The 72,089-nt window shown below is 41.6% G+C and overlaps 2 protein-coding genes and 2 long non-coding RNA genes across 4 annotated transcripts; all 4 read left to right on the top strand.

Annotated features, from left to right (window-relative positions):
* The first annotated feature begins 17,486 nt into the window (after positions 1–17,486).
* LOC125377935 lies at positions 17,487–18,762 on the top strand. Its single transcript, XR_007219882.1, has 3 exons — positions 17,487–17,531; positions 18,361–18,416; positions 18,623–18,762. It is a non-coding gene; the product is annotated as an uncharacterized LOC125377935 (long non-coding RNA).
* Positions 18,763–18,793: 31 nt separating this feature from the next.
* Positions 18,794–21,370, top strand: LOC124117609. The gene is made up of 3 exons (XM_048392053.1): positions 18,794–19,807; positions 20,296–20,407; positions 20,611–21,370. Exons 1-3 carry the CDS (start codon positions 19,000–19,002, stop codon positions 21,368–21,370), a joined length of 1,680 nt encoding a protein of 559 aa, XP_048248010.1. The 5' UTR covers positions 18,794–18,999.
* A 7,273-nt stretch (positions 21,371–28,643) lies between these two features.
* On the top strand, positions 28,644–30,237 carry LOC125377934. Its single transcript, XR_007219881.1, has 3 exons — positions 28,644–28,680; positions 29,321–29,465; positions 30,106–30,237. It is a non-coding gene; the product is annotated as an uncharacterized LOC125377934 (long non-coding RNA).
* A 1,536-nt stretch (positions 30,238–31,773) lies between these two features.
* On the top strand, positions 31,774–66,457 carry LOC124117588 (serine/threonine-protein phosphatase 6 regulatory ankyrin repeat subunit B-like). The gene is made up of 4 exons (XM_048392048.1): positions 31,774–31,815; positions 56,800–56,853; positions 62,080–65,928; positions 66,309–66,457. The coding sequence occupies exons 3-4, from the start codon at positions 62,118–62,120 to the stop codon at positions 66,440–66,442; spliced, it is 3,945 nt and encodes a 1,314-aa protein (XP_048248005.1). The 5' UTR covers positions 31,774–31,815; positions 56,800–56,853; positions 62,080–62,117; the 3' UTR covers positions 66,443–66,457.
* The last annotated feature ends 5,632 nt before the right edge of the window (positions 66,458–72,089 follow it).

Here is a 72,089-nt window from a genome sequence, read left to right as displayed (position 1 = left end):
CGTAAAATACACCTAATGAGTGAGTGAGTAGGTTGGGTGACGCTGTGGAACTGTGAAACAATCCATAATTTAAACCCACAATCAGCAAGTCCTTGAAAACTAAAGTAGTATCTAAGGGCATCAAAAGAGAAGGGTAGGAAGAACGGACACGCGTCTCTCACTCAGATCATTGTGCCTTAAGGTGACGCCGCCTTTCCCGGGGAGGGTGAGAACGATGTCAGCAATACCCCAACTATATCCCCACAGGTTGAATTGAATGTGGATGAGGCAGCCAGTGCACAAAAACATGCGAAACGTTCCTCGCAACCAGTCACAGATCCTGAAAACCACGTCCGATGTTACAAACAAGAGACACAGAGCAGCACGTTGGGTTGCACAAACGTGAAGTATTGGGCATATCGGGTGTTACAAACGCGAAGTATTGAGCACGTCGGGTGTTACAATCGTGAAGTATTGAGCACGTCAGGTGTCACAAACGTGAAGTATTGAGCTCGTCGGGTGTTACAATGGTGAAGTATTGAGCACGTCGGGTGTTACAATCGTGAAGTATTGAGCACGTCGGGTGTTACAATTGTGAAGTATTGAGCACGTCGGGTGTTACAATCGTGAAGTATTGAGCACGTCAGGTGTTACAATCGTGAAGTATTGAGCACGTCGGGTGTTACAATTGTGAAGTATTGAGCACGTCGGGTGTTACAATCGTGAAGTATTGAGCACGTCAGGTGTTACAATCGTGAAGTATTGAGCACGTCGGGTGTTACAATTGTGAAGTATTGAGCACGTCGGGTGTTACAATTGTGAAGTATTGAGCACGTCAGGTGTTACAAACGTGAAATAATACAACACGTCGGGTGTTACAACCGTGAAATAATAGAGCACATCGGATATTACAAACGTGAACTGAAATAGCGTGTCGGATATTACTAACGTGAAGTTTTGAGCTCGTCGGGTGTTACAAACGTGAAGTATTGAGCACGTCGAGTGTTACAAACGTGAACTGAAATAGCACGCCGGACATAATATAGTACGTCGGATATAAAAACGGAAGTATTGAGCACGTCGGGTGTTACAAACTTTAAGTATTGAGCACGTCCTGTGTTACAAACGTGAAGTATTGAGCACGTCGGGTGTTACAAACGTGAAGTATTGAGCACGTCAGGTGTTACAATCGTGAAGTATTGAGCACGTCGGGTGTTACAAACTTTAAGTATTGAGCACGTCCTGTGTTACAAACGTGAAGTATTGAGCACGTCGGGTGTTACAAACGTGAAGTATTGAGCACGTTGTGTGTTACAAATGTGAAATAATAGAGCACATTGGATATTACAAACGTGAAATATTGAGCACATCGGGTGTTACAAACGTGAAGTATTGAGCACGTCGGGTGTTACAAACGTGAAGTATTGAGCACGTTGTGTGTTACAAATGTGAAATAATAGAGCACATTGGATATTACAAACGTGAAATATTGAGCACATCGGGTGTTACAAACGTGAAATATTGAGCTTGCGGGTGTTACAAACGTGAAGTATTGAGCACATCGGGTGTTACAAACGTGAAATATTGAGCTTGCGGGTGTTACAAACGTGAAGTATTGAGCACATCGGGTGTTACAAACGTGAAATATTGAGCTTGCGGGTGTTACAAACGTGAAGTATTGAGCACATCGGGTGTTACAAACGTGAAATATTGAGCTTGCGGGTGTTACAAACGTGAAGTATTGAGCACATCGGGTGTTACAAACGTGAAATATTGAGCTTGCGGGTGTTACAAACGTGAAGTATTGAGCACATCGGATGTTACAAACGTGAAATAATAGAGCACGTTGGATATTACAAACATGAACTGAAGAAGCATGTCGGATATTACAAACGTGAATTATTGAGCACGTCGAGTGTTACAAACGGGAAATGATATAGGACGTCTGGTATAAAAACGTGAAGTATTGAGCTCGTCGGGTGTTACAAACGTGAAATAATATAACACTTCGGATATTACAAACGTGAAATAATCTAGCACGTCGGATATTACAATCGTGAAGTATTGAGCACGTTGGATATTACAAACGTGAAGCATTGAGCACCTCGGATATTACAAACGGGAAGTACTGATCACGTATACGACAACATCATCATTAAAGAGGCTGATTCATTTAACTATCTGAAACTCTACTAATCTTTAAATAAGTGATTACAGTTTCATGAACTCACAAAATACACTAACAAATCGACAGTAATGTATTACACGCAAATACGTTCAACGCCTCATACAAAGAGACAAAAACGTAAGAATGATGATTTTAATGTCGGACATATGTCCGTCGCGAGTGATGTTTGTGTGACACACACAGTAACGTCTGTCACCGATTGCCTTTATAATCCCTTGCATACGGTTGTGTGGACAATTTATTCGCACACATAGAAATACTCCTGTCGTGCTGCGTTCCTAGTGTCATCTTGTAAACAAATTCATACATACACACATAACCCGGGAAGCATAGCACACACACACATAATACTCGTGAGACGTGGCTTACACACATGACCATGGAAACATAGCACACACACACATAATGCTCGTGAGACGTGGCTTACACACATGACCCGGGAAACATAGCACACACATACATAATACTCGTGAGACGTGGCTTACACACATGACCCGGGAAACATAGCAAACACACACATAATGCTCGTGAGACGTGGCCTACACACATGACCCGGGAAACATAGTACACACACATATAATACTCTTGAGACGTGGCTTACACACATGACCCGGGAAACATATCACACACGCAACAAATACTCGTGAGACGTGGCTTACACACATGACCCGGGAAAAATAGCACACACACACATAATACTCGTGAGACGTGGCTTACACACATGACCCGGGAAACATAGCACACACACATAATACTCTTAAGACGTGGCTTACACACATGACCCGGGAAACATAGCACACACACACATACTACTCGTGAGACGTGGCTTACACACATGACCCGGGAAACATAGCACACACACACATTATACTCGTGAGACGTGGCTTACATACATGACCCGGGAAACATAGCACACACACATAATGCTCGTGAGACGTGGCTTACAAACATGACCCGGGAAACATAGCACACACACATATGATACTCGTTAGACGTGGCTTACACACATGACTCGGGAAACATAGCACACACACACATATAATACTCGTGAGACGTGGCTTACACACATGACCCGGGAAACATAGCACACACACAAAAAATACTCATGAGACGTGGCTTACACACATGACCCGGGAAACATAGCACACACACACATAATACTCGTGAGACGCGTCTTACACACACGATCCGGGAAACATAGCAAACACACACATAATACTCGTGAGACGTGGCTTAAACACATGACCCGGGAAACATAGCACGCACACATAATGCTCGTGAGACGTGGCTTACACACGTGACCCGGGAAACATAGCATACACACACATAATACTCGTGAGACGTGGCTTACACACATGACCCGGGAAACATAGCACACACACATAATGCTCGTGAGACGTGGCTTACACACATGACCCGGGAAACATAGCACACACACACATAATACTCGTGAGACGTGGCTTAAACACATGACCCTGGGAAACATAGCACACACACAACAAATACTCGTGAGACGTGGCTTACAAACATGATCCGGGAAACATAGCAAACACACACATAATACTCGTGAGACGTGGCTTACACACATGACCCGGGAAACATAGCACACACACACATAATACTCGTGAGACGTGGCTTAAACACATGACCCGGGAAACATAGCACGCACACATAATGCTCGTGAAACGTGGCTTACACACGTGACCCGGGAAACATAGCATACACACACATAATACTCGTGAGACGTGGCTTACACACATGACCCGGGAAACATAGCACGCACACATAATGTTCGTGAGACGTGGCTTACACAGATGACCCGGGAAACATAGCACACACACACACATAATGCTCGTTAGACGTGGCTAACACACATGACCCGGAAAACATAGCACACACACATAATGCTCGTGAGACGTGGCTTACACACATGACCCGGGAAACATAGCACACACACACATAATACTCGTGAGACGTGGCTTAAACACATGGCCCTGGGAAACATAGCACACACACAACAAATACTCGTGAGACGTGGCTTACAAACATGATCCGGGAAACATAGCAAACACACACATAATACTCGTGAGACGTGGCTTACACACATGACCCGGGAAACATAGCACACACACACATTATACTCGTGAGACGTGGCTTAAACACATGACCCGGGAAACATAGCACGCACACATAATGCTCGTGAGACGTGGCTTACACACGTGACCCGGGAAACATAGCATACACACACATAATACTCGTGAGACGTGGCTTAAACACATGACCCGGGAAACATAGCACGCACACATAATGTTCGTGAGACGTGGCTTACACACATGACCCGGGAAACATAGCACACACACACACATAATGCTCGTTAGACGTGGCTAACACACATGACCCGGAAAACATAGCACACACATACATAATACTCGTGAGACGTGGCTTACACACATGACCCGGGAAACATAGCACACACACACACATAATACTCGTGAGACGTGGCTTACACACATGACCCGGAAAACATAGGACACACACATAATACTCGTGAGACGTGGCTTACACACATGACCCGGGAAACATAGCACACACACACATAATACTCATGAGACGTGGCTTACACACATGACCCGGAAAACATAGCACACACACACATAATGCTCGTGAGACGTGGCTTACACACATGACCCGGGAAACATAGCACACACACACATAATACTCGTGAGACGTGGCTTAAACACATGGCCCTGGGAAACATAGCACACACACAACAAATACTCGTGAGACGTGGCTTACAAACATGATCCGGGAAACATAGCAAACACACACATAATACTCGTGAGACGTGGCTTACACACATGACCCGGGAAACATAGCACACACACACATAATACTCGTGAGACGTGGCTTAAACACATGACCCGGGAAACATAGCACGCACACATAATGCTCGTGAGACGTGGCTTACACACGTGACCCGGGAAACATAGCATACACACACATAATACTCGTGAGACGTGGCTTAAACACATGACCCGGGAAACATAGCACGCACACATAATGTTCGTGAGACGTGGCTTACACACATGACCCGGGAAACATAGCACACACACACACATAATGCTCGTTAGACGTGGCTAACACACATGACCCGGAAAACATAGCACACACATACATAATACTCGTGAGACGTGGCTTACACACATGACCCGGGAAACATAGCACACACACACACATAATACTCGTGAGACGTGGCTTACACACATGACCCGGAAAACATAGGACACACACATAATACTCGTGAGACGTGGCTTACACACATCACCCGGGAAACATAGCACACACACACATAATACTCATGAGACGTGGCTTACACACATGACCCGGAAAACATAGCACACACACACATAATACTCGTGAGACGTGGCTTACACACATGACCCGGGAAACATAGCACACACACACACATAATACTCGTGAGACGTGGCTTACACACATGACCCGGGAAACATAGCACACACACACATAATACTCGTGAGACGTGGCTTACACAGATGACCCGGGAAACATAGCACACACACACATAATACTCATGAGACGTGGCTTACACACATGAATTGTCAGACGTGTCTCATGCAGATTGCGGTGACATAATTAGCATTACATAGTTGTCACAAGGGAATGTGTGTTACATGCACAATGATGGGAATATTGACTGAACGTATGTCAACATTTTGTCTATATTATGCTTTACACATGCTTTTGTGGACGATCTATACTATACATATAGCTACTCCTGACTCTCGGTATGCACGTGATGTTCCTCGATGGACGCTAGCTGGTAAACAAGTACATAATACAAGTGTAGGATTAGTCACACAAGACAGTCGTTTCCAGTGTAATTCAAAATACACTACTGTTAGTTTCAAGTCATGTTTCAAACGTTAAACTGCTACCTCTTGAAAAGCAGCACCTATTTTGAGCTGACACCTTTTTAAACAAGCGGGTTCTCACGACTTGCGATGACACGAGCATTATTAGCTGTGACAAATGGCAACACCATATCATAATACGTTCAATGGCGAATTCAGTGATGAATAAAAGCCGAACCATTACTATCCAAATTCATTGTGTTCAATTTCGATATTTGACGCCCACTGTTTACATGTGTTGTGACAACGCAGAACCTTTTGATTAAATTTAAGAACTGTCATTGATGTGACTCTCAATTCAAACACTTAAGATGTCTCTATTTGTAGATTGAATGCAGACACCAATAATGACACAACCACATTATGTTTGTGATACAAACACTAAAAATAGCTACCCATGTTTTGTTTGATCAGCCATTGAATTGATGGTCATGAATCACGTGACCTCTCATACAAAATCCATTTGACCAGTCAGTGACGAGGGAAAATTCATAACGTATAATCCTAACAAGAATTTGGAAAGTTTTCGTCTCTAAATAGGTCAGTAAGAGGTTTCGAGTTACAATAACCACAACTGATTGACACAGCTGATTTGACGCCCACGTCACCAACGAAGTCCGACATTTATGGATAAGCACTTCTATCCTATGTGTTGTGGGTAGGCAAGTCTAAACAATCCTATGAACAGTCATAGATGAGTTAATACAATATGCAAAGTAAATGTGACAATACATCTTTGACAGGAAATTGAACTTAGAATGGAAATTGACTTAGAATGCTCATGTCTAGTTTTTGGACGCCAGAGAGCTGTGAATTGGGTACTATCTACATTAGACTTGACGAATGAATGAGCCGACGATATAATAGTGACGTGTAGTGTGTAAAGAAACATTTCAGGGATTGATGTAACTTTATTTACGGGTTTTAGCTACACGGCAGCTGTGCTACACACTTCTAATGTCTCCCTTATATACGAGTAATGTATAACGGTGTGACACTGTTTGATCATCGTGGTTTGTATCAACTATTAGGCACGTGGCTTAAGGAACATGGGCGGAATTATAAGTGAAACTCAGATTTTTAGCATGAGGCACTTGTCTATGGGATATTTGTTTTGGCGTACAATCAGTGTGTATAATTCTTGGAAAGAAAGCGTTGTGATATCCTTGCGTAAAATACACCTAATGAGTGAGTGAGTAGGTTGGGTGACGCTGTGGAACTGTGAAACAATCCATAATTTAAACCCACAATCAGCAAGTCCTTGAAAACTAAAGTAGTATCTAAGGGCATCAAAAGAGAAGGGTAGGAAGAACGGACACGCGTCTCTCACTCAGATCATTGTGCCTTAAGGTGACGCCGCCTTTCCCGGGGAGGGTGAGAACGATGTCAGCAATACCCCAACTATATCCCCACAGGTTGAATTGAATGTGGATGAGGCAGCCAGTGCACAAAAACATGCGAAACGTTCCTCGCAACCAGTCACAGATCCTGAAAACCACGTCCGATGTTACAAACAAGAGACACAGAGCAGCACGTTGGGTTGCACAAACGTGAAGTATTGGGCATATCGGGTGTTACAAACGCGAAGTATTGAGCACGTCGGGTGTTACAATCGTGAAGTATTGAGCACGTCAGGTGTCACAAACGTGAAGTATTGAGCTCGTCGGGTGTTACAATGGTGAAGTATTGAGCACGTCAGGTGTTACAATCGTGAAGTATTGAGCACGTCGGGTGTTACAATCGTGAAGTATTGAGCACGTCGGGTGTTACAATCGTGAAGTATTGAGCACGTCAGGTGTTACAATCGTGAAGTATTGAGCACGTCGGGTGTTACAATTGTGAAGTATTGAGCACGTCGGGTGTTACAATTGTGAAGTATTGAGCACGTCAGGTGTTACAATCGTGAAGTATTGAGCACGTCGGGTGTTACAATTGTGAAGTATTGAGCACGTCGGGTGTTACAATTGTGAAGTATTGAGCACGTCAGGTGTTACAAACGTGAAATAATACAACACGTCGGGTGTTACAACCGTGAAATAATAGAGCACATCGGATATTACAAACGTGAACTGAAATAGCGTGTCGGATATTACTAACGTGAAGTTTTGAGCTCGTCGGGTGTTACAAACGTGAAGTATTGAGCACGTCGAGTGTTACAAACGTGAACTGAAATAGCACGCCGGACATAATATAGTACGTCGGATATAAAAACGGAAGTATTGAGCACGTCGGGTGTTACAAACTTTAAGTATTGAGCACGTCCTGTGTTACAAACGTGAAGTATTGAGCACGTCGGGTGTTACAAACGTGAAGTATTGAGCACGTCAGGTGTTACAATCGTGAAGTATTGAGCACGTCGGGTGTTACAAACTTTAAGTATTGAGCACGTCCTGTGTTACAAACGTGAAGTATTGAGCACGTCGTGTGTTACAAACGTGAAGTATTGAGCACGTTGTGTGTTACAAATGTGAAATAATAGAGCACATTGGATATTACAAACGTGAAATATTGAGCACATCGGGTGTTACAAACGTGAAGTATTGAGCACGTCGGGTGTTACAAACGTGAAGTATTGAGCACGTTGTGTGTTACAAATGTGAAATAATAGAGCACATTGGATATTACAAACGTGAAATATTGAGCACATCGGGTGTTACAAACGTGAAATATTGAGCTTGCGGGTGTTACAAACGTGAAGTATTGAGCACATCGGGTGTTACAAACGTGAAATATTGAGCTTGCGGGTGTTACAAACGTGAAGTATTGAGCACATCGGGTGTTACAAACGTGAAATATTGAGCTTGCGGGTGTTACAAACGTGAAGTATTGAGCACATCGGATGTTACAAACGTGAAATAATAGAGCACGTTGGATATTACAAACATGAACTGAAGAAGCATGTCGGATATTACAAACGTGAATTATTGAGCACGTCGAGTGTTACAAACGGGAAATGATATAGGACGTCTGGTATAAAAACGTGAAGTATTGAGCTCGTCGGGTGTTACAAACGTGAAATAATATAACACTTCGGATATTACAAACGTGAAATAATCTAGCACGTCGGATATTACAATCGTGAAGTATTGAGCACGTTGGATATTACAAACGTGAAGCATTGAGCACCTCGGATATTACAAACGGGAAGTACTGATCACGTATACGACAACATCATCATTAAAGAGGCTGATTCATTTAACTATCTGAAACTCTACTAATCTTTAAATAAGTGATTACAGTTTCATGAACTCACAAAATACACTAACAAATCGACAGTAATGTATTACACGCAAATACGTTCAACGCCTCATACAAAGAGACAAAAACGTAAGAATGATGATTTTAATGTCGGACATATGTCCGTCGCGAGTGATGTTTGTGTGACACACACAGTAACGTCTGTCACCGCTTGCCTTTATAATCCCTTGCATACGGTTGTGTGGACAATTTATTCGCACACATAGAAATACTCCTGTCGTGCTGCGTTCTTAGTGTCATCTTGTAAACAAATTCATAATGAAACAGGGAGATATTCATACAGGACAAACATTTCAAGCGTAATTGAAAAGACATTACTGTCAGCTATAAGTCGTATTTAAAACGTTAAACTGCTACCTCTTGAAATTAGCCGATATTTTGAAATGATACCTTTTCATGACGGCGTGTTCTCACGCCTGGCGTTAACACCAGCATTATGTGTTTTGACAAATGACTGTTAATGGTGAATACAAGCAAACCGATGACTATTCAGTTTCCGTGTGTTCAGTTTCAATGTTTACCACTCACTGTTTACATTTGCTGTGACAACGATAAATCGTTTGTGGAAACATAATAAAGGAAATACATTTGTCTCTTGTTGATATGTTGGTCTCTCTCAGTCGCTACTTACTTGTTGTGGCATAGTGGGGTAAAACATTTCGAGACGTATCGACTTTGCAACTGTTCATAAACTTCGCCAATAAAAACACCATTGTGATTTAAAGTTGTGTTTAGAATACATATAGATGTAGGGTAGGTTGGCTGAGAGTTGTGTTTGTATGTGTGAATGGTGCACCTGCACTGGATTGTGTCACTTACAACCGTGTGATATGTATGTTCCCACGTCTACTTCTAAACTACCGGGCAAAATAAACTGATCACTTGTAAATAAAGTTTTATCTGAATTAAAGACGATGTGATAAGTTAGAACGCTATCAGAAAACAGTAAAAGAAACACTCCTTGTGCTCGAATAAATGTCACTTTTTGCAGGATACTGTGCAGTCATGTAACATGGGAAAAACAGGATTTTGAACTGATAAAAATGTTCGTGCATGATTTTTGCATAAATACCGTCGTTGGGCAGAGCAAGGATGCAGCCTCAAAAAGAACATCAGATAAATGCCGAGACTCAAACAAGAGGAACGTGACAGAGCTATTTGTATGGTCGATATGGGGGCCTCTCAAAGGCAGATTGCAAAAACTTTTAACTGCAGTCAAACCATTATCGGCAACTTGTTGAGCCGTTATCAGCAAACAGGCCTGATGCAAGACTGTCCAAGATCGGGAAGACCAAAGGTCACAACGCCAGTTGAAGACCGTTACATCAAGACACTCCATCTGCAGAACCGGTACATGACGGCGACGCCAACGGCGGCGAAGACACTTGGACACATTGCTGGTATCGGAGCCTACCCACCATTCCGTGGAATGGCCTTGACCCCTCTACACCGTAACCGCGAATTACAATGGGCAAGAAACGTACGTCGGTGGCAGCGGCGTGATTGGGAAAGGGTGCTGTTCACAGATGAAAGACGCTTTAACTCCGAAATGATGGCCGAGTCCGTGTTTATCACGTAGGGGAGAGCGACTGTCACATAAATGCATCCAAGATGTGCACGTTATGGTGGAGGCGGCGTCATGGTATGGGGCCGTATTTGCGGTCAGTGGACAACAAGGCTTGTCATCATCTGTGGAAATCTGACTTGCCAAAGATACAGAGATGAAGCGTTGCGACCTGTTGTAATGTCATTTTTACGTGGACAGCCAAGGGGTACCCCTTTGCAGCAGAATAATGCACGACCATATACCGCCAGACATGTTCAACAATTTCTGCACAAAGTTTACGTCAACATATTGCCTCTACCAGACATGAATCCCATACAGTATTCTGGGATCGCATCTGAGACAACGCGTACCTCCTCCAGCAAAGCGACAGCAGTTTGAACAGGTTTTATTGGATGAGTGGCGCAGGCTTACTGCAGGCGTCATCCAGCGACTGACGACACCCATGAGGAGACTATTTTGGCGTGCATTAATGCAGGGGTCGTCACATACGCTACTAAGGACATGTCTTGACTTTATGAGCACCTAATGAGTGGACTCTGTTTGACTTGTGTTCGTGTATTTTCGTTTATTTTGACCCCATGTGTCACTCGCTCGGCTTATGGGAAGTGAGCAATCAATATAGCATTGTTATTTTGTACAGACCTCGGAAACTTATTCCTTTCATTAAACTAATTATCAATAAGATAACACCTCTCTTTGCTTTTTTTTTAATGGAGCTGCTGAACAAGGCAATAAGTTTATTTTGCCCGGTAGAGTATTATTCCCCTGAGCAAAACACATTTTGACTATGTTGAATTTCTAATTTAGCCAAGCGAGATTTTAAGGCATGGCTAAGATACTAGTTAAGTGTAACATATGCTGGTTCTTCTGCTGTATACTGATAATATATCTACAGACAGAAACGATGTCAGTGTAGGAAATATCCTCATCTACCCAGCAATCTGCATCAATGGTTATTTATGAATCAATGTGGTCCTATTTATCATTGAATATGTTTTAGCACATACACACGCGACATATTCCCACCAATAGCAAACTGAACCTAAAACCATTTACTTAATCTTTCGGGTGTGTTCAATGTTTTACACAATCGTTCATAGTTTTCAAAGTATCAGTGTGTGAGATTTTAACTGCTTTGTAGCCTGAATACTTTGTATCAACTTCCATTATGAAGGTTCGTGTCCGTGCACTTCGTTCATACAAATGAACTCAGCGTGTCGAAATGAAAGGCCTGGTATTAAAAATATGATATTTTGAATTTTCTAACACTGTTATAACATTTTGATAATTATAAATAAAGTGTTAGTTTATGTCCCTGTTTCGTATTTATTTAAAGTTGATACAATGTGTGACTCATGATATATACACTGATGGCGGTGTCCGTCACATGTCTGACACATCAAGGGTGGTGTACAGATATTGCCGGAGTTGCTAAATGCGTGCTGACAATTTTCTTTATCGTGCTTTGTAGCTTGTGCACTTAGTAAGAGCACATACAAATATGTTCGGCTGTTTTGAATTCAGCCCTTATTGTTAACTGGCAAAGGTGTGTAGAACCTAACTGCGTAGCTTCTCGAGAACTGTAGTCACAACCCTCGCATTTCGTGCGATAAAAAAACCTTTGTGTATGTGCTCGTCGATACATGTTTGAGCTCTAAATGATCTCAATTTTAACGATATTGCTTTGGACGCAATGTGATTGAAATGCCGAAACACATACGGCCAATGTTTGCAGCAGAGACATGTTGACACTTGTCCAGTGTTCAATGAGAGCCATTCCTAACCACAATGTTTCCTGCACGTTTCACTTTCAACCTTACAAACTCTGACACAGCTGATAATAAGTGAAACGCTTCAGCTGTGCTTTGCTCAATACGTTCTGCCTTGACTACTGACTTGTTGATTTCTGTGTTTTGACGACAAGTATCCTGTTGTGGAAAGTTGTAACCACAATCGATCGTCACAAACAATGACACAGAATATCAAACCATGTTCCAACTTCTGGTCTCTGTATGTCTTTACTGCTGAGATACAATCGACCAAGTCCTTTCTAAAAAGATTATAAATCGTGCCATACGAGTTGCCTTTGTGTGTATTTTGTTGAGATTGAATATGAATATGGAAAGTTTATTGACAGTTATATGTTCAGTGTCCTACTGAGATAGTAACATTGTAATCGTCCAATGATGATTCCACATGGGGACACTAAAGGAAACATAAATGAGGTGTGCGTCACATTCATTGACAGTTCCAAAGTCCACAGCAAAGATGACTGTATCATGATGCAATTGTGCTGGCACTGTGACTGTTGTCAGCTTCAGCCTGGGTCAGATGACATATTCGTGACACATTAAGTACATTGTCGGAGTAAGTAAGTCAATGCTCATCCACTAAAACTACGATCACAGTCTTACAATAGTTTTGTTTGTATTTTCTGTGCCCAACATTACAGAAGCATGACTTTCACTGAGCAGTTTTGTTTTGATACATTCATATGAACAAATAAACAGATGTGGAGTAGATATCTGGGAGATGTGTGGGAAGATGACACATTGTAATTACATTGACATTGTGAAAATTGCAACTGAACATGCAACAATTCATTCTCATAAGTTTTGAAAAATATAAGGAACTCATCGCAAAAGACCTTCATTCAACATCACCTTTAAAACCATGTTTGTTTGTTTGTTTGTTTGCAAAAGTAAAATGTGTTGCGCTTACAAAACACCAATGAACAGCACATAGCCTCACATATGTTGCTTCATATAATATGTATGTTTTGTTTAGGGTTTCTATTGTCCATTTGGTTTATAAAAACGTAAATAATGAACAACCTCATAATCCTGAGAAAAGTTTGATTGATGTTATCATATGGAGCTCTATCTGTAGGCACACGCAAACTTACAATTCAACTACTGACACAGTATAATCAAAATCGTAAAAATGTGTGTTTTAACTATTGGATAAATTACCAGTGCAATTGTTCTGATCACATCTTATCTCGTAGCAGAACTCAACATCCATGCAAAATAGATGGGATGTAATGGTGACTACTCAGCCTCGTCAGTAACTAAAGGACAAAACAAAGAGCAGAGAGTAACAAAACAACCCGTCTGATCTAAACATTAATCAACTTCAATGTGGACATGACAACCATATTTTAGTGTTGAGAATTAATGATTCTCTATTTAAGCTCGTAATAATTGAGAGGACGCGTTTTTCTTGTTTGCATGACCAAACGAGGGATAGCTACTGCCTTACAAAATTAGAAAACATGTTTACAATACAATAAATTAATATATGGATGATTAATAAAGGAGCTATTAAAACGTGTTAATAATCTGCAGCCATTACGACATGTAAACAGTTTTACTAATGGAAAACTTTTCCCAGTGCCTTAATACAATGCTTGCGTTCATACTGCCCATATTTTTTAAAACTGATACATGTCTTGAGCGTTTGCCTTTACATATAACCAGCAGAATATCTGCACCTGTACACAGGAGATATGGTTCAAAATAAACATATAATTTTATTAGTTTCAACAAAAACAGTAAATGCACTGGCATGTCACTGAACTTCCTTGTTCATTAACAACTTCATTGTCTGGTCTGTTTCCCGACAACTGTTGCTTGGCAGGGGTCCTGCTGTCGGCGCCGGGCAATACATCCTTAATTTGTAACATTAATGGAGCATCAGCTTAAACAAAGTTGCTATCATCAGATTCAAGGCCCGGATCTCTTTTGGGACGTTTCCTGTTGTCTTCATCTACTGATCCAACCCAAATCATAAATGAACCCCCTTCATGCTGGTCATGTTCGGCTGCGTTTGAATCGTGAACTTCCGAACAAAGCATATATAGAGATGTTTACAACAATAATATAAGCAGGTTACAATGAACATGGCTAATTCATATTAAAATGTTTTAAATAGCTAATCAAAAACTACACTTCTGAAAGAATATATCCAAGCTTGAGGGAACATGGCATATTGATATGTTACATGCTCATGATGTAGGTAATGACGGTGATAACAGTAACTAACATAGGTGAGGAATGGTAGTTATAAGTAGGATGTAAAAGGTTGAGGGACTCACTCTTTGATTTAGCCATGTACAAGGTTTAACGTCTTGGCTAAGATACCAGTTAAGCGTTACATGTGATGGTTATTCTGCTGCAAACGAATACGAAATCTACAGACAGAAACGATGTGTAGGATATAAACCTCATCCATATTCTACAGCACTGACTATTTATGAATTGTTGTAGTCCTTGTTATTCTTAAATATGGCTGGGCACATACATACGCGACACATTCTCACCAATAACAAATTGAATCAAAACACATTTACTCCATCCTTCTGCTGTATTTATTGTTCTTTTGGATTTACACATTTGTTTTTAGTAAAGTGGTCAATGTATCAATGTGTGAGATTTTAACTGCTTTGTAACTTGTATGCGATATAAGATGCTTTGTAGGTGCACATATAAATAAACATGCTTCTCTGTCTGTGTGTGATCCCTTAGTGTTAGCTGGTAAAGACATATACAAAGGAACTGCGGGGTTTCTCAAGAACTGTAGTCATAAACCATACCTGTTGTGCGACAAACCAACTTCACTATGTCAGTTTTTGTGCGTGCTGGTACGTGGGTGAACGTGACATGTTCTCAGTGTACACCATTTTCCCCTTGGAAAAAATGTCTAAGAAATATCGCCACCAACACTGGCAGCGTATGAAGCAGTGACATGACGATAATTGATCAGAGAGCCGTTCCAAACTACTGTGGGCGACCATGTTTCACACTCTGATTTCCCACCTAACTGTTGTGACAAAGGAGAGAATATGTCACTCGTTTGTGTTTATTCCAATGTATATAATATGTACAGCCAAACACATTACCATTGAGGAGCTGTATAAATACTTTCAAGTTAAATAATGTAGCAGTGCATGTTTCAATACGTTCTTTCTTGACTACTCACTTGCTGATTTCTGTGATTTGACGACGCTTAACATACTGTGACAAGTTCAACCGATATTCGATAGGCATACTATTACACACACATTAGTTAGTCAACTTGCCTGTCCACATAACCTTTGTGACTTTGACCATGTGAGGGCGAATTATCAAACTTAAGGTGCCTTGCTTACATTTACGATCGATCAACAAAGCGTCAATGTCAAATATCAAATCCATAACCTATGTATAAATGTTAAGAAATAAAGAGGAATGGTTTCAAAAGTCAACTTCCCTTTTACATCAAGCAATGTTTCAGAAGTTCAAGGCTTTAGTGTCTACATGTCTACAAGTTTTGAGGTACAATCGAACATGCTCTTTTAACAAAGATGTCAATGCCTTCCTTAAGCTTTGAAAAACTGTTTATGGTAGACAGTCATGTGGAATAAATTTTCAATTTCTTTTGACGCAGTTTACCTACAAAATGATTTCAACTTATTTTGCCTTATGTTCCCGTCGTTGGTTAGGCTAACACGTGACTTGTCATGAGGTTCCTGCAGCAACTACATAAACAATAACTGTAAACACATGTAAAATTATCATAACTATAAATGCATTATCCCTTATCATGCCTGGTTTGTTATCATACTAGGATTTTAGGCAATGACTTGTTTATAAAGGGCAACATGTATATATTTTTGTTAGCCAGTATATCGTCATTGCAAAAGTATGCTTTTGATATGTTGAGAGCCACATTAACGCTTACAAATTATAATGGAATGCGTATGTCCAAATAGTCACACGTTCAATATTTTTTCCATATTTGTCTCACTGCAAGCAGCAGATATCAACATAATATTAACTCGAGGTCGAAGTGTAATATCCAGAATACAGGGAAGTTGATACATGCATGGAACAAACTGGCTCAGATTAGTTGAATGTGTCAACACAGATATTTGTGTTTGCTGGTGATGTGCAAGTACCTGCATGCGACTGATATGTTTAATTTTAGTAGTTTGCAAAAGAGTTGTGTGTTTGCTGATGTTAACTGTCAAATACAATGTTGGATTGTTCACAATTTAAGCTGAGACACAAAACACTATTATTTCTTTTCACAAAGGCCACCATACAGAAAGGTGTTGAAATGTTATGTAGTCTATACAACATTTAGCTGTAACTAGTTTTTGATAGCAATAGAAAGGCACAGTAACACGTACAAAAGTAAGAACTGACAATAGTCAAACTTTGATTATTCCATCTGATCTTGAAATAAAAAAACTGAACTCTTCAAAACTCACTGCTTACAGACTGTGCTGATATTTGAGCGAAATATAAGTCGTGAAGGTGAAGGTTATGTGCTTATTATTACTTTCTTACATGTTATATGTGAAGGAAGTGACAGCGCATGTGTGTGTGAGCTCGAAATTTTTCATTGGCCAAAATATTCGGACATCTGAATTAATTATTGTTTCTGAATACAATATGATATGTCACATGTTGAAACTAATATCCAGTATACTATTAGTAATAATATCTTCCGTGTAAAGAGGAAAAGCTAGATCCTGTAAATTAGGTCACCATGAGTCAACCTCATAGGTTTATTGAGCCAGCAGATGAACACATCGCCCATTAACGCTACGCTGATCACACAAGTGAGTTGCATTACCACTTCTTTAATCAGTATCATACCATGCATATATGTGTAAGTGTGTATTGTGTATCTGGGCATGTTGTATATGACATCTATTTCTATGTGTGCTGGCTTGTGGTACACTCATGTTCTCAGTTCATCACATGTGTTTTGTGACATGTGAATCCCTCTTCCCAGTGCCTAGTATTTAGTGCATCATTGTCGGTGCTTATTGTCCTGCTGGCTTCCATTTGTCTATTGTCATTTTCTTTCTATGACCTATCACTGATAATTATCCACCCCCCACCCCCCACCCCCCTCCCCCACCCTCCCCACCCCGTCGTGTTAGCTTCCATTTGTCCATTGCCTATAACCAATCAGTTATAAGCTAAGTGTTAGCTTATATTTGTCCATTGCCTATAACCAATCAGTTATAAGCTAAGTGTTAGCTTCCATTTGTCCATTGCCAATAACCAATCAGTTATAAGTTAAGTGTTAGCTTTCATTTGTCCATTGCCTATAACCTACCAGTTATAAGTTAAGTGTTAGCTTCCATTTGTCCATTGCCTATAACCAACCAGTTATAAGCCGAGTGTTAGCTTCCATTTGTCCATTGCCAATAACCCATCAGTGCCGATTATCTGTTGGCATCCTTTACAACGTTTCCTCCTCTGTTATCTTATTGCCTCCTAACATTTAGTAAAGGAGTGAAGGAGTAAATATAATACTCCAAAACGTTGTATTCCTCATTATAAAGACGACGACATCCATACATTCTCATACATTATGTGTATCAATTCTAAATGCCTTTCAATGACTTTATATTGTATATGTCATCTTCTTAATTGCAGCTGCATCATGCCTGCACTGATGGTAGTGTCCATTGCTTACCTGGTCACATCTGCAGGTAAACATTCAGATAAGGTCTTACTACTTCTGAACAACTCCTGAAGACTTCTCCCAGCTTCGATATTAATCCCTATAAAAAGCATAAAACATCCTATCACGAGTCATCTACCCATGCGTTCTAAATCTGTTTAAATATATTTGTTTGGTGTGTGAGATAATAATACCTGTCTGTACTTCACGATTTACTTTGTGTTTGGTTTCCAGCTGCCAGTTGCAGTGAAAATCAACACTGCCGAGACTGTGACAGCAGGAGTGGCTTTTGCCTAACCACGTGTGACAGTGGTTATTACGACCTTAAATGTAGGTCTCTTTGCAGCAGCAGCTGTAAAAATAAGAAATGTAAACCCGTGAGCGGTGGCATTGAAGTGTGCACAGAGGGTTGTGTTCCAGGATTTCAAGGCGTAAGGTGCAAAATACCATGTGAAAGTCCAGGAGGTAACTGTAAAGCATGTCCAGGTGGTTGTGATGGAGGATACTGCCAGCTTAATTCATCCTGTGTATCAGGATGTAATGGTTCCTACTATGGGTCTGACTGTAAAGAATGTTCCAGTAGATGTAAGACATGCAATGGCTTTACAGGGATGTGTGAGGACTGTTTTTCACAATATTTTGGACCAAACTGCGAGTATTTATGTGAAAACTGTAGGGACACGTGTGTATTTGGATGCCTGGATGGCTGTGTACCTGGCTTTTATGGTACTGCCTGTGAGAAGGAATGCAAGACAAACTGTGGTTTCAGCCCAATGATGATAGGCAATAAAACTGGAGACACACGACCTGTAATTAATGACACAGTTGAATGCAATCAGTACAGTGGTGACTGTCGTCATGGGTGTGTAGATGGCTGGTTTGGGCCACAGTGCTCCTCATGTTGTAATATTAACTGTAGGAATGGGAGATGCAACGATGCAGGCGACTGTGTAGATGGGTGTGTAGATGGATGGTTTGGGCCACACTGCTCCTCACGGTGTAATGTTAACTGTAGGAATGGGAGATGTAACGGTACAGGGGACTGTGTAGATGGGTGTGTAGATGGATGGTTTGGTCCACACTGCTCCTTACAGTGTAACGGTAACTGTAGGAATGGGAGATGTAATGATACAGGCGACTGTGTAGATGGGTGTGCATCTCATCATTTTGGAAGAAACTGTATACCATGCCCTGACAACTGTATCAACCACACATGTCATACAAGCCATGGAACTTGTGTTCATGGATGTACTAATGGATTCTATGGACAATCGTGTAACAACACGTGTGAATTCTGCCTTGATGGAGAGTGTGACCAGATGACAGGAATGTGTTTCAAAGGCTGCAACACAACCGGACACAAATGCACACCTATCTGCAGGAACAACTGCACTGTGGATGATTGCCGATCATGTCAGGGTGAGTTAATATCAAGGGAAAGCACATCGATGTGCATCATAATTGAAATATAAATGATGAATCAAAAGTATGTAGGTTAATGGCAATGCATCATGTTTTGCGGTTATGCCACACAGATCAAGGTCGTTTATATTTCCTTTTGTAAATGAACCCCCTACATGGTCTAGTGGTAGAGTGTCCGCCCAGAGAGTGGAAGGTCCGGAGTTCCATCCCCGACGCGTCGGACCAAAAGGCGTAAAAAAGATGGTTCCTCTTTAGCATTAAGGGGTGCTACATATTTCCGTGAAACTGCCATTTGTTGCCTATACGTTTAAAAAAAATATGTTTGTGCTCACAATATTCTTTTTTTAATGTGACAGTGTAACACATCAGTGATACAATAGCTGTGTATCTGTCATAGTCGAGATACTTAATATTGTAATACTATATTCTAAAACATATTGCACAGAGCAGATTTATACCATTATTATCAAATATTGGCTTTCCAGATGAGAATGGGATGAACGAGGCAATCGGACTGTGGACTGGGCTTACACCTGTGGGCATTGTGATTGTAATGCTAGCATGCCTGCATTCCATCAAACGTTGGAGAACTAAAAGGTACCTACATGACAGGCAGATGGTTCCGTATCTCTTGCAATAGCTGGCTAATGATTCGCAATTATCTTAACACTAATTCAGACAAAACCTGACAATTATTGAAATGTACTCTGTATACTTGAATCAATACGCTAGTTCACTCAATTTTGTGAAGGCACTTCACAGCTTGTATTGCTGTCTAATCTTCCTCTTTATTGTTGCAGAGCTCAACAATCATCAATTGTTCAACACAACGAGGAAGGCGTTCAGGATGATATATATTCTGTAGAATACCAGGCCATAAACAGATATTGGCAGATCAGAGATGAAGATATAGGCATATCCTGTGTACCACCAGCTGTGAAGCAAGAGGAATGTGGGCATAGGCTCTCCATGCCAGTGTTGGCAGAATGTTTTTGTACAACAGTAGGTGGAACATACAATGATGTATCCGTGAGTTCTGCTGGAGAAACCCAGTCCTCCACTCATATGCCACAGAATGTTGCAGACAGTGGTGCAACCCAGAGCTCTGCTGGAAAAACCCAGTCCTCCACTCATATATCACAGGGTGTTTCAGACGGCGAATCATCCCCGAGTTCTGCTGAAGACACACAGTCCTACATTCATATATCACATGATGTTGCAGGCAGTGGTGCAACCCAGAGATCTGCTGGAGACACACAGTTCTCCACTCGTATCCCACAGAGTGTTGCAAGCAGTAGTGCAGCCCAGAGTTCTGCTGGAAACACACAGTCCTACACTCATATGCCACAGGATGTTGCAGGCAGTGGTGCAACCCAGAGTTCTGCTGGAGACACACAGTCCTACACTCATATACCACAGTATGTTGCAGGCAGTGGTGCAACCCAGAGTTCTGATGGAGACACACAGTCCTACACTCATATACCACAGTATGTTGCAGGCAGTGGTGCCATATGTCCATATGCGACATGCTGGACTTCCTCATTGATAACATCCATGTAAAATTTTGGAAGATGAGACACTGAGGCAAACGTAAGCATCCCCATGGGCATTAATTGCGCTCCCCTTCCTGAGAATCTATTTCTTTATGCATATGCATCGGAATTTATGCTCGGATTGGCAAAGTCAAAACAGGGCTATTTTGCCACGAAGTTTAACTTAAGCTTAAGTATGTAATCTATGAACTGATATCAATACCAATGCTCTTCCCCTGTTTTACCCACCTGAACTAGAAAATATGACACCAATGAAACATTCACATCTGTTTCATATTTTGATCTATGGATACAGAGGTTACAAGTTAAATTATAGGTTACAACATTGAATGCCTCAGTGAATATTTATGTTTTATTTGTTCAAATTTGACGCATCAGTGACATTAATGATGTCTGATGCAATTCCCTATTTTCTTCAAATTTGGGCTTTTAGGTCTCCCCTAAAAGAAGCCTTGCATATGCTTTTCGATTTCTCGACTTTCTAAATAGTACACAAAGTATCTCCCTAGTGATATGCCCAGCATAATATTATGGCCAATTACACCAATCTAATCCTCACTGTTTATGTTATGCTGTGTATTATGCTATGCTTTAAAAGCTGTATATAATTCTTTATTTTAATGTATTGCTCTATGCATTCTCCCATGTTTGCCCCAAACATGACTCTATATATCGCCTTGTAAATTCCTCTATATATTACATTTTGAATTACCCAAGAAATGGACAGTATTTTTACACTCACCCTGAGTATTTTGATATCTACTCACTCTACGTATTTTGTTATACATTACTCAGATATGTACCAACTAATTAATGTGTGTCTCGATTCCTTTATAAAGTTATGTCTTCTTGTAAATAAAATGTACACATGTGCAATTGTCATGTCTGATTCAAGATTGCTCGATTACCCGATCAAGACTCCATTGTTCACAGGCCGTACGGTAGGGGTACTGCTGTGCACGTTCAAGCAACACACAGGGACTTCAGTTTTATGCAAAGTTGTACCTTATGTTACAACTAGTATAAATAACACTATGTACTACACGAGTCGGTTGCCCTATGCATGATTCTAACGACACTTACTCAGATAAAGAAAACACTTGCGATACATGATGCGGAGCAGTCAACTACTGTGCCAATAGTTGTTTGAACTGGTACATCCTCCACCAATATACCCCTTTGATAAAAGTTTGCGAATGTGCTGACAGTTCTCCCAAAACACTCTTGATGACATCACTGAACAGTTGACAGTGGACCCTTGATGGTGGAAGCCAGGGCCGTGAGGATTATGTGCAAGACGAGGATCCCATCTTGCATATTGGCATGCTTACATAACGGTCGCCCTGAGTCAGAATGATCAGCCACTTCCACTGCTCACTGGAAGATCTTACCACAGGACTATTTCTGTTGGTGATAATCCTTGCACATCAGCCACTTCCACTGCTTACTGGAAGATCTTACCACAGGACTATTTCTGTTGGTTATAATCCTTGCACATCAGCCACTTCCACTGCTTACTGGAAGATCTTACCACTGGACTATTTCTGTTGGTTATAATCCTTGCACATCAGCCATTTCCACTGCTTACTGGAAGAGCTTACCACTGGACTAGTTCTGTTGGTGATAATCCTTGCACATCAGCCACTTCCACTGCTTACTGGAAGATCTTACCACAGGACTATTTCTGTTGGTGATAATCCTTGCACATCAGCCACTTCCACTGCTTACTGGAAGATCTTACCACTGGACTATTTCTGTTGGTTATAATCCTTGCACATCAGCCATTTCCACTGCTTACTGGAAGAGCTTACCACTGGACTAGTTCTGTTGGTGATAATCCTTGCACATCAGCCACTTCCACTGCTTACTGGTAGAGCTTACCACTGGACTAGTTCTATTGGTGATAATCCTTGCAGCGGCGTCTCAATTTGGAAATTGCCTTGGATATAACTCAGGAGAACAGATGCCAAGGTTCAAAAGGACCTCATTTGGGGTCATCAAACTCCTACAAATTGCATGGTATCACAGCTGTCATCAGCACTGGGTCACGATGATACTGCGGACTCGTCATCATGTCCAACATGTGCTTGGAGTCAATACTTTATTTTGGTTCAAAGGCAAAACTCTGTCAGCTCTATGAGTTCGTACAGCTGTGAGACCATGACTGAGTTTCCTGTTACTAGTATGTATGTACTAGTATGTATGTACTAGTAGGTATGTTCTAGTATGTATGTACTAGTAGGTAATTACAAGTTTGTATGTACTAGTATGTATATACTAGTATGTATGTACTAGTATGTATGTTCTAGTAGGTATGTACTAGTAGGTATGTACTAGTATGTATGTACTAGTAGGTATATACTAGTATGTATGTACTAGTAGGTATGTTCTAGTAGGTATGTACTAGTAGGTATATACTAGTATGTATGTACTAGTAGGTATGTACTAGTAGGTATATACCAGTATGTATGTTCTAGTATGTATGTACTTGTAGGTAAGTGCAAGTTTGTATGTACTAGTATGTATGTACTAGTATGTATATACTAGTATGTATGTTCTAGTAGGTATGTACTAGTAGGTATGTACTAGTATGTATGTTCTAGTAGGTATGTAAGTATCAGGGCCAATGAGGAGCTGTCAAAAGCAGTTGGATCTCTCCTCTTAATTATTTTCATGCCAGGTCCTACTGGTCTATAAATTCTTTGGAACCTATAAAGTAGATTACGGGCATGTATCATACCATTTGTTCGGACATGTGTAAACTGCACTGGACCCAAAGCCCAAATTTACAAACAAAAGCAAATACAGAAGGGAATGCATGTGTCAAGCTGTTTGGATAGAGCATCTGGGATACCTACTGTCAGTGCAGTATCTAGCTGCAGTATCATATATGGTAAATTTGGGTATACAAAAATCGCAACGGGAGACGTCTTAAGAATTTACAGTGATCTAAGCCTACTAAATAATACTTGTTTAGCCTGCAGACATATATTTATTTTATCTGACTTAGTCCATACGAGTGACCTACTCTATAAAATAGCTATATGTTTCTACCAAGAAATATTGTCCATGTGTACGCCTTTATAGAACCATTATTCATTTTTGACAAACTTCAGAGAATTTCAAAAGTTTTCAGCTTTGGTCTATTTTCCAGTCAAAGTCTTATTAAAACAAAATTTCAAGAACACTATGATGCTTAGTTTACACTATCATGTATATAATGTAAAGCGCATTAGATTCTCCTTACACATTTGACATTAGGCCTTCTTTCAAAGTTAGTCTTTATTTTCAAATCCTTCCATGCTACATGTTATTTCAGCTGTTTCTATATCCCTAAAAAAAATATTGTTTCCCGATGGTTATATCTCAACTCAAATAATGGCATGCTTGCCCTTTCAGCGATTACCTGCTATCTTCACTGACTGTGTGATCGGGTGTTGACTTGGTTCATTCATGTCATCGAATCCAAATTGCATAGATCGATGCTGATGGCGTCCATCACTGGAGTGTCTGGTCCAGATTCGATTATTTACAACCAGTCATACAGCTGGAATATAGCTGCGTAATCAGGTGATCAGCATCGTTGTGGGGAGTTCAATCTGTTATTGGTGCACTTTATCAGACAAACGTTATGTCATCATTTCTTCACCTTCTGAAACAGGGATTGGGACACGTACTTGAACCGGAACGAATATTAACATCTTGGAACCGACGATAAACTGCCGTTAAAAGGACACGCAAACAATATATCTTAATACTTTAACGAATTCCGACGGTCTTATCAGGGCATGTAATATATTAACTGTGTGTATTGCATTGTAATTCCAACTTGAAAGTGTATGAATACCTATACAGTATCTACTTTTTTTTTTTTAAAATCGCCATTTATTATTTAGCATTATTTCTGCACAAGAAGCTCATGCATCTTAAACTTGAACAGCATTGATTGTGTTCATGCTATCAACCACCTATTTACCTGGAGTGGAATCGATTAGTATGATCACTCACATGCCGTTATGACTCAACATTCACTTGTTACCTGGTGATTGATAACAGCTGACAGTGTGGGTTACATTTGGAAACGTTGGTAAGCGAAACCATGTTGATGACGAACACAGGAAATAGAAAGCATGACTATGCCATGGCTGTTTGACTATGCCCTTCTATGTTAGCATGATACATATTCAGTGTACATCGATGCATTTGCAGATATTCGCGATTCAAATCACAGCCTCAAGCACGTACTTTCAGTGATTTCAATGCAGGTCATGTCACTCCTGAATAAGGTCATGCTATCATACACTGAATCATCTGGAGTTGTTCATTCGATCATCTGCGGGTTTCTAAGAAGTTGCCCGCCAGCAGCCACAGATTGAACCCGGAAGTGCTGATACTATCAACCAATGAACTTTCTGGACATGCTCATGTCATCAACCACGGATGTCTCGAAGTTGTTCATCCTAACAACCACTGACGTATGTGTTTGTGCTCATGCTATCAACCACTAAATTACCTGGACATTTGCATGTCATCAACCACGGATGTCTCGGAGTTGTTCATCCTAACAACCACTGACGTATGTGTTTGCGTTCATGCTATCAACCACTGGTATACCAGGAGTAGAATCGAGTACTTACAGGCCGCCGTGAATCAACATTCACTTGTTATCTGGTGATCAACATTGCTAACAACTGACACGAAATGGTGTGTCCTATTGGTTACATTTAGAAACGTCGGCGTGAGAAGCCATGTTGATCACAAGTACTTGCATAGAGCACGGACACAGTAGTATGAATGTTGTGAATGTGTGACTGTGCCCTTCTCTTTGACTTCATGAATGTCCTGTCAGCACAATACATATCCAGTGCACGCCAATGCATGTATAGATGTTCGCAATTCCAATTACAGTCTCACGCAAGTGATTTCAAGGATTTCAATCTGCCACTGGCGGAGAGCCATGTCACGTGACTGATTATATAGCATAGCATACACTTCAAGTTGACACCCCACACATATGAAGCGTAATCTAGGCCAAGTCATTCCTTAGGTATGGGTAGAATGGCCCCGCGGGGTGGAAGGTAGTCAGCAATTGATGAATGAAAAAAACACAGCTTGGAGCATTGATACAGCTAGCCCTGTCCCATAACCCAGAGTAGGCTACACCCATGCTGTTTTCCCGGGAAATAAGACCGTCACTGGAAGCCTGGGCTGTCTGTATTGATACACTATGCAGGGGTGCATTTGACTGTTCTGTCACTATGTACCTGGATATGTGGGGATAGTCAGCAGTGTGGATTGAGCTGGGTAGGTAAGTGTTGTGTGCGTGGTCGAGCTGGGGAGGCATGGGGGCGTTGGAAGTCTGAGGTGGGTGGGAGAATATGGGATTAGTGTGTGTGGGGGTGGGGTGTGGGGCTGGGGGTGGGGACGGGGGGTGGGGGCTGGGGTAGGGGAGGTATTGAGTGTACACGTAGGTGGTCAGATGCTGGGTTGACTGAGGAAATCATATCCGTTTTTGAGTACGAAGGTGTTGAAATACTAGATACAAAGGTGAATCGACTCTTGATAAATATTTTTTACTCACGATTACGATTCACAAAAGTACGAAACCGCCACAAGTTATTAAAGCACTCCTGGACTATCAGTAAATTATAATAAACGATCTTCAGTTTAAATGAATAAACATAAATATTCATATGTACAAACATATGTACATAGAGTGCATATATATGTGTTTGAAATATATTTTGAACTAAACAGCAGAGGGAGGTTTCAAATGTTACATTTAGAGTGGATAAATCTACAGGTAACATAACTTGACCTTGTCAGTTTATGGAAGAACACTTGTGAGAACAAAGGGAGAGATCTGGCTTGTGTTGCTTTATTTTCTGACTATGAACTGCCACTATCCTTCTCCGAGCACGTCAAAGTGTTGAGTTCCACGAACAGCTTATCAGTGTATCTGATGAACAGTTTCTGTTTTTGATAACTGATACCATTGCATGCATGTAAACCGGTTCAATAGTGAGTGAGTTGGGTTTAACGCAGCTTTTAACAGTATTCCAGATATATCACAGCGTGTCAGCTTAATGTGGGAGGAAAGCCCGAAGTGATGCAGGTCTTAGTCGTTTACCACTTCAGTGAAACCCACGAGCACGGGTATGGTGCTGACAAACCTTGAAACATAATCGGGGCGAACCGGGATTTGAACCCACAATCATAGGTTTCTGGCGTGGCCAGGGGACGCAACTCTGCACAGCGAATCGCGGCGCCTTAAACGACTGGGCCACCCGTGCCCCACCGGTTCAATAGAATAACCAAGTCGTGAATAAGAGATGAATACATACAGGATTTTTCTCTTCCAAGCAGGCTTCATATCAACAAGTAAATAACTCTTCAAGCCATGCTGAGTCCAAGCACAGTTCTGTATTTCAGTGAGTACATTCTTTCTGTACAAAAGTATGCTTAAATACGATACATTGACTAAATGAGCAGCAAGTGAATTTCCCGGTTACCGCGAGTTTCGAACAGTAACGTAAAGGAGAAGGTGTACGTCTAGAAAACCACATGACCGAATATGAATATGGTCCGTTTGAACCATCCCCTAACTATGACAAAACATTCAACAGTAAATACTATTGCTGTATCACTCTGTACTATATATAATGACATGGCAATAAATATGGTCGATATGCTGTTACTTAACATTTGCAGTAAATGTTTTACATTCAATAAAATGAAAACACAACCTTGTGTTATTTATCACAGTCATTTTAGTATATGAAGCCACGTTTAAATTTATATCAACATACACAATAGATGTGCATAATAAATGATTTGTTTTAAGGATGTGATAAGAAAATACCTTAATCAATGGCACGGTCAGTGAAAGATAGTTACTGCAGGAAGTGGTTTTCTGAATGTGAGCAAACAGCTCTATGATTGTTTTACCCATCAAATATTTACACGTTTCTTTAATACAACTTCTGGGTGTCTTCCCTGCTTTCATTCATCTCTATTTTGTCACATTTTCAGCAGTACTGACTCATGCAGTCACAGCATGCGAGTGGGGCAAACATGGGGAGAACTGTGACAAACCTTGCCTCCCAAACTGCCAGGTTAACCTACAGAGGAACCTCACACACTGTAACAAGAACACTGGAGAGTGCTCCGATGGCTGCATCCCTGGATGGTATGCTGCTCAATGTGACCAGCCTTGCAGCAAGAAATGTCTGGACAACGTCTGCAGTCATCAGAATGGACAGTGTACAAAGGGATGCAGTGGAAACAACACAGGGGATTTTTGTGAGATCACTGAAGGTATGGGATGCTAAATGGTTTCACATTGTTTAATCGAAACGTTTCTTCATCAGGTGTATCTGCGATTCTTCATAGGCACCTTTTCGAAGTTGACGGATGATGAAATAGAAATCCTGTTTTTCATGCAATGATTCCTCAGTGCCAACAACTATTGGGTATTGCAATTTGCAAAAATAAATATAAATTTAATATCACCAATTGTGATAGAAATATGTTTGTTGGTTTTTTAAGTAAAAAAAGTCTGAACTATTTATTATCTCATTTCTTTGTTTTTTTGTATAACGCCCCACTCAGCAACACTCCTGCCATATTAGGTCTTATAGCACATTTGATCCCAAATGGATGTGGTATATTCCTGAATGAACTCCTCCATACAAATCAGCTTGTATCAGTTTAACATTGGTTTCATTGTTACATATTTGTTGACCACTAGTACATATCATCTGCCTATTTAATCGAACACATACATCAATTAGAATATGAATAATTATACAATGTTATTACATCACAAAACTTTATAACAACATTGGAATCTAGCATTAAGAACATACTACAAGTAACACCTCCATTTATCACGTAAAATATATCAATAAGATGATGCGTTTGTACGGTTGTACATGGGCAACGTTTATTTCAACAGTATTAATAAGGACATACGTCAAGGCGACAACAGATGAAACAACAGGACTGTCAACGGCACACCTCGCAGTGATCATCACAATCTCCCTTGTGGCCATTATTGTTATCATCGTCGTAACCGTCGTCATAAGACGTCGACGCCAGAGGTAAGTAAAACAACATTTCATATAATCTTCATGAAAGCATGACTTGCATTTCTAAGATTATTTCTGTGTACTCTTACACAAAGCCTATATGGTTTAAAAGAAGATGACTCTTTGATAGTACTAACACTAGGGAGTAAAAATACAAATGCAAGTTATGTTTTACATGTACCCAGTTCTACAACATTACGAAAAACAGAACACCATTTGGAATTATCACGTCCTCGATGCCACAAGTGAAAATTTGAACAACGTCAATAATATAAGCAATAAATAAGCTTAAATACCCTCTATTTTTTTCAAGTGAACCAGCAATAATACTTTTCTTCTTTTTACATACGTATGACAACAATTGTTCCTTAGAAAAGTGACATGAATGACATCTAGCAAGCGCTGTCTATTTGCTGTTGTGTTGTTTTTTTCCGAAAGAGCTGTTCCCGAAATAGGTTTAACTTTACACGTCTGAATAACAAATTCGAGTTTGTGGAAAGGTGGCTGAGACAGTCGTGATTTCTTACAATAAACTTACTGCTTGTGACCTATACATCAGTGGACGTACAGTGTACTTGTTATCCACTGGATGACCATGATTGTGTCTATCAAATTACTCTCAGAACTAATGATATGTCCTTATTAATTGCAGAAGAAAGTCAACCGGGAGTCAGACAGGTAATGTAGCAAACGACATTAGAGGGTTAGATATCTTCACACATGGTAACTGCCACTGGGTAATTGACCCTGGGAAACACCACCATTTTTATTCCCAACTCCGCATTCCGCCCTCTGGGAAACTGATCCTAAAGCCTTTCTCAAACACCAGACATCATCACTATTTGAAATTGACTCAAATTGAAATTTGAAATTGAAATATATTAGTAGTTGCACTCGTACAATGACCTGCTTTTAGTGAGGCTATTTTAGTAGGATATTATGCTGATGGATTGTTGTGTGTCTTTGGTTGATTTTGTTCACGATGGCAACAGTAGGCCTAAACTTACATCTAGCACGTGCATGTATATTTACAACTCTAGAACTGTACTCAGTATGTCATTGTCCCGCAATGATGGATTGAGGCTGATTTTATGCAGCACAACAAAAACATAGTTAGCAATATGCATTTCTGTGATCTCCTTGTGTGGCTGATGTACAGAGTAGGGTCGGGTTGGCGGTTGATGTTAGTTGTATCTCTTCGGTCCTCGTTGTAACCTACTACAGTGTAAAGGCCCGGGTTATAATTGGTCTTCAGCAACTCATGCTTGTCGTAACGGTGATCAACATCGCTGACTTAAAGAAGTGCATGCAGTCATTCCCCATTCGCGGAGATCGATGCTCATGTTGTCAGTCACAGGATTGTCTGCTCCAGTCTCAATTATGTACGTACCAACATCATCTTGCCCCGGGGAAAACCCTCGTCATCAGAGTCAGTCACTTCGTGAAAAAAAAGATTGACAAAGACCATTACACATAAATAAAAAAATATATGTCAAAATCAATATATTAACACTTTTATTTTAATGCAAAAACACTATAATCCACTTGGATTGAGCCTTTTGACATATTTCAATCTTTCATAATTGGGGCATCATCAAATTTGACCCATCAATTATAAATATTGAAAAGCGATGCATATCCCTACTTTAACATGTACCAGTCATTACTTGTCGTCAACTCACCAAATCAGTAGTCAGGCCTCTGCCAATATTTGAGTCATAACAGTTGCATTAAGCATGTTTTCAGCTATCATGAACCCAGACTCGAAAATAGAAAGGACTAACAATAACAGACTGTTTAGTTTCATCAAGATCAGTGATGGTACTCTCGTGTCACTACATTTTCTTGTTCATCGATCACTTGATTGTCTGGTTTGTTTACAGGCTGACGTCACATGGCAGGGGTACTGCTGTGTTGCGTCAGGAAATACATACTTACTTTTGTTATGCAATTTATATGAATGGCGGGTTCTACCGGTAGGGCAGGACATGTTTACCCTTTTGGCGAACATCTGCCGTCATCACTGATTTTCAGTGGTCCATTCACACAATTTCATCAGTTATTTGCCCTTCACGCCAAGTTGAATCTGTTTCGGTAGAAAACCTAGGCGGATTATTTTCTTCCATTGTCAATGCATATTGTGTTGATAAGCCTACCCACTCAATCAGCACAATCTGGAAGTTTTTTTTCTAATTCCACTGAATCGCAAAATAGTTTAGTTTAAATCATGAATATAATTTTATATATTATTTTCCTAATAATATAATCGCACGTTATGCCTTTATCTGATTTTTCCTTTTTTCTTCTCTTTTTCCAGCGTGTACTGACCCTGAGAATCCTGAAGACGTGCCTTTACTGCCAAGTAGGTAACCATAACAACAGAGTGATGTTGTAACAATGATGTTGCATGTATTCTCACATATTCCGTAACACTGTGAAAGGGAAACTAACATCACTAGAAAGTGTCTTGACTTTCACATTGTCAACGCAAGTGCCTTTATACGTTATTGTCCTATCAATCAGAAGTAAATGTGAATTGTTTTGAGGGTGTAACAAGCTCCCGATCAACGTGATCTATGTTGCTTAAGGTGGATACATCTGAATATGTGAGACTGAAGTAAGATATTAACTATCAAAGTTGTTTGTGGTTTATCTGAATCTTGGAGTTATTGCATTAGACATGCATTTTATCGAAGAGAAGGCACAGCGTTAATCCAGAAGCGCTAATACCTTTGTTCTTGAGTTTGATATAGGATTTACCTTTCGAAGTTATATTGCTTTTGGCAAACACTTTCAATACCCAAAGGCATGTCATTAAACCGGGAGACCTTAGAAATTTGGCATCGTGCTCGCGGCGGGCACATACTTTCCTGTTTTAAAACTGTACCGCAATGGACATGTGCATATTCTAACCAGAATGTGTTACAAAACTGGGAATGCGTTTAGGGTGGCTTTAGCCATTTCACAACATTATGATACCGGTGAGGTTCTCTTCCTCCATACTTAGTAAAGTGATACGGTTCATCAGACAAGGTTCTGTTGGGAATGTTTTGGGCCATTGAGGACTGTTCCATGGCAATACTGCGCTTGAATAACTGATCTAAAGTTAGACAGACAGACAGAGTTAAATCAGTGTTCAAGACCTCCGGCCCATAACAGAAAAGTATACACGATACATTTTAATGCGTGCATCATTATCTAGGAACATCTAAATATTTTGTACTTTAAACGTCAGAGACACGGATTTTGGGAACTTTTGATAGAAATAGGCAAATACATTTAGGATTTTGTTTTCAATCAGTGGACAATAGAGATATACACGTCGCAGCTGTGGGTGGGTACTTGTTATTCCTCCTCTATAAGGTTCACATTCCTAGCATGGCTGTACAGGCACAGTTGTTCCTCACGCTGACGTCTTAGAATGTCTTCCACATTCCGTTGTGAGTCTGAAGGTGTCCCATCGGAATCAGTTTGTCTGTCAGTGCCAATATATCCAAAAAAGGTGTCTTAGACAGCAGTGTATCTGACAGTGCCAAATATCACCCATATGGTGTCTTTGACAGCAGTCTGTCTGTCAGTGCCAATATCACCCATGTGGTGTCTCTGACAGCAGTGTGTCTGTCAGTGTCAATATCACCCATGTGGTGTCTCTGACAGCATTGTGTCTGTCAGTGCCAATATCACCCATGTGGTGTCTCTGACAGCTGTGCGTCTGTCAGTGCCAATATCACCGATGTGGTGTCTCTGACAGCTGTGTGTCTGTCAGTGCCAATATCACCGATGTTTTGTATCTGACAGCAGTGTGTCTGTCAGTGCCAATATCACCGTTGTGGTGTCTCTGAGAGCAGTGTGTTGGTCAGTGCCAAAATCACCAATGTGGTGTATCTGACAGCTGTGTGTCTGTCAGTGCCAATATCACCGACGTTTTGTCTCTGACAGCAGTGTGTCTGTCAGTGCCAATATCACCGTTGTGGTGACTCTGACAGCAGTGTGTCTGTCAGTGCCAATATCACCCATGTGGTCTCTCTGACAGCAGTGTGTTTGTCAGTGCCAATATCACCGATGTGGTGTCTCAGACAGCAGTGTGCCTATCAGTGCCAATATCACCTATGTGGTGTCTCTGACAGCAGTGTGTCTGTCAGTGCAAATATCACCGATGTGGTGTATCAGACAGCAGTGTGTCTGTCAGTGCCAATATCACATATGTTGTGTCTCTGACAGCACTGTGCCTGCCAGTGCCAATATCACCCATATGGTGACTCTGACAGCACTTTCTCTGTCAATGTCGCTATCACCGATGTGGTGTCGCTGACAGCAGTGTGTCTGTCAGTGCCAATATCACACATGTGGCGTCTCTGACAGCAGTGTGTCTGTCAATGACAATATCATCCATGTGGTGTCTCTGACAGCAGTATGTCTGTCAGTGCCAATATCACCGATGTGGTGTCTCTGACAGCAGTGTGTCTGTCAGTGCCAATATCACCCATGTGGTGTCTATGGCACAGTGAGTCTGTCAGTGCGAATATCAACAATGTGGTATCTCTGACATCAGTGTGTCTGTCAGTGCCAATATCACCGATGTGGTGTCTCAGACAGCAGTGTGTCTGACAGTGCCAAATATCACCCATGTGGTGACTCTGACAGCACTTTCTCTGTCAATGTCGCTATCACCGATGTGGTGTCGCTGACAGCAGTGTGTCTGTCAGTGCCAATATCACACATGTGGTGTCTCTGACAGCAGTGTGTCTGTCAATGACAATATCATCCATGTGGTGTCTCTGACAGCAGTATGTCTGTCAGTGCCAATATCACCGATGTGGTGTCTCTGACAGCAGTGTGTCTGTCAGTGCCAATATCACCCATGTGGTGTCTCTGGCACAGTGAGTCTGTCAGTGCGAATATCAACAATGTGGTATCTCTGACATCAGTGTGTCTGTCAGTGCCAATATCACCCATGTGGTGTCTCAGACAGCAGTGTGTCTGACAGTGCCAAATATCACCCATGTGGTGTCTGTGACAGCAGTGTTCCTGCCAGTGCCAATATCACCGATGTGGTGTCTCAGACAGCAGTGTGTCTGACAGTGCGAAATATCACCCATATGTTGTCTCTGACAGCAGTGTGCCTGTCAGTGCCAATATCACCCATGTGGTCTCTCAGACAGCATTATGTCTGTCAGTGCCAATATCACCGATGTTTTGTATCTGACAGGAGTGTGTCTGTCAGTGCCAATATCACCGTTGTGGTGTCTCTGACAGCAGTGTGTCTGTCAGTGCCAAAATCACACATGTGGTGTCTCTGACAGCTGTTTGTCTGTCAGTGCCAATATTATCGACGTTTTGTCTCTGACAGCAGTGTGTCTGTCAGTGCCAATATCACCGTTGTGGTGTCTCTGACTGCAGTATGTCTGTCAGTGCCAATATCACTGATGTGGTGTCTCTGACAGCAGTGTGTTCGTCAGTGCGAAATATCACCCATATGTTGTCTCTGACAGCAGTGTGCCTGTCAGTGCCAATATCACCCATGTGGTGTCTCAGACAGCATTGTGTCTGACAGTGCGAAATATCACCCATATGTTGTCTCTGACAGCAGTGTGCCTGTCAGTGCCAATATCACCGATGTGGTGTCTCAGACAGCATTGTGTCTGTCAGTGCCAATATCACCGATGTTTTGTATCTGACAGGAGTGTGTCTGTCAGTGCCAATATCACCGTTGTGGTGTCTCTGACAGCAGTGTGTCTGTCAGTGCCAATATTACCGACGTTTTGTCTCTGACAGCAGTGTGTCTGTCAGTGCCAATATCACCGTTGTGGTGTCTCTGACTGCAGTATGTCTGTCAGTGCCAATATCACTGATGTGGTGTCTCTGACAGCTGTTTGTCTGTCAGTGCCAATATTACCGACGTTTTGTCTCTGACAGCAGTGTGTCTGTCAGTGCCAATATCACCGTTGTGGTGTCTCTGACAGCAGTGTGTCTGTCAGTGCCAAAATCACACATGTGGTGTCTCTGACAGCTGTTTGTCTGTCAGTGCCAATATTATCGACGTTTTGTCTCTGACAGCAGTGTGTCTGTCAGTGCCAATATCACCGTTGTGGTGTCTCTGACTGCAGTATGTCTGTCAGTGCCAATATCACTGATGTGGTGTCTCTGACAGCAGTGTGTTCGTCAGTGCGAAATATCACCCATATGTTGTCTCTGACAGCAGTGTGCCTGTCAGTGCCAATATCACCCATGTGGTGTCTCAGACAGCATTGTGTCTGACAGTGCGAAATATCACCCATATGTTGTCTCTGACAGCAGTGTGCCTGTCAGTGCCAATATCACCGATGTGGTGTCTCAGACAGCATTGTGTCTGTCAGTGCCAATATCACCGATGTTTTGTATCTGACAGGAGTGTGTCTGTCAGTGCCAATATCACCGTTGTGGTGTCTCTGACAGCAGTGTGTCTGTCAGTGCCAATATTACCGACGTTTTGTCTCTGACAGCAGTGTGTCTGTCAGTGCCAATATCACCGTTGTGGTGTCTCTGACTGCAGTATGTCTGTCAGTGCCAATATCACTGATGTGGTGTCTCTGACAGCTGTTTGTCTGTCAGTGCCAATATTACCGACGTTTTGTCTCTGACAGCAGTGTGTCTGTCAGTGCCAATATCACCGTTGTGGTGTCTCTGACTGCAGTATGTCTGTCAGTGCCAATATCACTGATGTGGTGTCTCTGACAGCAGTGTGTTTGTCAGTGCCAATATCACCGATCTGGTGTCTCAGACAGCAGTGTGTCTGTCAGTGCCAATATCACCCATGTTGTCTCTCAAACAGCAGTGTGTTTGTCTCAGACAGCAGTGTGTCTGGCAGTGCCAATATCACCGATGTGATATCTCTGACAGCAGTGTGTCTGCCAGTGCAAATATCTTCGATGTGGTGTCTCTGACAGGAGTGTGTTTATCAGTGCAAATATCACCCATGTGGTGTCTCAGACAGCAGTGTGTCTGTCAGTGCCAATATCACCGATGTGGTGTCTCTGACAGCAGTGTGTTTATCAGTGCCAATATCACCGATGTGCTGTCTCAGACAGCAGTGTGTCTGGCAGTGCCAATATCACCCATGTGGTGTCTCTGACGGCAGTGTTTCTGTCACTGGCTAACATCACCCATGTTGTGCCTCTGACAGGAGTGTGTCTACCACTGCCAATATCACCGATGTGGTGTCTCTGACAGCAGTGTGTCTGACAGTGCCAATATAACCGATGTGGTGCCTCTGACAGGAGTGTGTCTACCACTGCCAATATCACCGATGTGGTGTCTCTGACAGCAGTGTTTCTGCCAGTGCCAATACCACCGAGGTGGTGTCTCAGACAGCAATATGTCTCTCAGTGGTAATATCACCCATGTGGTGTCTCTGACAGCAGTGTGTTTGTCAGTGACAATATCACCTATATGGTGTCTCTGACACCAGTGTGTCTGTCAGTGGCAATGTCACCCATGTGGTGTCTCTGACAGCTGTGTGACTGTCAGTGTCAATATCAACGATGTGGTGTCTCTGACAGCAGTGTGTCTGTCAGTGCCATTATCACTGATGTGGTGTCTCTGACAGCAGTGTGTTTGTCATTACCAATATCACCGATGTGGCGTCTCAGACAGCAGTTTGTCTGTCAGTGTCAATATTACCGATGTGGTGTCTCAGACAGCAGAGTGTTTGTCATTGCCAATATCACCGATGTGGTGTCTCTGACAGCAGTGTGTTTGTCATTGCCAATATCACCGATGTGGCGTCTCAGACAGCAGTTTGTCTCTCAGTGTCAATATCACCGATGTGGTGTCTCTGACAGCTGTGTTTCTGACAGTGCCAATATCACCGAGGTGGTGTCTCAGACAGCAATGCTTCTGTCAGTGCCAATATCACCCATGCAGTGTTTCTGACAGCAGTGTGTCTGTCAGTGCTAATATCACCCATGTGGTGTCTCTGACAGCAGTGTGTCTGTCAGTGCCAATATCTCTTATATGGTGTCTCTGACAGCAGTGTGTCTGCCAGTGGCAATATCACCGACGTGGTGTCTTTGACAGCAGTGTGTCTGTCAGTGCCAATATCATCGACGTGGTGCCTCTGACAGCAGTGTTGCTGTCAGTGCCATTATCACTGATGTGGTGTCTCTGACAGCAGTGTGTTTATCATTGCCAATATCACCGATGTGGCGTCTCAGACAGCAGTTTGTCTGTCAGTGCCAATATCTCTTATATGGTGTCTCTGACAGCAGTGTGTCTGTCAGTGCCAATATCACCATGTTGTGCCTCTGACATCAATGTGTCTGTCAGTGCCACTATCACCGATGTGGTGTCTCTGACAGCATTGTGTCTGTCAGTGCCAATATTACCGATGTGGTGCCTCTGACCGCAGTGTGTCTACCACTGCCAATATCACCGATGTGGTGTCTCTGACAGCTGTGTTTCTGCCGGTGCCAATACCACCGAGGTGGTGTCTCAGACAGCAGTGTGTTTGTCAGTGCCAATATCACCGATGTGGTGTCTCTGACAGGAGTGTGTTAGTCAGTGCCAATATCACCCATGTGGTGTCTTAGACAGCAGTGTGTCTGTCAGTGCCAATATCACCAATGTGGTGTCTCTGACAGTAATGCTTCTCTCAGTGCGAATATCACCCATGTGGTGTCTCTGACAGCAGTGTGTTTGTCAGTGCCAATATCACCCATTTGGTGTTTCTGACAGCTGTGTGTCTGTCAGTGTCAATATCACCGATATGGTGTCTCAGACAGGAGTGTGTTGGTCAGTGCCAATATCACCCATGTGATGTCTCTGATAGCAGTGTGTCTGTCAGTGGTAATATCACCGACGTGGTGTCTCTGCAGCAGTGTGTCTGTCAGTGCCAATATCACCGATGTGGTGTCTCTGACAGCAGTGTGTCTGTCAGTGCCAATATCACCGATGTGGTGTCCCTGACATCAGTTTCTCTGCCAGTGCCAATATCACCCATGTGGTGTCTCTGACAGCAGTGTGTCTGTCAGTGCCAATATAACCCATGTGGTGTCTCTGACAGCAGTGTGTTTGTTATTGCCAATATCACCGATGTGGTGTCTTTGACAGCAGGGTGTCTCTCAGTGCTAATATCTCCGATGTGGTGTCTCTGACAGCAGTGTGTCTGTCAGTGCCAATATCACCGATGTGGTGTCTCTGACAGCAGTGTGTTAGTCAGTGCCAATATCACCGATGTGGTGTCTCTGACAGCAGTGTGTCTGTCAGTGCCAATATCTACCATTTGGTGTCTCAGACAGCAGTGTGTCTGTCAGTGCCAATATCACCGATGTGGTGTCTCTGTCAGCAATGCTTCTGTCAGTGCCTAATATAACCCATGTGGTGTCTCTAACAGCATTCTGTTTGTCAGTGCCAATATCACCCATGTAGTGTCTCTGATAGCAGTGTGTCTGTCAGTGCTAATATCACCCATGTGGTGTCTCAGACAGCAGTGTGTCTGTCAGTGCCAATATCACCCATGTGGTGTCACTGTCAGCAATGCTTCTGTCAGTGCCTAATATCACCCATGTGGTGTCTCTGACAGCATTTTGTTTGTCAGTGCCAATATCACCCATGTGGTGTCTCTGATAGCAGTGTGTCTGTCTGTGCTGATATCACCCATGTGGTGTCTCAGACAGCTGTGTGTCTGTCTGTGCTAATATCACGAATGTGGTGTCTCAGACAGCAGTGTCTCTGTCAGTGCCAATATCTCTTATATGGTGTCTCTGACAGCAGTGTGTCTGCCAGTGGCAATATCACCGACGTGGTGTCTTTGACAGCAGTGTGTCTGTCAGTGCCAATATTACCGATGTGGTGCCTCTGACCGCAGTGTGTCTACCAGTGCCAATATCACCGATGTGGTGTCTCTGACAGCTGTGTTTCTGCCAGTGCCAATACCACCGAGGTGGTGTCTCAGACAGCAGTGTGTTTGTCAGTGCCAATATCACCGATGTGGTGTCTCTGACAGGAGTGTGTTAGTCAGTGCCAATATCACCCATGTGGTGTCTTAGACAGCAGTGTGTCTGTCAGTGCCAATATCACCAATGTGGTGTCTCTGACAGTAATGCTTCTCTCAGTGCGAATATGACCCATGTGGTGTCTCTGACAGCAGTGTGTTTGTCAGTGCCAATATCACCCATTTGGTGTTTCTGACAGCTGTGTGTCTGTCAATGTCAATATCACCCATATGGTGTCTCTGACAGCATTGTATTTGTCAGTACCAATACCACCCCTGTAGTGTCTCTGACAGCTGTGTGTCTGTCAGTGTCAATATCACCGACGTGGTGTCTTTGACAGCAGTGTGTCTGTCAGTGCCAATATTACCGATGTGGTGCCTCTGACCGCAGTGTGTCTACCAGTGCCAATATCACCGATGTGGTGTCTCTGACAGCTGTGTTTCTGCCAGTGCCAATACCACCGAGGTGGTGTCTCAGACAGCAGTGTGTTTGTCAGTGCCAATATCACCGATGTGGTGTCTCTGCAGCTGTGTGTCTGTCAATGTCAATATCACCCATATGGTGTCTCTGACAGCATTGTATTTGTCAGTACCAATACCACCCATGTAGTGTCTCTGACAGCTGTGTGTCTGTCAGTGTCAATATCACCGATATGTTGTCTCAGACAAGAGTGTGTTTGTCAGTGCCAATATCACCGACGTGGTGTCTCTGACAGCAGTGTGTCTGCCAGTGCCAATATCACGGATTTGGTGTTTCTGACAGCAGTGTGTCTGTCAGTGGCAATATCACCCATGTGGTGTCTCTGACAGCTGTGTGTCTGTCAGTGTCAATATCACCGATATGGTGTCTCAGACAGGTGTGTGTTGGTCAGTGCCAATATCACCCATGTGATGTCTCTGATAGCAGTGTGTCTGTCAGTGGTAATATCACCGACGTGGTGTCTCTGCAGCAGTGTGTCTGTCAGTGCCAATATCACCGATGTGGTGTCTCTGACAGCAGTGTGTCTGTCAGTGCCAATATCACCGATGTGGTGTCCCTGACATCAGTTTCTCTGCCAGTGCCAATATCACCCATGTGGTGTCTCTGACAGCAGTGTGTCTGTCAGTGCCAATATAACCCATGTGGTGTCTCTGACAGCAGTGTGTTTGTTATTGCCAATATCACCGATGTGGTCTCTTTGACAGCAGGGTGTCTGTCAGTGCTAATATCTCCGATGCGGTGTCTCTGACAGCAGTGTGTCTGTCAGTGCCAATATCACCGATGTGGTGTCTCTGACAGCAGTGTGTTAGTCAGTGCCAATATCACCGATGTGGTGTCTCAGACAGCAGTGTGTCTGTCAGTGCCAATATCACTTATATGGTGTCTCTGACAGCAGTATGTATGTAAGTGCCAATATCACCATGTGGTGCCTCTGACATCAATGTGTCTGTCAGTGCCACTATCACCGATGTGGTGTCTCTGACAGCATTGTGTCTGTCAGTGCCAATATCACCGATGTGGTGTATCAGACAGCAGTGTGTATGTCAGTGCAAATATCACCGATGTGGTGTCTCTGACAGCAGTGGGGTTGTCAGTGCCAATATCACCGATGTGGTGTCTCTGACAGCAGTGTGTCTGCCAGTGCCAATATCACCGATGTGGTGTCTCTGACAGTAGTGTGTTAGTCAGTGCCAATATCACCCATGAGGTGTCTCTGACAGCAGTGTGTCTGTCAGTGCCAATATCACCCATGTGGTGTCTCTGACAACATTCTGTTTGTCAGTGCCAATATCACCCATGTGGTGTCTCTGATAGCAGGGTGTCTGTCTGTGCCAATATCACCCATGTGGTGTCTCTGACAGCAATGCTTCTGTCAGCGCCTAATATCACCCATGTGGCGTCTCTGATAGCATTCTGTTTGTCAGTGCCAATATCACCGATGTGGTGTCTCTGATAGCAGTGTGTCTGTCATTGGTAATATCACCCATGCGGTGTCTCTGACAGCAGTGTGTCTGTCAGTGCCAATATCACCCATGTGGTGTCTCTGACAGCAGTGTGTCTGTCAGTGTCAATATCACCGATGTGGTGGCTCTGACAAGAGTGTGTTTGTCAGTGCCAATATCACCCATGTGGTGTCTCAGACAGAAGTGTGTCTGCCAGTGGCAATATCACCGATGTGGTGTATCTGACAGCAGTGTGTCTGCCAGAGTCAATATCACCCATGTGGTGTCTCTGACAGCAGTGTGTCTGACAGTGCCAATATCACCGTTGTGGTGTCTCTGACAGCTGTGTGTCTGTCAGTGCCAATATGACCGTTGTTGTGTCTCTGACAGCAGTGTGTCTGTCAGTGTCAATATCACCAGGTGATGTCTCTGACAGCAGTGTGTCTGTCAGTGTCAATATCACCGATGTGGTGTCTCTGACAGCAGTGTGTCTGTCAGTGCCAATACCACCATGTGGTGTCTCTGACAGCAGTGTGTCTGCCAGTGCCAATATCAACGATGTGGTGTCTCAGACAGCAGTGTGTTAGTCAGTGCAAATATCACCCATTTGGTGTCTCTGACAGCAGTGTGTCTGTCAGTGCCAATATCACCGATGTTATGTTTCTGACAGCAGTGTTTCTGTCAGTGCCAATAACACCGATGTGGTGTCTCTGACAGGAGTGTGTTAGTCAGTGCCAATATCACCCATGTGGTGTCTCAGACAGCAGTGTCTCTGTCAGTGCCAATATCACCCATGTGGTGTCTCAGACAGCAGTGTGTCTGTCAGTGCCAATATCACCGTTGTGGTGTCTCTGACAGCAGTGTGTCTGTCAGTGGCAATATCACCCGTGTGGTGTCTCTGACAGTTGTGTGTCTGTCAGTGCCAACATCACCGACATGGTGTCTCAGACAAGAGTGTGTTTGTCAGTGACAATATCACCGATGTGGTGTCTCTGACAGCAGTGTGTCTGTCAGTGCCAATATCACCGATGTGGTGTGTCTGACAGCAGTGTGTCTGCCAGTGCCAATGTCACCGATGTTGTATCTATGACAGCAATGTGTTTGTCAGTGCCAATATCACCGATGTGGTGTCTATGACAGACGTAGTCTGCTGATAATCCTTCGTTATAAAATAATACAAGATTACATTTTTAATATTTTGCTCGAAACAAATGGGTGTAGTGCGCTTTACCGGGCACACTTTTTTCTGATTTCAATTAGCCCTTGGTAGAGGATCCACCTCAACATGACCGCTTTAAGCTATGCTTGGCATCTTATTAGCCAACACTTTTTCCACTGGATCACGGGTACTTTCACAAATAATGAGTAGTCGTTTACCAAGTCATCAACACCTGATTGTTTACCTTCATGCGCATGCACAGTAGCCAGTTTCTCCGCGAACTTGAAACGTGATAGAAATTGTACGGAGTTTCTTCATATGACATTGGATTAAATCATTAAAATAGATTGCTTACGCATACCTTTCTTACAAATGTTATATTTGGGATAACACTTTCTTTGTAAAGTACAGATTCTTGTACGTTTGGGGTTTAGTCCCGTCAGGGAATCGAACACACACAGCCAGAGGGAGGCACCTAATCGCCAGTACACAAAGTCAGTGATCTAACCCACTCAGCCACCGAGGCTTCCACTGAAATGAAAGTATGACAACTGGTAGTCTAGATCTCTGGTAGTTCGTGTTCATAACACCTACCTACCTCGCAACTAACACTAATGATCGTAAAGGAATGTCTATCCCTAAGGATTGGGAACTGGTGTTTGGTCAGAAAGTGGTACTTAACCCTGATGATCGTAAATGAGTGCTTGTTTGGAAACGTGATCCAAGGGCTGGGGAAAGGCGTTAAGTGTATACTACATTTACCCGAACTAACCAGGCCACGAGTAGAAGAGGCATGGGAAATCTGTGAGGTGTAGGAGGATCAGGTCACTCCCTTGGATCATATCACTCTGGACTGATTTCATCCTAGGGTCAAATCATTCCCTTTAGGATCATACACTCCATCTTTGCAGGATAAAAAACACTCTTCTTATATTTTATGTATTGTTGATAAGCAGTAACCTACCCTTATTGATTACTGTCCTTACCTTTTAATTGGATATATATATATATATATATATACATACATACATATACTTGATATACTTCCTCTATATGTCAAAGTTTAATACAAAAAAGCTTGGATATGCGCGATAACATAAGCACTAAAATACATTAATTATTGTAAGGTAATAATGGAATTTTGCTGAAAGATATGGAATACTGTAAGGGACATTCTCGCGATCTCGCATTCTCGCGATCTCGACCTTTGGAAACGAGGTAAATATGCCCAAAACACGAGAATGCGAGATCGCGAGAACGCGAGATTTGGCCAAAATCTCGCGTTCTCGCGATCTCGCATTCTCGTGTTTTTGGTACATAGCACTTTTTGTCAAAAGTCGACAACGCGAGAATGCGACATTTGGACATGATGCAAAATCTCGCAATCTCGCAATCTCGACTTGTCAAATTAGGCCACAAAATAACGAAATCGGGAGAACGCGAGAATGCGACATTTCATTTCCTCGCGATCTCGCGTTCTCGTGTTCTCGCGTTTTAGACGCTGTCCGTGCGCATGCGTAATATCATAAGGTCAAGCGCATGCGCACGTTAGTAGTCCTTTGGTCATGCTTCTTTCATGCTCTTCATTCTCCAAGTAGTATTTAGCAAACTTATGACATGAGCTTGAAAATGCTATGTAATTTACATACACAAAGTCTGAGTCATCTCCCGTTGTTACAGTTTCCTATGCACTTTATAATAAAACCCTAAACATGCTCAATATAATTTAACAAAAGAAATTGTGTCTATGAATGTCCAATGATGGTGAAAACATAAATGTGTCCGAAAGCTGGAAACAAAACTATTACCGTCAGTGAGTGAGTGAGTAATATTGCTTAAAGCCGCATCAGCAGTATTGCAGTTATTCGCGGCTACACTGTCAGTTACAGAAATAATCACAAGCCAGTGTGTTTCTCAATGAGGCAATTTTATACACGGCTAGAATATTCATTAAAATAAAATTCTCACAGACCAATTTGTAGCATTCGGATAAAATGATATTGTCCGATGTTGTTTTTTTTTTTTTTTTATACGATACCATATTCGCTACTTTAATTAATAGATTTTCATCCGCTCCCGCCTGACAACAAAACATCCTGCCTTACATTATTCTAATGCCCTCAAATTCCTAGAAATAGAAGTATCGTTAATATGAGTGTTCCTACTTTCTTTACCTGATAAAATACTCCGTACACGTAGCCCTACTGAGCACACATGATGCATGCGAATCGCATCCGCCGACAGCAATTGTACACATATGCCTAAAGTAGGTCGATAAGAACAAATTAAAAACGTTAAAAATAAAATGCCTCCTGTCTCCAATGTTTTTAAAAAATCAATCAAACTGTAACTATTAATTTTATTGCGGCCTTAACATTCAAATGACAGGCATGCTTATACTGGAAAAAGTACCCCCAATATCCAGCCTGGGGGACCAGCATGACTCTGAATAAGTGAGTGAGTTTGGCTTAACACTGCTTTGAACAGTGTGTATATTTTAGTTATATCCCGGCTTGTCGGTTTAAAGGGGCACTAATCTTCTTCTCGGCTGTCTAACACTGCCAGCTGGGGCTCACCATCTGCCGATTTGCTCACTGACGCAACTGAGCGTGACCAGAGACTGGACTACCGTGTTCAAGAACACTGATTGGTTACCTGTAATCTCTGAATCTCAGACAAAGGGCGCATGTTAATTAATTTCTTTAGCCTAAACAAACGGACAAAAAGAACGATGGAAGCTCATCGGATGTCGTTATTTGGAAATACCCCAGATGGTTATAAACTGAGGGCCAAAAGAAACGTTACCAACATTAACTGATTTGCCACTTTGAAACAAAGATGCCAACCTGTTCAAAAACAGTAAAGAACACATTTCACGAATACAGCCTTCATGTTCTCTGTCGTTCTTTGCACGTGCTTTGCGGATTTTGGGAAATATTGGTGTTTTTCAGCATTTTTTTAAAAGAATCTTCCCCAAATTATCGTGCAATTTCCGGGTATAAATTACGCAGGGATCTGTTCCCTATCAATGGTTGCGATGATTAACACCAACGAACATGCCAAGACTGACCGCTGTCCAGAGGGAGAGAGCCGAAGGTATGCTGCAGATGGGAGCGACACAGAGAGCGGTTGCCATTTACATGAACTGCTCCAAGATGACCATTACCAGACTGGTCTCACGTCTCCGACAGACTGGCAGAACCGCAGACAGACCACGGAGTGGCAGACCATAGGTCACGACCCCGCAGGATGACCGCTTTTTACGGGTACGTCATCTGAGAAACAGATTTCTTACTGTGACGTCATCAGATGCCAACAGCTTAGGACATCCGGCCAGCAGACAAACAGTGACCAGACGACTACGACATTATGGTCTCCGGGCTTATCGCCCTTTCAAAGGCATGACCTTGACCCGTCAACATCGACGTGCCAGATTGACGTGGTGCAGACAACTCAGCGATGGCAACAAAGGGAATGGCGGCGAGTGCTGTTTAGTGACGAGAGCAGGTTCCAACTCTTCAAACCTGATGGGCGGACGCGAGTGTATCGACGAAGTGGTGAACGTACGGCTCCTTGTTGTGTCCAGGAGGTGGAACCTTTAGGGGGCGGAAGTGTGATGGTCTGGGGCGACATTTGCGGAGACGAGAAGACGGAACTTGTCATCATCGAATGCAATCTGACAGCACAACGCTACATTGACAATATCTTACGGCCAGTGGTTCTTCCTTTCACCCAGCGTCAACAACGGACGGTGTTCCAACAAGATAACGCCACACCCCATAAAGCCCGTATTACTAGAGACTTCCTCAACGCCAACAACGTGACTGTCCTGCCGTGGCCAGCTCGAACACCAGATCTGTCACCCACAGAACATCTCTGGGACCAGCTGGGGCGTCGTCTTCGGAAACGTCAACATCCTCCCTTCACGAGACAAGCGTTGATCGTTGCCCTCCGTGAGGAATGGAATCGTAAACCTGCAGTCGATGTGAGGACGCTTGTCTACTCAGTGCGACGCCGCATTCGAAGATGCATTGCCGCTCATTAAGGTCATATCCCGTATTGAACGGTCTGGGCCGTCGTCACATTAAAGTTGTAACCAATGTTGTTGATCGAATACTGGACGAATGACCCCTTGTCAAGAAATGTCCCTGTTTGAGGTCAAGGACTTTGTTGTTGAATTAGTAAATTCGCATTGTACTGTTCTGAATTATATATTTCTACAATACAATTGTTATTGCTGCTTCAACTTGTTTTGGTCATATTTTATCCTAGAAATATCGTTGGTAACGTTTCTTTTGGCTGTCAGTTTATTTTTATAGTATCCGAGCAGTGAAAGCATTTTCGGATTTTGGATTGCGCGGATAATACGATTGCTATCTCTTGTTGTCATCCACGTTTTGGGGCATAACCCTACACCTGTGTCTTTGTTGCCATTCACTAGAAGCTCAGTTAATGAACCTATTACAGGTATAGTTAGTAGTGGCACTACTCAGATTACCTGACAACGGTTCCCATTTGGCATGTCTTGTGTCTGGGGCAATTATTTCATCTGAATCCAGGTTTGAATTGAGGTGAAATGTATGTTATGTAATATTCACGTGGCAGCCCAGCAAGAGGAGTGATCAGTTCATTTACTTTTTTGTACACGGATCATTCCTCGCTATCAAAAGTTCCACAGAAAATACGTTCATTGATTAATCACTGTTATCTTGCACAGTGGATTTGTAAGTGTTTACATGTGTAGGTTTACTAAAGCAGACAGAATACACTCATATCATGGCGTGAAGTGCCGATGTAAAAACAACATACTTGGTTCAAAGGATTAGCCGATAATACGTTTATTGATTGTTCATTGCTTTCTAACTCCATGGATATTTTTAAAGCACCATGGACATCATGAACATAATTGTCACACGTGCTATCTTAGCTGACCGATGAGACTTGCCACCTTTGTAAAAACATCTGAAAGAAACTTAGTGATCAGTTGCAAAACGAACACGGGTTATAATATCCAGAAAAGCTCTATGTATATATTTTAACATTTGAATGTAACAGAGCCATGTGACGTCGAATAAGTTTATTTGTACAGCTGCAGACGTATGGGATATTGTTCCTGTATGTGAATATTCACGGATACATTCCTCGAACAAGGAAGCTGCCCAAATGTATACATAAAACTGCGGTCGGTCGTAATTATGATATTTGCATTTTGTTTTCATTCATTTGCTGGTGCATTGGATAGAATCAGTTTTGTTTCTCTTGTACCTGTAGGCGTGTATACATGTATATTACACTCAATGTGTAAAAAGTGATTCACTCAGGCAATTTATAAAATGTCTAAATATTTCAGTAATATAAAAAATTGACTGAATCCAAGTCCAGATTGACTAACAATTTTTAAGAGGTTCAAAAGGGCTTAAAAATAGACTATTTATCCTAGTATTAGAGTGAGTGAGTGTGTTTGATTTTACCCCCCTTTTAGCACTATTTCAGCTATAACCACTAGGCTACCCGACCGCCCCGCTAGTATTAGAAGCCAAAACTATAGAAACGTACTTTGAAATTTTGTTTTCTTTTAATCCGATCATTTTCAGTCACTGGGTGATGAAATTGACCGATTTTCAGTCAATTTGTAAAATAACTGAATATTTAACGTTGCAAAAATTGCCTTCGTTAAACTTTATACATTTTGGCTAAACAATATACCCACAATGAAATACTATCAATAAAAGCAATACATGCGCTTACGAATGGCGCAGCACAGGTCGCGAACTAGTCTTGATATCTGCTATATCATCCGGATACTCACGGGGGAGGTTGGGTGGGGGCGGGGAGGGGGGACAATAACTAAGGCAACAACCAGTCTCGGGGCATTTCTGTAGATCAATGTCCCTTTAAAATGAGAGGAAACCTTCCATTGTAGGTTTCTGGCACATCCAAGGGACGCAACTCTACACAACGAATTGCGACAACTCAGACGACTGAGCCCCACGATGACTGTATAGGAAATCAGCACAAAAACACGAGAACGCCAGATCGCGACACTTGTCCAATGTCGCAATCTCGCGTTCTCGCGTTCTCGTGTTTTTGAAAATAGTTTACATATAACTGTATAGGCAATTAGCACAAAAACACGAGAACGCGAGATCGCGAGATCGCGACACTTGACCTATGTCGCAATCTCGCGTTCTCGTGTTTTTGAAAATAGTTACATACAACTGTATAGGCTATAAGCACAAAAACACGAGAACATGAGATCGCGACACTTGTCCAATGTTGCAATCTTGCGTTCTTGCGTTCTCGTGTTTTTGAAAATAGTTACATATAACTGTATAGGCAATTAGCACAAAAACGCGAGAACGCGAGATTGCGACATTGGTCAAGTGTCGCGATCTCGCGTTCTCGCGTTCTCGTGTTTTTGAAAATACTTACATATAACTGTATAGGCAATTAGCACAAAAACACGAGAACGCGAGATCACGAGATCGCGACACTTGACCAATGTCGCAATCTCGCGTTGTCGACTTTTGACAAAAAGTGCTATGTACCAAAAACACGAGAATGCGAGATCGCGAGAACGCGAGATTTTGGCCAAATCTCGCGTTCTCGCGATCTCGCATTCTCGTGTTTTGGGCATATTTACCTCGTTTCCAAAGGTCGAGATCGCGAGAATGCGAGATCGCGAGAATGTCCCTTACAGTATTCCATAGAAAGAAGATATTTTATTTAAGCCTTGGCCTTCTTATGAGTTTTATGTATCAAATGTAAACTGGTGTTTTTTTAAGAAAACATTGTTCACATCAAGCAGTCAGTCGTTTAGATGAACAATATGATGATGGCTTTCTATACTTTTAAGCTTTTCTATCAATGGTCACTACTCCGAACTGTTTTTCGAACTCTCCCAACATTTCTTATTTAGAAATAAATCACGAGTTGGAGAGAATGAACCATTAGGGGTAAACGTCATTCAAAATATATCTAATACAAATGGTAATATATATTCCATTAATGATAAACTCCTATGCGTTTTTGTAGTTAGTTATGATTGGCTGACTTATTTATCCCTCGCGTTATCCAGATGCTAGAAGTATATCAGCCCAAGTATCATTTCAAGAATATATTGGTTGATGTTTTATTTCCACACCAGCATGTCAGTACAGCAATATAAGATAAACAAATTAAAATCATATTTAAGACAATCAAAAGTTCTTGGCCCAAATATATCCGCTCAGCACAGAACAGTTTGCCTCTGAATACCTCCCAGGGTCTCACCATGTTTGAAGCTCATGTACAGGACATGTGTCTTCAAACCAATTGGTCGCTATATGGCTGATAAAATGCTGATGCGACGTTAAATCTTAACTCACTCACTCATAACCATTGTGGAGGATTCCCCATATCTCCTGGGGATCTTCCTGAGCTTCCCTGGGTCGAATCAGATGCTCCTTTTGGCATTCCCCTCCAGGTGAGCTAAAGAGCTCTTCCTGTGATAATTGTCTGACCGCTCTATTCCCGGGGTTTCCACACCTTTTCTGTGAACTTACTTACCTTGATGTCCTCACCTTCCTTTCTCTCGTTTCCCGTCGTCACAGCCTGCAGATCTCCATCATAACTCTGTGCCCTACCTCGTTCTTCCCTTAGATGTGTCATTACTTTCTTTACCGGTTATTGTGATTCCGCCATTCTGAATTAGGAATAATGTTTTATTACCCATATGGGCTCAACTATGCAGTGTAATAACTTTTTGATATTTGCACAGTGTGCAATTAGTGATTCTCGAAGCTGATTGGTCAGTTAAACAAATGTCAATTCTCATTGGTCGACGGGACTATTTTTCTCTCATTGAGTTCATTCACAAATACAGGGCATTCATTCACATGTTTTACGTGCTACAATCTCACTTAATCGAGATTTATAAGACTAGAACATAGTTTCATATAAACCACATGATTTCACATTATAATGATTAAAGCATTTATTTCGCACGAGTTTTAGTTTACAATAAGCGTAATTACAAAAAAAGAAAACTACGTCTGCATTGTTTGTAAACAAACAAGGCTGACCATTTGACACCTGTCAAAGTAAATGACCTCGTTAAAGTGGACGGAGATCTAACAGGAAGAGTTATTCGTATAATTCAACCTCTGAACACATTTAATGTATTTGTTGTCAAAACTGCATATGGCCAGATAGAAGTTCCAAGATTCAGACTGCAAGTTTTGCCAGAGACTGTTTCTAGTGCGCAAAACACAACATCACCAAGTCCGGGGTTGCCAGCGTCTGTGCTAGAGGACTTGCTGTTTGTCGACTTTTTCGACCCCCCGAATCCAAAAACCAGACTGAATGCAGACAGGTTAGCCTTTGTGAACGACGATGACATCGAACATTTCTTAACTGCCAATGAAAACGAAAACACTATGAAAAAGACTAAACTTGATATGAATATAGAGCACAAATTTATACAGGAAAGTTTAAGTGACACAAGAAAGGTGGAAGAAATTAGCCCCAGTGAACTTAACATTATTCTTTGTAAATTTTTCATTTCGGCACGCAAATCAGATGGTTCGGAATACGAACCGTCTACTCTGAAAGGAATCAAGGCTAGCATTGAGCGTTACCTCAAGCGACACGATTACAAACATCTGCTGGCGGAATCTATGCACTACGTAGGCTGAGGGAGGTTTTGAAATCAAAACAAAAATCATTAAAAAAGCAAGGAAAAGGAAACTTGCCCCAGCGAGCTGATCCTGTGTCCGATATGGAACTGAATAAACTCCATGAATGCCGACAGCTTGGCACTAAGTCTCCAGATGCTGTGTTTAACACATTGTGGTGGAACAATACAGTCTGTTTTGGACTGAGGTCGGCCACGCCCCACAGACGCATGCAGTGGGGCGACGTAACACTCAAAACTGATTCCGATAATAAGGAATATTTACAGTATTTGGAACGCCAGTCAAAAACACGACAGGGTGATCAATCCCGTGACTTGGCACCCAAAGCGTGGGCTCAACCTGGTGTTGAATGCTGTCCGGTGGCAGTATACAAATTGTATCGGGATGTTCGCCCGCGAGACTTTAGCAATGATGCGAGTCCATTTTATCTTGCAACAAACACACAGTTCGGCGTAAAATCCGAAAACACCTGGTTCAAACGCCAACCTGTTGGTAGAAACAAGTTAGGCTCTCTCATGTAGACCATGGCATCCAGGGCTGGACTGTCCTTAGACAAAAGGTTGACGAACCACAGCGCTAGAAAACGAATGATCCAAACTTTATCCGACAATGGTGTCCCAGCGCATCAGATTATGCAAGTTTCTGGCCACAAGAACGTCTAGTCCATCAACAGTTATTCGACAATTAATGAATCACAACATCAAGATATCAACAACATCCTGTCATCTTCTATATCCACTCCACAAGCGTGTTTGTCAAATCCATCCAGAATCCCAGATGCACTAGTTTCCCATCAGTCACACTTGTCACAAATCACACACGACGTCCATTCCCTGCACACGGTGCACACCCTGTTGTCGGGGCCCATATATGGAGGGGTTTTTAATTTCACCATTTCTTCCAACGACTCGGGTCACTCCACTGTTGACAGTCATCTACCGGCCCCGAAGAGAAGAATACTCATTGATTCTGACTCTGAGTAGTCTACAGAACTTCTTGTCCGGAATAAACTTGGAACTTGGAACTTGGTTTCAGCTGTCTCAAATCTGGGTCAAGTCGGGTCATTCTTTCCGACAATGACAGCAATCGTATTTTTCAAAGTTTACCTACTTTTCGTAACTTTTCTCAATCAAACTTGACTTCTGTACATTCCTTCTATGTTGTTGATACAGTTTTTGGCATTTTTATCGAATGACACATGAAGAAATTGACAGGTTTTCCGTGTTTCCTCTTCTCAATGTGAAATTCATATCCATGCTGACGCACGACGGCTGTTGTCTTTTTCAATGAGAGGTTTTGTCAAAACAAGCCTTGATTAAAAAGCCTGTTGAACCTTTTTTGAAAATTGTCTTCTTTTATCAATGTTAGATAGTGTACGCTGTGTAACTCAGACAGAAATATAACTGCAATAATGTGATCTTTAAAGTTTTGTTAACAGAACTATATTTTTACGCGTAGCAAGACGTTGATTGAGTAATGCGGTTGGAGTGCGTGGACAGTGTTTTTTTTTACACGCGGATTTATACAAAACAGCTGATTCTTGATCGGCGGCAGTTGATTGTTTTTTTCTTGAAACATGTCTTTAATATGAATATGGGTAATACATAGAATAACCCACATTAATTTTACTCGTGACATATTTTCCGTAATCACTCTTACCTCATGGGTTATTCTATAAATATGATCAAGTGGACAACAGAAGTGTTTTGGTTAATTTCAGTTATTTTTAACTCAATGTCAAGTATCATTGAATTGTTTCTAGGTGACTTTGTTAAACGAGGCTCATTGTAGCGGCCAAATACAGCCTGCAGTCTATGAATGTGTTTGGCTGTTCAAAGATTTTACAAAGCTTTAGGTTTGCCTCTTAAAAAGGGAGGTTATTCTAATTGTTTTTGGCCTAAAGAAGTGAGTTTTGGTCGACATTTGAATGAAGATGGCCTGGCTTTGACGTCATATTCAATGGTATGCATTTTCGAGTAACATCTGAATTAGCTTTGTTATACGTAAATAAGACTATTTATGTTAAATATATTTACATGCCGTGTCATGCTGTCCATTACTGTAGCAGAGTAATTTCGTAAATTTCATTTCCTTGCCGCCAATAATCTCTTACCCTCACATACCGAAGAAAAATAGGCCTACCTTTAGAATACAGTACCACAAACGTTTCAAACAAGTGACAATACCTTATGACGTAATTTGAAGTATTTTGTTGCCAGTCACACTGGGGTCATCGAGTTTGCATAAGGTCCAGTGATCTATCATCTCTACACACAATGTCATTGAATACGCCCAGCGGTGTAGAGAGTTTTGAATATTTGTTTACTAAATTTAGCCTGTGGTCGCGCATTTTATAGCAAGCGCTAGTTTACGAAAGCACTTTTATTTTATATATATTTTTTACTTCGTTTTTCCCGTAATTCAAGTGGCTAAAATGGTTACAAATGGACACTAATGTTCATATATTATTTTATTGGTTCATTAATTTTCATTATTATGCACAAGAATGCAGTTTATTAGAGATATTATATTGGCGCTGAACACATCCAAATGGGTTACCCCGAACACTATGCTTTGCTCTTGGATCTTTAGATATGCTCATATACAAAATCAAATTGAACAAAACTGCGAGACAGCTGTTAGACGCATAAGAATGGACTTTGGTCAAGTAACAAAATGGCTCTTTGTGAAATGAACAGGCTTGATATACGAGTAAAATGAGAAACTCACAGTTTCTAACGAAACATTTTCGAGAGAATAACTAACGGCAAGAAACGATATTAACTCCAAAAATGACCATCCGTCATTAATTTGCCTTGCATTGTTGAATTAACGCAAGAAGGAAATCAACAGTCTGTGTGTGGGATAGACTTACGATAAAGGGAGACAATTTAATGGGGGGCAACTCTTATATGACAATAGTTCCGTCAAAGTGTTATGTTCATTACAATGAAAATATCACTTTTCTCAGTCTTCCACACTGAAATACAATAAACTAAATTATTTATCTAAGTTTAAAATATGTAAGTTAAAATACACAATATTTACATTCTGCTACATTCGTTTCCTCTGTTTTCCTCTACCAATTTCCAAGTCACTTCAATGTGTCCAGTAATTATGCACCGCCACGAAGTGGGGCGGGGGCTGTTGGAACAGAGTTTGTCTGTCCGTCCGTCTTTTCGTCCGTCCTGTCTTTCCATCCACCCGTCCTGTTTTTAAAAGGGACAGCTTTTCTCCAAAACTGTTTAAGTCAGTAAAGGAATGTTACACAATGATACTGCTTGTCTTGACCTTAGATAAGTTCGAAAATTCATGGTTTACAGAGCTAGGGGCCTTGATCAGTGCTTTTCAACTGACAGCAAAGTGTCTGCAAAAGTGACAAGTTTTGCCTGAAACTACTGAAGTTATCTATATTCACTATATGAACACGCGAATTTCAAAGGGCCCCCCAACTAGGGATGGTGATAACATTGTTATATTGGTTTCTTTTTAAAAATAAATGATGAGCCCCAGCCTGATTCACTTCTCCAACATTTTGCCTGCAAGCAACATTTTCACCTTCATGTAAACCATACACTGGTTCACACAGTATTGACTTTTTTGTCCAATAAACAGCTTACAGAGTCACCTATTGCGTGCTGGTTGGTTACTGCTGGAGTCAATAATACTTCAACTTCAACTCATGAATGTCGCCGAAAAAATGGGAAAAACTGCTTGGGGTCCCTACTCCACCAATATCCTTTTTAAGGTAGTCAGCCATCTTACCATGGCACTGGTGTATCCGGCTGACACCACTGCCTGTAGCACACCTTGCAGTTTTAGAAGAATTAGTGTCAGCCCTGCTCACACCAAAATTCTCCAACAATAGTACCAACTTCCCATGCTCAGTTTTTCGCTACACAGCTACTTATCTGGGAAAAAGTGTGCTTATATTCTTGTTTCTTTAGTGAATATGTTTGATATTAAAAGCAGTATATGTCTGTTGTGGTATTATTAATAATTTATTTGTTTTGTGGAGAGACAGTAAAATTGTAAAATACTAATTCACTGGGTATTAAAACAATGAGGCAAAGTGATCATAAAAAACCAAACATAATTCATCCGCTACTAAAGCACACAAAGCAGGTTAACTGGTAAACAACATTCGATATCATGGAGATTTGTGTGAGTGGAGGTCTGTGATTTACCATGATGGCAACCTATATATGCATGCATTCCATGCAAAAGTTGACTTTTATGCAAGCCCCATGCATTTTACTAACCAAGAATGGGTATAAAAACATGTGCGTTAACGGGATTCCATATGCATTGTTTAGCATCGTGCTGACAACAACCATTCAGAAAAACAACAATATTACGCAATTATACAAAATTACGAAATGCCACGCCTGTCCGAAAATGAGGGTCTGCGAGCCGTTGGTATATTAGAAGCAGGATCGAGTCAACGTGATGTTGCAAGACAATATAACGGACACAGAAACACCATCTGGTGTTTATGGCAACATTGGCAACAGACGAATGCAGTCAGAGACCATCCTTGGAGTGGCAGGCCACGCGTAACCAATAATCGACAAGACAACTGGATTCGAACAACACACCTACGAAATTGATTCCAGCCAGCAACAGTGACTGCAAGAAGCATCCATGGCCTTCGTCGAATATATTCACAAACTGTACGTCGTCGCCTCAGATGTGCAGGGATTGTCGCCAGAAGACCCGCTAGACGTCCCATTTTGACAGGAAACCACCGTCAAGCGTGCCTACAGTGTGCAGACAGCGTCTACGCGTCCATGCAGTTGGGACAAGTTCTATTCACTGACGACTCTGGTTTTCACCTCAGCCACAGCGATGGACGGATTCCAATGTACAGACGTCGAGGTGAACGTTAATCATTGTGTCATGGAAGAAGATCGGTTCAGGGACGGCAGCGTAAGGTATGGGGTTTGATTACAGCAAGACAGAGGACCCGTTTGGTACTGATAGAGGGAAATCTCAATGGACAGAGCTACCGCGAAGAGATCATCGGCCCTGTCGTTCTACCGTTTTTGCGTCGGAATAGCCCAGGCATTACCTTCCAACATGACATATTGCTCGACTTGTTCAGGATTTCTTCAACAAAACGTGAATGTCATCCCCTGGCCGGCTCGCTCCCCTGATCTCTCACCAACCGAGCACATGTGGGATGAGATGGATCGGCGCCTTCTAAGTCAACTTCGAAACATGCGCCAGCAGATATGGACAGATATCCCACAGGACTTTGTGCGACGCCTGGTCCATTCCATGAGAAGAAAGATGTGTTGCTTGCATTGCAACTAGAGGTGGACACACACGCTATTGATTTGTTAATTTACATTTTGGCATGTTCATGTTTTTTTTATGAAATCTCGCATTTTCTGAAGTCAGTATGGCAAATTAAACCATTTGGACACTTACAGGAGTCTTTTATCTGTTTCAATCCGAAATTGTTTCAGATTTAGTAAAAAACATAACTTTGCATTAAATCTTTTTCAATGTCACAGGAACTTTTGTTGTTCAGTATATATCAGTTTTGAGTTTTTGAGCATCCGATATCAAAGTTCAACATCCATGAACGCTTCAGTCATATTGTTTCTGTTACAGTAACTAAAGTCCCTGTGACGGAGGAACCACTGACCGCGGCACAGAAGATCAGGAGTAAGTTGTCTGCTCAGCTGAGGGCAGTTTGTTTATCTTTACTTATATGCAATGATCGCCTGTCGACAAGGACCTTGATGGTCTGTAGCAACCATGTCGCTGCCCCGAAGGCTATTATTGTGCACAGAGAGTGCTTGCGCGGTCAAGTTATGTCGCACACGTGACCGAAAACAGTTCACTGAACTAGTTATCAATTGTCCCTGTGAAGATTGGCGCTGAGGGGGGCGCTGAACCTGCAATATGAATGAAACGCATGAGTAGTTGGACACAGGGATGCCTGGGATTCAGGGGTAGCATCACATAAAGGCATCTGTTCTTAAGCTGAATGTTTTTTTTTAATATTGTACTAACAGAAACGCCCCTTTTTCAGTAAACCTCACATCTGATTGGCATACTTTACAGATACAGTTCCAGCAGTCACGTACCAAAGTAGCACACAAGCAAAACTGCAAAAGTCTTTATGTCATCAGGAGTGATTGAGGAACCTATTTAAATTTGCAGTAACATGTTTAGAGTGAAAGGCTCTTTGTAAGGCATAAACATCATTGAAGTTACGGGCAGATTGGCTGTCATGGGGTTAGGGAACCCAAACATCTGAGGCTATACGTGAGTAATGTCTAAATGCTGGCGAATGGGTGCGTCCAACACCAGGATCCGATGACAGCGTCACTGCAGTTCCTGTCTGGTTTCTGGTTTGTCAACGTCGGTTGAAAGACTCTACCATCTCCACATACCTGGTCGCCATCAACTCCGTTCTTGCCATCCAAGGCTTTGCTGCGCTCGTTCCAGAAGACTAGAAAGCCAAGTTCAGACTGCCTGTGTGGGATCTAAATGTGATCTTAAAGGTTCTTTGGATAGCTCCCTTTGAACAACTCCACTCGTCTTTCTTCTACATGTCCAACTTTCGCTATGCTGCCTCCCCATGAAGTTTCAGATTTTATGTTTAAAGCAGTTATGTGGTTTGATGTGACGTAATGACTTCCGGGCCACGTGCGAGGGTGCTGCCTCTACTGGTTGGAACAACTTTTCTTCAGCAGCCGGATCTCACACAGTTCGTCTCTCTGTCAAAAGACAGCAGTTAATGCATTAAGGAGTATTCCAGAATATGCATACAAATATTAAACATATCTAGACTTCACTAATGTGTATGTATTCATACGCAGGTTGGTATGCAAACTGAATGCATCAGTAACCAAAATGATATCCAATTTAATTCCCTTTTTTACCTTCTAACTGATGTTTCCGTGTTTTTCAGGTGAACAATGCAGACGGGTTCAACTCGTTGGGCAGGATACATTCACCTTTTTTCCAAACACCTGCTTTCATGACTATTTGATAGTGATTTAGAAACAAATGGTATCGTCGGAATCATACCATAGATCTTCTTTTAACTTCTTATGATTATTGTGTACCTCTCTGAAGACCCATGCTCTTGGAAGGATGTTCACATGTACAATGTGTTATGCTTCATTGTCAAACCAGTCAATATCCAAACGTTTTGTTAACTCTCTGGTACAGAACGTTAAGTAAAATATATTGAAGATTTGAGAAATGCTGAAAAAGATGAAATGTGACATTTGTTTTAACTGGTTTCAAAAGTGATTTGGTCACACCTATTCACAGCATTTTGACAATATTCAATGTTCACAGGACATGTGTACAAATAAGGGTGGCCAATTACAATCTTGAAGAATGTTTACTTTACATATGTTAAGCCCCAAAGTCGTGTGTCTTCATGTCATCCGTTGTAAACAGCATCTCCTCAGAAATATTATATAAAGCAACAAAACCCTTTCCATATCCAATAGAAATCTCTGCATAAAGCAGAGTCGATTGTACGATTCCGACTATATCATGAACATGTGTTTATGAATCGCTATCAAAAGTGATGATACCAGGTGTTCAAGAAAAGTTGAGCGTATTTTGACCCACCAGTGGCACCTGTCACAAACACACGCAAAGTCAAGTCAATTGTTCATCTGAAAAAAACACACGAGAACACTGCAGGGAATTGCATCAGACATATTTTTTGTCACTGATGTGTCAAATGTGAAAATGTCCTCGGTCAACCTTTGTTCAAGCTTTACTGAGGCCTTGAATGTGGTAACTTTGATCAAACAACTTCTGAGCAAGAGTTGTATACACTCTTTGGAATCTTGGTAGAAAGAGCATGCTCGATCTTAAACGTTGTGGGGCTGTGGGGTAGCCTCGTGGTTAAAGCGTTGGCTCGTCATGCCAAAGACCCGGGTTTGATTCCCCACATGGGTACAAAGTGTGACGCGCTTTTTCAGTGTCCTCTGCCATGATATTGGTGGAATATTGCTCAATATGGCGTAAAACCATGTCTTGCTTGCTCACTCACTCACTCGGCTGGAGCTGCTGAAATATTGATGGACATGAAGGGAAAGTTGACTATTGGAACGTTGAAGCCCTCTTGTCATACAGTCTTGTGGAGAGTGTTTTGTCACTCTGAATCTGTATGCATAGATCGTAATATGAAACAGATAAGGCAGTCTGAAACCACTACTAGAAGTTGACTTGGAATATCCAACAGAGTTACATAGAGACCATAACAGTTATCCGCTAGCCCCCGAAAGATTAATGGTCAATAAAGATTGCATGTCAGAATATCAACACTCCTTGATGGGTAATACTAGGTTAGCTAACGTTGAAAAACTCGTACCAAATTTTATTGATAAGACAAAATATATAGTTCACTACAGACATCTCCAGTTATATCTATTGTTAGGTTTGAAACTAAAGAAAATACACAGAATTCTAAAGTTTGACCAAAGACCTTGGATGGAGCCCTACATAAGACTGAACACAGATTTAAGAAAGATGGCTACCAGCGATTTCGAAAAGAATCTATATAAGCTAATGATTAACTCAGAATTTGGTAAAACTATGGATAATCTGAGGAAGCGTGTTGATATTAAATTAGTCAGATCTAATGAGGAAGAAAGACTTAGGAAAGTTATAGCCAGTCCGGCTTTTAACAGAAGCAATATATTTGATAACGACTGTTGCGAACAGTATAAAGAAGCAGTATTCATAGGTAGAACACAGCACAGGATATATGGATTAAGAATAAACAAGACGGTGTAACTACCTACGCTTATGGTTATAGTGGTAATACTGTATCGTTGGGAACCATGAGCAACTCTTCTCGTACTTCATCAATAATATGGGAAAATACATATCGTTCTCGTTGACTAAAACTATACATTATACGGACAAGGATGGGAAAGCCAGAATAAAGCAAAGTAATGGACTTAGATTTATAGACTCTGTACAGTTTCTGTTATCATCCCTGGACAATTTAGCTAATCCGAGCAATCCCGATGACTTTGCGATAACAAATCAATATACCGATAGGTTAACGCATCATTGGTTGCTGAGAAAAGGTGTATATCCTTACGAATATATGAATGATTGGTCTAGATTTGACGAAACTAAATTAACACCCCTTGAATCATTCTATAGTACCTTAACAAAATCTAAAATAACCGATGCTGATTATGAACACGCTCTGATGGTGTTGGATAAATTAGGTTGTAATAATTTAGGTGATTATCACGATCTGTACTTAAAAATATGGCGATATATGCGAGGTGTTATAAACCGACACAGATTCTTTGTTGATGGAAATACAAACCAAGAATGTATATAAAGATATGGCAGAAAAAAAATATATATGTACGACACGAGCAATTACCCAAACGATAACCCACTGCACAGTGTAGTAAATAAAAAGGTATAAGGTAAGATGAAGGATGAATGTGCTGGGACTCCTATAGCGGAGTATGTCGGATTAAGACCTTAGATGTATTCTATAAGGAAGTCCGATAATGGAGAGATAAGAAAAGCTAAGGGTGTTAAGAAGTATGTGGTAAAAAAGCATATCAAACACGAACAGTATAAAGAAGCATTATTCAATGGTAGAACATTCAAACACGAGATGAACTCTTTAAGAAGTTACAATCATGGGATATATGGATTAAGAATGACATCATTATCCCCCTTAGATACAAAGAGATGGATTGATAAGGATGGTGTAACTACCTATGCTTATGGTTATGGTGGTAATACTGTATCGTTGGCAACTATGAGCAACTCTTCTCGTACAAATGCCCTGCCCAGACCATCTTTAAGATAATAAAGAATAGGCTCTCCTTCTTTTGTAACCAATCAACTAATGTTATAGGTCTTAAGGGACCAAATCGGATCGGTTGCACGACGTTGGCCTCCTTTGTGTTCACCGGGCTGGTATAAATATCTTACACTTACGCTATCTGGAAGTTTTTGTTCTTTGCCTCTTCTCGGTGCTGAAGCTTCAGAAGTCACAGATTTCATTCTAATCGGATGGTTTCTTCCCGATTTATCTTGTTACTTCGTTATTCAGTGCTGATACAACAGCTGATAATCATGTCACCAATTCGGTTGATCTTAATCGATCCGATTCCATTTCAATTTCGTACTGATAGCCAAACAAATGTTCCGCTAATGTTCGGTTAAATCTTTTGACGATAGCTTGACTGCGGTGGGCCTCTTTTTCACCACACCTAATTTCCACATCTTGTTTTGTTGACATTTAAGTTACTTATCCCATGAACTCATGACCAGGATCTACTTGAAATAGCTTAGGCCATTTTAATGGTCCGTGTTTATATGCGATTAGGTGCATTAGCTACTTCTGGTGAATCTAGTGAATTGGAAACGTCACTTGCTTGTTCCCAACAGCGATTGCACATGAATTTAGTCAAGAGTTTTAAGTCACAACCATTACTTGGTCATTTAAATAAAATAATATCAATATGAATAGCAAGGCACATATTTAAAATTATATTTATTGCCACTTGAGGAACTCATTTGTACAAAATGTAATGGTAAAATTTGGTACTTGTACATTGTGAGACTCCAGTTCAGGTCGCTTTTCTGCATTGTTTTTACTTTTTGTCTTTGTCATAACCGTTATATTTTCTCAAAATGCATATTTTGCTCTGTAAACGTCTCCTCTTAAACTTTGGCGTGCTTCTTTTTATGGTAAAGGACATCATATTTTGTTCAAATAATTAGAAGTTAGTATTACGTTTTAGTTTTCAGTGTATATGTATAATTTTTGTTTATACGAATGCTGACATTTTCATCATTTTTATCTGTGAGCTATAGTGCAGTGGCAGTACATACATATCAGTATAAATCTAATTTGTCTTATTTCCACAGAAAGAACGGAATCCAGGATACAGTCGTTGACTGAAGACATGGTGGATACAGCAGCCCTGCAGAAGGTGACAGACAAGCTGGACAGAGGAGCAACATGGGTAACAATCAAGGGAAGACCAGGAGAGGGGAAGTCTACAATAGCCTACATGACCCTCAAAGATCAGCACCTTCACGGGAAACAAGTTTATCAGGTGGTGTCACCAGAAGAGTTCAATGAGGTAATAACTGCCTGTGCTGATCCTGTCATTATGTTAGATGACATATTCGGTGATCTGGAATTTGATGCAGCAGAGTGGGCCAAGTGGAGACCAAGTCTACAACCTTTTGTGGATGTGAACAATTCTGACACATATACTGAACAAAAGCCGAGAGACAAGTCCGCTGAAATTCCAACATCTTTAGAGAGAACTAAAGATGAACAAACACATGTAAAAAGAACAGGACCAAACAAAGGCAAAGCTATCAGTATTCTCGTTGGCCGGGATTATGTGCTGAAATCCGCATTGCCAGATTTAGGAAGGCTGGCAGATTACATATCCAGTCCCCAATACGTCGTTGAAGTCACTTCACAGAGAGACATAGATGAGCGCAAGAAGATATGGCATGTTCATGCCAAAACAAAACACATAGACTTTGATGAGCCAACTGTGTCTCGGATATGTCAGGCTGACTGTCCACACGGCTTTCCCCATGTCTGTAAAATGTTTGTCACAGAATATGAACATGGTCAGACTCAAGATCAAGCGGTGGCTTTCTTTCAATCACCTCTTAAATTCCTCATGAACACCATGGAAAAGTTTCTTCAGGATGAGATAAAGCGTTCACTGTTCATGGCTATGATTAAAAGAGATGGGAAGATTAGTGGACAAGAGTTGGAGGAGGATGTTATCTATGGGTATAAATGCATAACAGCTGCTGATGATTTGGTTGGTTCTTATCTCAAGAAAGAAGATGGCACATACGTGTTTAATCATCCATCTGTATACGACAGTGTTGCTTTTATTCTCAGTACAAAACAAACATTGTTTGTCATCAAGAATTGTAGTTTGACATTCATCCATCAGCGAATTTGTCTTAAACCGTCCTCAAATTCAGGGGAAAACGTTGCTGGTGAGACAGATCTTGTTGCAAACATCCCGTGGACCTGTGCTGGAGATTTAGCAAGAAGATTTGCAACTGAAATTGAAAGGAGCAATTTGTTGCATGTTTTATCACACCAGGCATGTTGTATAGCAGAGTTCGTTGAGGTGCTGATGGGCTGCGTGAAGAAACAAGGTCACATGTCTGTTCCCGATATTCTGAAACTAAATGATAAGTCTTCAGAACAGTCATTATGTGAATTACTTCCTAGCAACAAGTCATTTCATCTCATCAAATTCATTATGGAGAAAGAAAACGTATCATTCAACCAGAGTGAAATAAGGGACATTTTACATGGAGTGTGCATGAATGCTGCTTGTAGTGTACTGACCTATATCAGTGAGCACATGAAGCTTGACATTAATGGTAGATATGGTTGGGAGAGGCAAACTCCACTTATGTTAGCAGCACAAACACGGGACAGTGAGTTTGTTAATCACATTCTGTCCCTTGCCCCTGATATGTATGCAAGAGACCACCTAGGTCAAACTGTCTTTCATTACCTTTGCCAATATGGCCTTACATCAGCTGTGGAATCTACGATAAACATGGGCGTGGATGTTAACAAGCATTATATGCCATCAGACAAAGCCAGCTTTTACAGTGGGCATAAATTATATGTTAACAACCTCCCTCTATACCGTGCCATAGAACGTGGCCACGTAGAGGTGGTGCAACTGCTGGTGAGAAGAGGATGTGAAGTAGACAACCAGGAAGGTCTTAGATGTGCTTGTAAGGGCCTCAACATGGACATGGTGCAGTTATTCTTAGACAGAAGAGCACAGGTCGACAGTGATGCTGTGTTTAATGCTTGTGAGGCTGGGGACTTAAGCATTATCAGTACGTTGTTTGACCTGGGTGCTACTGTTAACATGGCGTCATCTGACGGATATACTCTTCTTCACAGCTCATTTCGATACAATCCTAAGGTTGTCTTGTTTTTACTAGGGAAAGGAGCAAGTGTGAACCATTGTTCAAATGTTACAGGTGACACACCACTTCACACAGCAGCAACGTGGACGTCTACAAAGTGTGTTGATATGTTGCTGAAGGCTGGGGCTGATGTGAATGTACAGAATAATACAGGTGACACACCACTTCACACAGCAGCAATACGGGGATCTACAGGGTATGTTGATATGTTGCTGAAGGCTGGGGCTGATGTGAATGTACAGAATAATGCAGGTGACACACCACTTCATACAGCAGCAGGACAGGGATCTACAGAGTGTGTTGATATGTTGCTGAAGGCTGGTGCTGATGTGAAGGTACAGAATAATACAGGTGACACACCACTTCATACAGCAGCAGGACGGGGATCTACAGAGTGTGTTGATATGTTGCTGAAGGCTGGGGCTGATGTGAAGGTACAGAATAATACAGGTGACACACCACTTCATACAGCAGCAGGACGGGGATCTACAGGGTATGTTGATATGTTGCTGAAGGCTGGGGCTGATGTGAATGTACAGAATAATACAGGTGACACACCACTTCATAGAGCAGCAGCTTCATTGTGGGGATCTACTGAATGTGTTGATATGTTGCTGAAGGCTGGGGCTGATGTGAAGGTACAGAATAATGCAGGTGACACACCACTTCATAATGCAGCAGCAGCTTCATTGTGGGGATCTACAGAGTGTGTTGATATGTTGCTGAAGGCTGGGGCTGATGTGAAGGTACAGAATAATGCAGGTGACACACCACTTCATAAAGCAGCAGCTTCATTGTGGGGATCTACAGAGTGTGTTGATATGTTGCTGAAGGCTGGGGCTGATGTGAATGTACAGAATAATGCAGGTGACACACCACTTCATAATGCAGCAGCAGCAGGACGGGGATCTACAAAGTGTGTCGATATGTTGCTGAAGGCTGGGGTTGATGTGAAAGTACAGACTAATACCGGTGACACACCACTTCATAAAGCAGCAGGACAGGGATCTACAGAGTGTGTTGATATGTTGCTGAAGGCTGGGGCTGATGTGAATGTACAGAATAATGCAGGTGACACACCACTTCATAATGCAGCAGCAGCAGGACGGGGATCTACAAAGTGTGTCGATATGTTGCTGAAGGCTGGGGCTGATGTGAAGGTACAGAATAATACAGGTGACACACCACTTCATAAAGCAGCAGGACAGGGATCTACAGCGTGTGTTGATATGTTGCTGAAGGCTGGGGCTGATGTGAACGTACAGAATAATACAGGTGACACACCACTTCAAAATGCAGCAGCAGCAGGACGGGGATCTACAAAGGGTGTTGATATGTTGCTGAAGGCTGGTGCTGATGTGAATGTACAGAATAATACAGGTGACACACCACTTCATAAAGCAGCAGGACAGGGATCTACAGCGTGTGTTGATATGTTGCTGAAGGCTGGGGCTGATGTGAATGTACAGAATAATACAGGTGACACACCACTTCATAAAGCAGCAGAACGGGGATCTACAGAGTGTGTTGATATGTTGCTGAAGGCTGGGGCTGATGTGAAGGTACAGAATAATACAGGTGACACACCACTTCATAAAGCAGCAGGACAGGGATCTACAGAGTGTGTTGATATGTTGCTGAAGGCTGGGGCTGATGTGAAGGTACAGAATAATACAGGTGACACACCACTACATAAAGCAGCAGGACAGGGATCTACAGAGTGTGTTGATATGTTGCTGAAGGCTGGTGCTGATGTGAAGGTACAGAATAATACAGGTGACACACCACTTTATAAAGCAGCAGGACAGGGATCTACAGAGTGTGTTGATATGTTGCTGAAGACTGGGGCTACAGAATAATACAGGTGACACACCACTTCATAATGCAGCACTACTGGGATCTACAGAGTGTGTTGATATGTTGCTGAAGACTGGGGCTACAGAATAATACAGGTGACACATCACTTCATAAAGCTGCAGCTTCATTGTGGGGATCTACAGGGTGTATTGATATTTAGCTGAAGACTGGGGCTGATGTGAAGGTACAGAATAATGCAGGTGACACACCATTTCATAAAGCAGCAGGACGGGGATCTACATATTGTGTTGATATGTTGTTAAAGACTGGGGCTATTGTGAAGGTACAGAATAATGCAGGTGACACACCACTTCATACAGCAGCAGGACGAGGATCTACAGAGTGTGTTGATATGTTGCTGAAGACTGGGGCTGATGTGAATGTACAGAATAATACCGGTGACACACCACTTCATAAAGCAGCAGGACAGTGATCTACATAGTGTGTTGATATGTTGTTAAAGACTGGGGCTATTGTGAAGGTACAGAATAATACAGGTGCCACACCACTTCATAAAGCAGCAGGATGGGGATCTACAGAGTGTGTTGATATGTTGCTGAAGGCTGGGGCTGATGTGAAGGTACAGACTAATACCGGTGACACACCACTTCATACAGCAGCAGGACGGGGATCTACAGGGTATGTTGATATGTTGCTGAAGGCTGGGGCTGATGTGAAGGTACAGAATAATACAGGTGACACACCACTTCATAAAGCAGCAGCTTCATTGTGGGGATCTACAGAGTGTGTTGATATGTTGCTGAAGGCTGGGGCTGATGTGAATGTACAGAATAATGCAGGTGACACACCATTTCATAGAGAAGCGCAGTGAAATTTGTGCATGAAAAGATTATTATATTGCATGCGATATTTTTAGGCTTGTAGACATGTTTGAAATGCTTTTGTAAAATAATACTAGTCATAATTTTTACTAGGAAAACTCTTTGCATGGTATTGGTGTAAATAATACCACCATGGACTGATATTCTTTTGTTGATCTGCTGTATGTTCGCCCATGGTAATGGCAGTAACATAAACTGTTATATCAAAAGAAACTATACCAAAGTATTTTTTATTTAAAAATATATGACATCAGCACTGAGCTGGAGTTTTCTTTGTCAAACAAAATCGCATGAACGCAGCTTCATCATTACTGAGTTTTAAAAATCCTGCTTCTCCCCGAATATGGACTTTATGGAACTTTTTTCATTAAAAATGGGATGCACGTGCATCACGACAAAATTGCTCGGAACGGTATAAAATCCGCCAATCTGTATGTTTTACACCACAATCGTACCGACCACAACAGCTGACATGCCGAGACTGACCGCACAAGAGCGAGAGAGAGCAATTGGGATGTTGCAGTTGGGAGCACGCCATGCCCATGCTGCTTGCATCTTCAACTGCACCAGAACAACGATAACGAGGCTGCAGACACGACTCACACAAACAGGTCGTACAGATGACAGGCCAAGAAGTGGACGACCCAGGGTCACAACCGCAAATGAAGATCGGTACCTCCGCATCTTACACCCACGCAATCGTTTCGTCACTGTGACGTTATCGGCAGCCACAGCATTACATCACGTGGTCAGCAGAAGGACAGTTGCCAGGCGTCTTCGACAATACGGTATCAGGCCTACCGGTCCTTTCGCGGGATGACCTTGTTACGTCGTGACAGACGTAACCACCTCCATTGATCAAGAATGGTACAGCGGTGGCAAAACATGAACTGGCAACTTCTGGCAATTCTATTCTCTGATGAGAGCAGGTTCCAGTTGTATCGAGCTGATGGCCGTGTGCGTGTGTATCGTCGGAGAGGAGAGAGAACAGCCCAATGTTGTGTTCAGGAGACCGTGCCATTCGGTGGTGGAAGCGTCATGGTATTGGGTGGGATTTGCAGGGACTGTACAACAAACCTGGTTGTCTTTGACCATAATTTAAATGATCTACATCGACCATGTATTGCTTCCTGTGGTGCTTCCCTTCCTCCAGAGGAATCCCAGAGTAATCTTCCAACAGGACAACGCTCGCCCCGACACCGCCAGGATCACCTAACATCCTAACTGCAAATAATGTAAACCGTTTGCAACGGCCAGTACGATCGCCTGACATAACACCCATTGAGCACTTGTGAGACCATCTGGACAGACAAATAAGGGAAATAAATCCCCCTCCGTCAAGTCGTCAAACGTTGATTCAGGCACTGTTGGAAGAATGGCAAGCCATCCCCAATGGCGTCAACAGAGATCTTATAAACTCCGTGCGGTGACGTGTCGAAGCCTTTATTCAGAGCAATGGAGGCCATACAAGATACTGACAGTAATGCATTTGTGAAAAAAAATGCGTTTTCTCTTGTGTCATTCCTTACCAGATATTGACGTTCCTGTAAATGCAACCTTTTGAGGAACTTGAATCAGAACATTGTCAGATAAATTTTCTTTCCAACTCGCAACACTATATTTTAGTGATATATTTCATAATGTTCTCAACACCAAATCAATGTTGGTATAGTTTCTTTGGTCTGTCAGTTTATTTACATCAATGTTTATATCATCGTAGCTGTATATCAGAAGCTTCCATTGACTTAAACACTCATTCACTTTTACTGCCCTCTCCATGGTATTTACAAATTTCAAAATGTAATGTATGTGCACTTGTGGAAAGAAATTAACTGTACTTCATATAAAGTGGTGTAAAGGATTTCCACTTGAAAATAGTCAAGTAAAGATCCGGGATAGAATACATCTTGAGCAAAAAACAATTATGCTTGTCGTAAGAGGCGACTATTGATGTATATCATCGTATCCCAAATGCGTTGATCGATGTTCATGATGTCAATCACTGGATTGGCTGGTCCAGACTCGACTATTTCCAGACCATCGTCATATAAGTGTAATATTGCTGAGTGCAGCGTTAAACAACAAACTAACAGTTGAAAATAATATTTGGTAATTCGTCTGATGAATGTTTTATCATAACAAATTCATTGGCAAAACCAATACATGGTCACAGGAGACAGAGTGACACAGATTAAAAGTGGGATGGCGCAACAACCCAATTAACAATGTCAGGTGTGATCACTGTTTGCGTTGATACAGGCGAGGCAGCGTCGGCGCATTGAAGACACCAGATTATTAGAAATAGCCAGGGGAGACCCACTGAGCTCGCGTTATTGGCTGGTTCCAGTCATGTCGTTGACATCGGCCGTCTCACACAAGACTATGTTCTGTATGGGGAAGGTCTGGCGAAACAGCCGGCCATGACAGTACAGCAAGTCGACACTGACTCAAAATGTCCGTTACAACACATGCAGCTTGTATGTGTAGGAGTATCATGCTCTCTACAAACACGCAAACATCCAAGTTGTGACCGTGCATTAACAATCTGACATGCACATTCGCATTATGAATCATGACCTTAAAGTGGAGTGAGTGAGTTTGATTTTACGCCGCTTTTAGCAATATTCCAGCAATATCACGGCGGGGGACACGAGAAATGGGCTTCACACATTGTACTCATGTCGGGAATCGAACCCGGGTCTTCGATGGACGAGCGATCGCTTTAACCACTATGCTACATGACTGCCCCACCTTAAAGTGGAAGAGTCATGACCACGTATTACTTTGTGTAGTTTAAGTGTAAACATGTTCATTCAAGTTGTATGAAGCACAGTTACATTTTTTTCAGGTTAAATACAACACTGGATAAGTGACATGAAATGTTTCATAGTGAGGGAGGGAGACAGTGTAAAAAGTTATTCATAGGAGAGGACTATAATGGATGAACAGTTCTCACAAGTATTTTAGTAGTATTTACCATCCAAAACTGGGTCCCACAGGAGATATCGCTTGACGTCACAATCAAATGACATCACTAATGGCTCGGCTACTGATGCTGTTAGCAGTACCTTTTACACCAAGACACTTCTTATCACTGTCTACAAACTGGAAGAATGATGTTGTTGATAAATAAAGTCTCACCCGGGTGAGATGCTCTCTATATATGTAGTGTTCCATTGACTTAAATATAGCTTCCTTATCTTTACAGACTTCCCCAGTTAAAGTGCACATTCAGCTTTGCATTTTTGATAAATATACTAAATTGCTTGTTTTTCAATCATAACATTATTTAGGCTGTACCTGAAATATTAGCATGCAGAAACAAACAATAAGACACATATCACTTTTCTAAACACAGGGCCCCTAAAGTAATTTACATGATGTGGTACAATATATTTTGTCTCTAAATTGTTTCATAAATGTCCATGTGTATTTTTAAACTTGATTCAATTTAATTTACACACACTGCAAACCTATCGATATAACAAAACAAATCACATCCTTGGTGTTATGGTGGTGAACATTTTTCATTTTGAAATTGGAACGTGAATTAAGATTGTATTTTCCCACAAGCCTTCCATATTACAATCTATAAAACATTGAACATCCACTATAAATGTACCAGTTTTAAACTAATGTTACCCTGTTAAACACAAAGTAATTATCTACTGCTCTTTCTTTTCCCATGTCCTTTAACTAATGCGTTGTCGTGTCAAGTACTCTTTCTTTTCACATATCGTTTAACAAATGTGTTGTGTCAAGTACTCTTTCTTTTCACATATCGTTTAACAATTGTGTTGTCGTGTAAAGTGCTCTTTCTTTTCACACATCGTTTAACAAACGTATTGTCGTGTCAAGTACTCTTTCTTTTTCTGTATCGTTTAACACATACGTTGTCATGTCAAGTACTCTTTCTTTTCCTGTATCGTTTAACAAATGAGTTGTCATGTCAAGTACTCTTTCTTTTCCCCTAACGTTTAACAAATACGTTGTCATGTCAAGTACTCTTTCTTTTCCTGTATCGTTTAACAAATACGTTGTCATGTCAAGTAGTCTTTCTTTTCCTGTATCGTTTAACAAATGCATTGTCATGTCAAGTACTCTTTCTTTTCCTGTATCGTTTAACAAATGCATTGTCGTGTCAAGTACTCTTTCTTTTCCTGTATCATTTAACAAATGCGTTGTCATGCCAAGTACTCTTTCTTTTCCTGTATCGTTTAACAAATGCGTTGTCATGTCAAGTACTCTGTCTTTTACTTTTGGTTTAATGAGTCATCATCCAAAGTACTGGCTTATTTCTCACTGAACTTCCCTATACATCATAACATGCCGTAAGTTGATTGGGGATGGTAGAACTTTTTAAATGATGTTTAGAAATCCATATGTTCAGAAAATGTTTAGATGTCAAGAGGATGTTTAGATGTTCATATTATGTTTAGATAATCAGAATAGGTTTAGATGTTCATTTGATGTTTAGATGTTCTGAATATGTTCAGATGTTTAGATGTTCAGAATATTTAGATGTTCATATTACTTTTAGATGTTCAAAATATGTTTAGATGTTCAGAGGATGGTTAGATGTTCATATGATGATTAGATGTTCAGAATATGTTTAGATGTCCAAAGGATGTTCAAATGTTCATATGTTATATAGATGTTCATATGATGTTTAGATGTTTATATAATGTTTAGATGTTTAGAATGTGTATAGATGTTCATATGATGTTTAGACTTTCATATGATATTTGGATGTTCAGGTCATGTTTGGTGGTAACACTTGTTAGAAGGGGGTGGGTTCCTCACTGAGATATGTTGGCAGTTAATAAGACGTCTGTTAAAAAATATAAAGATTTTGATAGTGTGATTGACAGTCTAAACCGGAATGTACAGTTGTTGTGTAATGGAGGAAATACGAGTGGTATATTAATTTTTTCTTGCTTTCTTGAGTCGATTTTGTACTGGATGAGACAAAACCCTTTCCATATCAATAGAAATATAAATAGTCGACAGTATGATTCCGACCATATCATGAGCATGTGTTCATGAATCACTATCAACTTGTCATTATATCATGTGTTTGCGGAAAGGTGAGCGTATCCTGTCCCACCGATGGCACCCGTCAAAAACACATGCAAAGGCAAGTCAATGGTTCACCTAAAAAGACACGGACACATATTGTACAAGTCAAATAGGGAATTGCGTCTGTCATGTTGTAGTACTGAGGCTAGAGCTGTTCTG

This window comes from Haliotis rufescens, unplaced genomic scaffold, assembly GCF_023055435.1.
Source record: "Haliotis rufescens isolate VD_foot unplaced genomic scaffold, xgHalRufe1.0.p SCAF_107, whole genome shotgun sequence".
Classification (NCBI taxonomy): Eukaryota; Metazoa; Mollusca; class Gastropoda; order Lepetellida; family Haliotidae; genus Haliotis; species Haliotis rufescens.
Note: the sequence above shows the minus strand (reverse complement) of the source record. Positions and strands in the feature narration are given on the sequence as shown.

Excerpts from the sequence above, each read along its gene's own strand:
- LOC124117609 (XM_048392053.1), top strand. The coding sequence starts at position 19,000 with ATGTGTGAGGACTGTTTTTCACAATATTTTGGACCAAACTGCGAGTAT. Across the intron at positions 19,808-20,295 it reads TGATTGCCGATCATGTCAGG|ATGAGAATGGGATGAACGAG; the intron begins GTGAGTTAATAT and ends TTGGCTTTCCAG. Across the intron at positions 20,408-20,610 it reads AAACGTTGGAGAACTAAAAG|AGCTCAACAATCATCAATTG; the intron begins GTACCTACATGA and ends TTATTGTTGCAG.
- LOC124117588 (XM_048392048.1), top strand. The coding sequence starts at position 62,118 with ATGGTGGATACAGCAGCCCTGCAGAAGGTGACAGACAAGCTGGACAGA. Across the intron at positions 65,929-66,308 it reads GAAGGTACAGAATAATACAG|GTGACACACCACTTCATACA; the intron begins GTGACACACCAC and ends AGAATAATGCAG.